This window comes from Capricornis sumatraensis, chromosome 14 (assembly GCF_032405125.1).
Source record: "Capricornis sumatraensis isolate serow.1 chromosome 14, serow.2, whole genome shotgun sequence".
NCBI lineage: Eukaryota > Metazoa > Chordata > Mammalia > Artiodactyla > Bovidae > Capricornis > Capricornis sumatraensis.
The window spans coordinates 46517687-46589775 of record NC_091082.1 but is presented as its reverse complement, the minus strand read 5'-3'; the positions used below and the strand labels follow the sequence as shown (position 1 = coordinate 46589775).

The 72089-nt window shown below is 40.0% G+C and overlaps 2 protein-coding genes across 4 annotated transcripts in view; one reads left to right on the top strand and one right to left on the bottom strand.

Annotated features, from left to right (window-relative positions):
- METTL13 (methyltransferase 13, eEF1A N-terminus and K55) overlaps positions 1 to 9605 on the bottom strand; it is a 16668-nt gene extending 7063 nt beyond the window's left edge. For 2 of the 3 annotated variants that reach the window (XM_068986297.1, XM_068986295.1), the window contains exons 1-5: positions 9214 to 9605; positions 5309 to 6068; positions 3842 to 4041; positions 2257 to 2452; positions 1 to 106 (exon numbers count right to left, since the gene is read on the bottom strand). The exon at positions 1 to 106 is cut by the window's left edge and continues 62 nt beyond it. In XM_068986297.1, coding sequence (XP_068842398.1) covers positions 1 to 106; positions 2257 to 2452; positions 3842 to 4041; positions 5309 to 6068; positions 9214 to 9366 — 1415 coding nt within the window. In that variant the 5' untranslated portion in view covers positions 9367 to 9605. The remainder of the gene's footprint in view (positions 107 to 2256; positions 2453 to 3841; positions 4042 to 5308; positions 6069 to 9213) is intronic. The other variant, XM_068986298.1, reaches the window with a different exon arrangement.
- Positions 9606 to 25857: 16252 nt separating this feature from the next.
- Positions 25858 to 51719, top strand: VAMP4 (vesicle associated membrane protein 4). The gene is made up of 8 exons (XM_068986200.1): positions 25858 to 26004; positions 28778 to 28895; positions 34495 to 34541; positions 37813 to 37863; positions 43378 to 43478; positions 44771 to 44850; positions 47802 to 47853; positions 50147 to 51719. The coding sequence occupies exons 2-8, from the start codon at positions 28830 to 28832 to the stop codon at positions 50173 to 50175; spliced, it is 426 nt and encodes a 141-aa protein (XP_068842301.1). The 5' UTR covers positions 25858 to 26004; positions 28778 to 28829; the 3' UTR covers positions 50176 to 51719.
- Positions 51720 to 72089: the final 20370 nt, after the last annotated feature.

Below are 72089 nucleotides of genomic sequence, written 5' to 3'. Positions count from 1 at the left end.
CAGCACAGGTAACTCTTATCAATGGACTGCCCCGGGGCTGCAGGCAGGTCCTCTGGGGTATCAGCAGGCCGATGCTTCTTCCTGTCCTTTTTCCGTTTCTTCTGGGCTAGATCAGAGACACAGACGAATGAGGTTGTGTGAGGTAAGCCACTCCTTGGAAAGTAAGGCACACGAGCAGCGGTCTGCTGCAGCTGGCTGATTGAGACTCAGGAGTCAGTGGTGAAATATGCAGGCATTCTATGAACTGGCTGACATGCTGGTAGCTTGAAATCTGTCCATGGTGGCCATTTTCATGCACAGAAATTAGGGAACAGTACAATTCATGGCTTTTTCTCCCCAAAGAGCTGGTGGTCCAACATTTAACACGTGCCAGAGTGTCAGAAAAGGGAAGTGGCAAAGAAAACACCAAAAAACTGATAACGCTGGGAATACTTGAGTGAGGGGTGCTAGTACTTCTTTAGGAAACACAAAGCCGCTCACAGGAGAGGAGTTTATTCATGAGTTTTTTAAGCAGAAAAGAACTTAAAGTTACTAATTACTGCCTCTGTCCCAATTGTTGTACCAGGACTCTTACTCCTGTAGCTTTTATAACAACCCTCTTATTCCAATTCTCAGCAGATAGAAAATCTGGCAGTGCAGCTAGGATTTGAATGTGGGACTGCCTGTCTCCAACACCTACCATCTTTCAATTGCATCACACAGATGGTAATGCACACCACCCCAGTGGACAAGGACATCACAAATGTTCACAGAAGGGGAAAATCCTACAGAAGGTCCCTTTACATTTCCTCTCCTTACTCTCTCAACTACACCAGGACAGAGTGAACAGTTGGTTTTGCCGTTTTCCTAGGGATCAGCTGCACTCCACAGCAGCATTGGGCAGCGATGTGTGAGGGGCAGCCTGATTTAACATAACAATCAGAAAGGTTAAATCACTTTTTAACACATTCTCCTTCTTCTCACCAATACTCCCGTAGGAAAATCATTCCCATGAAAATTAAGTGATGGTAAGAAGACTAGGATCTTGACAACAATGGGGGAAAAAAACTTGAAACCCAAATTGGAGGGGAATATCTTCTTTGAAGCAATTTTACTGATTTTTTGGTGAGACGAAGCTGAACCAACCTGTACCTCAAGTGACCCAACGACAGCTCGGGAACCCAGCAAACACAGGTGCACTTGACCAGGGGACACCCCTCAAGAGAAAACTGTCCTGCAGAGAGTCACCTGACCCTGAGCTCTGGGCAAACCCAGGACTTCATGAGGTTCTGAACTCTCTCTTTTCACTTTCCTTCCAGATGGCCTTGCCAACACAACAGCATGGTCATCAGGCAAAAGAAACTTCCAAGAATCAGAAAAGCCAATTTCAAATTCCAAGCCTGAGTCTCTGGGCCTCAAAAGGGAAGTTATACTGGAGAGGTGGAGGGGAGGAGCGTTCACTTCTACTCTATGCATCTGATTTGTGAACTGATTACAATAAGCAAGTATTGCTTTTGAAGTACAAATATATACATGGGAGAAAACAGCAGGCGAAACAAACGATTGCTTTCCCCCTTAGCGGGTGTTTCTGAGCAGCACATGAGAGATCACTTAAAAGGGATCCTAGAGAACATGGTCTGGATCTACCTTGTCCAAGCCTGTAACCCTGGCTACCTGTGTCTATTTACATTTAAATATAAGTTCATTGGAAATAAATAAGATTAAAGATGCAGCTCTTTAACAGTCATACCAGCCATGTTTCTAATGCTCAGCATCCACACTGGACAGCTCACTGGGTATTAAATATTTCCCACTGCAGAAAGTTCTACTGGACAGCAGTGGACTAGGTGACGTCTAGGGCACCCACCAACTCTACAATCCTCTAAACCAAGTGCTAGGAGGTGGCTGTAAGGAGGAGAGCAGGCCTACTGAGTTAATATACAGACACATATGGAGTAACTTATAAAATAGGTGGTCTCTGAACTTCAGGCATTAAGGCGATGATCACATTTATTTGGTAAACCATCGCACCCCCCTCCTTATCATTTTACAGCCAGCCTTTGCTCAAGAAGAGAATATCGACCCCCCTTCTGTTCATCACCACTCACACTCTAACAGCCCAGAAGATAAGAGGATGACCCACGGAGCCATGTGCCTCTGGTCACAGATATCCAGGTCTGTCCTACAACTCCGCCAAGCTCCCAAGTCTTTCTGGCGACCCCACCTTGTCCATATCATATCCACAGGGACACAGCCACCGCGTCCACGCTGCCTCACCTCTGTGAGACACATCCTGCAGCAACCTGGCTTCTGACTGCACCACATTCCTGTTGCTGAGGAAGATGAGCCGCCGGAAGTAGCGCTTGTCATCTCCTTGCACGTCCTCGATGACGTAGTCACCACTCAAGGGGCTGCAGTCTTGGTGCTGAACGATGCGGACCCCAATGTCCCCACCCACAGACAGGAAGGGCACCTGAAAGAACAGCAGATCTGTGGTCGAAATGCCAGCTCCATCGAGAAAGATGAGAAAGTCTAATCCCTTGCCTTTGTGTCTCTGTGAGGAATCCCCACACCAAGGTCCTGTGTAGCAATGACTCCAAAGATTCGCCATTCTGTCAAAGTACTTTTCTGGGGCATTTGACTAGATCTCAAAAAGCTTAATCCATCTTTTTGAAAACCAACTGAATAAAGATTCCCAAAACCATTAGTGAAATCAGTTGGTTCTCCACAAGAAAAACAGGAGTTTCTCAAGAGTAATTCCTAAAAGGACTTTTAACAGTCCAAGACAATGAAAGTGAGAAGCAACCCTGAAGAGGGACCAGAACCATGAGAGAAGGAATGTGAGCTGGGATAAAGGTACCAAAATCTATGTGCAAAGCAACCTTTCCAAATTTGGAGAAATTTCTCCCTTCTCCCAGTGATTCTCATCTTATTCCTGCATTTTACTAAACAGGAAAAAAAGAAAATGAGGAAAAAAATACATTTCCCCCAAACTTTTCCATTCCTTTCCCAATCCTTACACTTAATTCTTTTTAAAGACTTACAGGAATATTTAATCATCATGAGGGACTCCAAACTTTGAGAGAAAATTCACAAAATAACCTTCCCACAAGCTCTGGGTTTCTCTAATGACACTAACCCCAGTCTTCAGAAAGCATCACAGACTTACTAATCTGTAAGCACTTGTCAGCCTTGTGGGCAGAACCACAGGCTGAGAACCCAGGAGACTGGCTTCTTCCTTCCAGGTCTGTTACTATAGCACCAAGACTCCAGGTAGGTTGTCTTTCCCATCTATCAAGAAAGAGAAACTTTTTCTATAAAGTCCTTGTAGTAAAGTCAATCACCCTGTCTTATGACCAGGATAGCACAAGACAGACAGTGTCAACTGATAATACCATATCACCATTTTGGCAAAAACTTCAGTTCCCTTCCTAGAAAAACATCAAACCCATGGAGTTAATGTTCTGAAAATTAAGGTGAGCTCTTTTGGCCCTTTCCCATTCTACCTCACACAATGATAGTTCTAAGGAGCAAAATAGCCAAGGAAATCCTGTGCAAAGTGCATTAGGAGAACTGTCTGAGTAATCCACATTGTGAGGAGCTGGAGGACTTCTTTCATGCTGTCCAAGAGGCCCTGCAGACAGATGCTACTATGGGTCTCAATAAAGGCAATCACTCACCTTCCGCTCACTGCCTGGGACATAATTTCTACCCACTTAGCTCTTAGCTGCCAATATGCCCTCCAGGAACAGTCTAGGGTCACAGACCCTAGTCCTAGCCTCTTCCAAGACAACCTCTGCCTTCCTGACTCTTAATACGACTTCTCCAGAGACCCTGAAAGCTGCTACCCAAGCCTTCTTACCTGCAGCTGGGCGGGCATCCCAGCCGGGGCCAGCTCCATGACTCTGGCCGACAGCTCAGCCTGGATGCTGTCCATGCCTTCATACTGCTGACCTCGGTGGAGGGCCACTGTGATCAGCCTCCTAAAGCCTGCACTGGCTGCCAGCTGCTTCCGGCCCTCCTCCATGCCAAACAGCCACTCTGTCTCCCGACCCTGGGGGACTGGAAAGAGGCATTTTTTGACAGGGAGTCCTGGGAAGTGTTCAAGCCCACAATAAACATGCCCCACGTGGCAGAGAGCCAGGCCATCCCTTCCACCTGTGACCTACTAAGGGGCTATCAATTCCCTAGTGCACAAGGCCCACTGCCAGCAGACCCATGGCAGGACTCAGTGTGGAAAATGTGGGCGTGTAAGGGGAGGGAGGTGAGTACCAAGTGTAAGAAAAATAGTAATAATGCTAACATTTCTTATATGCCAGGCATGATTCCAAACAGTTTACAAACAGAAACTAATCAAATCTTCACAACAGCCCAAGATGCAGGAAGCATTATTACTATTTCCATTTTATAAATGAGAAAATTAAGACACAGAAGTTACTGTATCTGCCCAAGTTCACACAGCTAGTAACTGGCTAAGCTAGGACTCAAACCCAGGCAGTCCAGCCCCAGAATCCATGCTCACATCCACTGTGCTATTTGTTCCCACAGGTGGACAGTCAGGATAAGAGAATACTTGGAAAAATGGATTCCATGTTGGGAAACCAATTACCAGCACGACGTATCAATACTTCACATTTGTCTAGAATATTCTACTTTTGAAAGCATTTCCTCATACTATCTCTGTTGATTATTACTAAGGTGAATCTGGTATCATTTACCCCTTTCAATAAAAACACTAACATTTGTAAAACTTATCATGCGCCAGGCACTATTCTAAGAGTTCTTATGCTTTTCACAACTACAGAAGACAGTCACTTTATAGAGGAGAAAACTGAGGCACAGAAAGAACACTAACTCATCTAGTAGCATCCCGAAGGGATTAAGCCAGGAAGGGAAACCAGCCTGGTCCCAGAGCTGCCTTTTTCAGCAGCTACTCTGTCCTGTTTGCTAAACTCAGCAAAGAAGCACAGAGACTTCCCCAGGTCATGCTGCTCACAGGCTACAAGGCTCCTTGCTTCTACTACTCTGATACAAAGTAACATCTCTACAACAGCTTGACCTGCCTAAACTTATCTGTATTACTTCTCCCTATTCCAGGCCAACCCCATTCTCACACTTCATCAGGCCTTAGCCATGGAAGATGGGAAGACATAAACTTCAGATTCAAGCAGGCAGCTCCCCCTTCCTTTTGCTGTGGCCAGTCTAACCTCTCAAAGTACCACCCCTTTGCAAGATCAAGCCAGCCAAGGCATACCCATCCACCAAATCCCAGATCCAGCCCCTGTAAGCCAGCCCCCTTCAGGAAAGAGAGGGAGCAATCCCAACTCACTGATGAAAATGGCAAAATGATTGTCCCGCGATGGTTTCACAGTGGGGCTGTCCACCACGTGGAGGGTGTAGCGTGGCTCCCCCGTGTCCCCATTGCACAAGTCCAGGGACACACTCCCCAGCCCGGCCTTGCGGTACAGCTGGCTGCACAGCCAGGCATATTGCTGCCGCTCCCGCACCGCCTCGGCCAGCCGCTCGGCACTCTCCAGCCGCACAGGCTTGCCCTGCTCCTGAGCACACAGCTCAAAGATCTGAAGGGCAGAGCCAGTGACCGGCCTGAACTTGGTCATGATGAAGGCAAAGACAGGCAGGGAGAACCGAGGCTCTGCTTCCAACAGCTGGTCCTGGCTGCTGGCCACCTGGTGCACCCTCACCATCCACCCCTCCCGAGAGAAGTGACCCACTGCTTTCTTCAGGACGTGAGCCTGAGCCAGGGAGATGCAGAGGTAGCGACCGCCCACCTGCAGGACACGGCCAACCTCAGCCAGCATCCTGTCCACCTGCTGCAGGGTCTTCTCCTCCTCATCTGTCAGGACAGCGTCCAGGGTGCCCTTGTCCAACACCACCTGGAATGAAGCGTCGGGAAACTCCATCTGTGTCATGTCCATCTTCAGGAAGCTCATCCTGGGCCGTCGACTGGCATTGCGCTCCTTCATTTGCTTGATGACAACCTCGCTAATGTCAATATTCACTATATCCTGATAGCCCACATCATACAGCTGCTCGCTTAGCTCTGAGTTACCACACCCAACCACTAGCACCTAGGGAGAAAAAAAAACGAGATGGAGGTGATCAAGGCAAAGGAATGAGAACACCATTACAGAATTGATTCTAGGCTCTACCGGAACTCACTAGTAACAAATCACATTTAGCTATAACAATGCAAGTTACACAGAAGCCGACTAACCAGGGTTGTTCTTTTCTCTGAAACAAGCCTTTATTAATCAAGTATAGGAACAAACTAACCATGGTTGTTCTTTTCTCTGAATCAAACATTTACTACGCAAGAACTGATAGAAAGTCACAGAATTCAAATACAGTAGTTGCAACTGAAATCTCCTATTTGTTTTACAGTTGAAAATGTAACTTACAAAACAGAAAGAGACTCACAGACTTAGAGAAGGTACTTATGGTTGCAAAGGGGAAGGATGGGGGCAAGGAATAATTTGAGAGTTTGCAATGAACATGTATACACTGCTATATTTAAAATGGATAACCAACAAGAAACTACTGTATAGCACACAGAACTCCTCTCAATGTTGCCTGGATGACAAGGGAGTTTGGAGAATGGATAATGTATATGTATGGCTGAGCCCTCTTTGCTATTTACCTTAAACTATTGCAAAACTGTTACTTGCCTAGGTGGCAAGAATACACAGAAGAACTATACAAAAAAGATCTTCATGACCCGGGTAACCACGATGGTGTGATCACTCACCTAGAGCCAGATATACTGGAATGTGAAGTCAAGTGGGCCTTAGGAAGCATCACTATGAACAAAGCTAGTGGAGGTGATGGAATTCCAGTTGAGCTAGTTCAAATCCTGAAAGATGATGCTGTGAAAGTGCTGCACTCAATATGCCAGCGAATTTGGAAAACTAAGTAGTGGCCACAGGACTGGAAAAAGTCAGTTTTCATTCCAATCCCAAAGAAGGGCAATGCCAAAGAATGTTCAGACTACCACACAACTGCACTCATCTTACACGCTAGCAAAGTAATGCTCAAAATCCTCCAAGCCAAGCTTCAACAGTATATGAACCATGAACTTTCAGATGATCAAGCTGGATTTAGAAAAAGCAGAGGAACCAGAGATCAAATTCCCAATATCCATTGGATCATAGAAAAAAACATGAGCATTCCAGAAAACATCTACTTGGGTCTTATTGACTACACCAAAGAGTTTGACAGTGTAGATTACAACAAACTATGGAAAATTCTTCAAAAGATGGGAATACTAGACCATCTTACCTACCTCGTGAGAAATCTGCATGCAGGTCAAGAGACAACAGTTAGAACCGGACATGGAACAACAGGCTGGTTCCAAATTGGGAAAGGAATACATCGAAGTTGTATATTATCACCCTGCTTATTTAACTTCTATGCAGAATACATCATGAGAAATGCTGGGCTGGATGAAGCACAAGCTGGAATCAAGACTGCTGGGAGAAATATCAGTGACCTCAGATGTGCAGATGACACCACCCTTATGGCAGAAAGTGAAGAGGAACTGAAGAGCCTCTTGATGAAAGTGAAAGAGGAGAGTGAAAAAGTTGGCTTAAAACTCAACATTCAGAAAACTAAGATCATGGCATCCAGTCCCATCACTTCATGGTAAATAGATGGGGAAACAATGGAGACAGACAGTGACAGACTTTATTCTGGGTTCCAAAATCACTGCAGATGGTGACTGCACCATGAAATTAAAAGACGCTTGCTCCTTGGAAGAAAAGCTATGACCAACCTAGACAGCACATTAAAAAGCAGAGATATTACGTTACCAACAAAGGTCTGTCTAGTCAAATCTATGGTTTTTCCAGTAGTCATGTATGGATGTGAAAGTTGGACTATAAAGAAAGTTGAGTGCCGAAGAATTGATGCTTTTGAACTGTGGTGTCGGAGAAGCCTCTTGAGAGTCCCTTAGACTGCAAGATCAAACAAGTCAATCCTAAAGGAAATCAGTCCCGAATATTCATTAGAAGGACTGATGTTGAAGCTGAAACTCCAATACTTTGGCCACCTGATGTGAAGAAATGACTCATCGGAAAAGACCCTGATGCTGGGAAAGATTGAAGGCAGGAGAAGGGGACAACAGAGGATGAAATGGATGGATGGCATCACCGACTTGTTGAACATGAATTTGAGCAAGCTCTGGGAGTTGGTGATGAACAGGGAAGCCCGGCATGCTGCAGTCCTAGGGGTTGCAAAAAGTTGGACACAACTGAGTGACTGAACTGAACTGAACTGAACCCCAATACAAAAAGTTAAAAAAAAAAAAAATCTAGGTCTGGCATAATCCTATTCCACTCATGCCTTGGGTTCCAACTCATGATATTCTGCTATTTCATGAAGTGAAACTTAAAACACAAGTTGTTGGCTCCCTCTCTACTGAGGTATCTCCCATTGATCCTTCAAAATTCTGCCCCATCTCTGGAAAAGCACGGTACTGTGACAATTGCATAAGCGTTTAAGCTAGGTAGCCCTAAGTCTAAATCCCCACATGACCATGTACCACATTTATGATCTTGGGCAAGAAACTGGCTCTCAGAGCCTCAGTTTCCGCATCTGTAGAATTCTTGTACTATCACTCACCTTGAAATGTATTATGAGAACTCAATGACTGAACACACACACACACACACACACACACACACACACACACACACACACACACACACACGCAGCACCCAACATAAAGTCTGGCTCTTAGAGTTTCTTCCTTGAATGTTCGTTTTCTACCCTCTTCCTTCTCTACTTCCAGTACAACCCCATCTCTGTCCAACCTATTACTGTACTTATCACTTCTGGAATGTGCCCAGGGTTTATGTATCAACGCATTTGCCGCTAAAGGGATGAGCACAGCGCCTTAAAGTGTGGGCTCACAACTATTTGGTAACAGATTAATTTATCAGTAAAGCCACGGATTCTACCAGTTCCCCGGGCATTCACAGTGACAGAAAAGCACACTTTCTTCACTAGGAGGAGCTACCTAGTTTGCACTACTTAATAAGTCATTCTTTCTGTGAGGTTACTAATTCAAGAATGATCTGGGGGTGGAAGCTGTTATCTGAAAACTGTATAAGGATATTCTGACCGGCCCCCACGCCGGTCACTGTCTACCAAATGCAGGATTTCTGTTTTCAGTTCCTACTTTCCAGAGTACACACCGGGCTGCCAGGCCGCGCTTACCTTTTCCCTGGGCTTGATGTATTTGTGCAGCACCCCGCACAGTTCCAGGTAGGTTCCATACCACTCGAAAGCTTTCTTTCCTCGCTGCAGGAAGAACTTCTCCCAGTAGTCAACGGAGCCAAACTCCTTCGAGCTTTTAGGTAAGAGATTCATAGTCCCACTACCCGAGCTGCGTCTTCAAGATTCCTGCTCTCTGTGTGGTACCATCAGAGGGGCTTCCCCACACGTTGGCTCTGGGACACCGCTGCGGGAATTCTTTCCACGGACAAACAGCCTCATTTATTTGTTTCCAACTCAAAATCCAAAGGGATGATCCTTACACGCTCACCGCACCCGCGAGACACTGACCCTACTAAACGTTCATCCTTTGATCCACGCCCCAGTGCCCCGACCCACGTGGGGAGCCCCTCACACTTTTTCAGAGTTCGGTTTCAGAACCGGCTATCATATCCGGGTGCGAGGCTTCGCGATTGGTCGGTTGCCCAGACCATCCAAGCAGCTCATTGGTCAGTGATTTTCGTTCCTGACACCTAAGTGGTTACAACGACCTCGCCTCACAGCCGCGACTCCGTCGCCGGCTCCTCGCGTTTATTTACGTGAGCCGGAGCGGGGCGGGGCCGCAGGCTGGAGGCGGGGCGGAAGCCCGGCTGTCCCAGTGAACCCCCAACGTGGGCAGCCTTCTCAGCTCTGGATGTTCCAGCCTTGGGAGAGAGCTCCCCCCGAGCTCTGTGCTCCTGACCTCGGTGTTTCGTCTCTGAACTTTCTAATCAAGAGCCACCCAAGGGCTGAGCGCCGCTGCCAGTGCGCACACTGGAGGAGGGGACCTCCGAAAGGAAAAACCTGTAGATTAGAAGGAAGGGGCCTGTGCCGATTCACCATGTCTATTTCCCAGTAATTTGCATTTCTAACCAGTTCCTTGGTGATACCAACGATGTGCTACCCAGGGACCACACTTTGAGAACAGCTGTTAAAAGATAAGGCAAAATGGATGTTTCCAACTCCACAATTTTAAGAGACTATCTAAAAGCCCTCTACGAGAACCTGAAAAAACATGTATTTTCATGTACCACTTGCTGAGTTCACATCATTTCCTCTCTACTTAAGATAAGGTGAACCTCAGAGGCTTCAGCTACAGCAGCATGCAGGGTTCCTAAGGGGTGTGACATCTGTTCTTTCAAAGAGCACTTATTGAGAGCAGAGGACACTGTGCTTGAATTGTTCCCCAATACCAAACTAACAAAATAACATAGCCTCTGCCTTCTCCCCTCAAGTATTGATTCGCCATTTTTAAGGGTGTAAATTTGAGCCCATCACTGTGGTGAAGGCTAAGGACGCAGTAGTAAGGAAGGCAACGGTATGGAAGAACACATCGAACAGTTATAAAAAAGTCTGTAATGAGGATCTGAGAATAAGCGCTGTGAAGGAGAAGTATAAGCGTCCACGAAAGGAGATCTCTTTCGAAATGCCTTAATTTAGGGGGTGACTAGAGAAGGCTTTCCTAAGGAAGGGACAAAAAGATTTTAAAAGATTTTGTAATCGTACTGCTTCGGTAAATATTGCACACCTAAACTTGTTCCAGTAGTATCAGGATGACATAGGAAAGAACCAAGAAGTATTCTCAACCGCTGGGTCTTTGCAGGAACATTTGGCTGCTGCTTTTCCCTCTGTCTCTATTGTCCTTTCTTATAAGGAAACGATATTGGAAAAGGTTGTAAGAAGTGATTTTGATCACAGCCCAAGCTCCAGCCCCTTATTTAATGCCCTAAAAATACAATTAATGTTTGCACTGTGTCTAAGACCAAGAGGGGAAGTAACTCACCTGTCTCCATCTGTGTGCTTGCTCCCTTCTTTAAGCTTAGGAAAGTAGTAACAACCAAAGCACTTTAAACTAAAACATGTAGGGAAGTTTCCTAAAAGTGTTTGAATGACTAATGCAGAAATATTTTAGATATAACACTAGACTCTGTCTTTTTAAATACCCATAAGTAAAACTTTTCTTTCAAGTTTTGCCAATGAAATGTAATTAGTAGGTATGTTGTCATTAGTATCATTATTTAATTTAAACCAATTAGATATTAAAATATTTTGTGTTTTATTAGGATCCTCTGAGTGGTTACCAGTATGTATGATTTTTTTAATTGAAGTATAGATGTACAACATTATATGTTACAGGTATAAAATACAGTGAGTCCCAACTTTTTAAAGTTATATTCCATTTATAGTTAGTGTAAAATATTGGCTATATTGTACAATATATCCTTGTAGCTTATTTATTTAGTTAGTTTTTAATTTGGGCTGCACTGAATATTCATTGATGTGCACGGGCTTTCTCTAGTTGCAGGGAGTGGGGGCTATGCTCTAGTTGTGATGCATGAGTTTCTTTTTGTGGTGGCTTCTCTTGTTGCAGAGCATGGGCTCTAAGGCCTGTGGGCTTCGGTAATTGCAGCTTGTAGGCTCTAGGGCACAGGCTCCATAGTTGTGGTGCACAGACTTAATTCCCCTTGGCATGTGGAATCATCCCAGAGCAGGGATTGAACCTGTGTCCCCTGCATTAGCAGGCAGATTCTTAACCACTGGACTACCAGGCAAATCCATGGTACCTTATTTTATACCTAGTAGTTTGTACCTTTTAATCCTGTACTGCTATTTTGCCCCTCTCTCCTCCCTCTCCCCACTGGTAACCACTAGTTCTCTACATCTCTGAATCTACATTTTATTATAGTCTTTAGTTTGTCATACCTTTTAGATTTCACATATAAGTTATACCATATAGCATTTGTCTTTCACTGATTTATTTCAGTTAGCATAATGCCCTCCAAGTCCATCTACATTGCTTCAAATGGCAGTATTTCACTGCCATTTTTTATGACTGAGTAGTATTCCATCCAGTGTGTGGTGTGTGTGTGTGTGTGTGTGTGTCTATTACATCTTCTTTATCCATTCATCTGTTAATAGATACTTAGGTTGCTTCCATATCTTGGCAATTGTAAATAATGTTGCTATGAACATTGGGGTGCATTTATCTTTTCAAACCAGTATGATTTAAAATGTAAACTGAGCTTAGATACATTCAATATTGTGAGTTTTTTTTTCCTAAAAATATAAATCCAGACCTCTGAATGTGTAATTTGCAGTTCAGTTCAGTTCAGTTGCTCAGTCATGTCCTACTTTGCGACCCCATGAACCGCAGCACGCCAGGCCTCCCTATCCATCACCATCTCCCGGAGTTCACTCAGACTCACGTCCATCGAGTCCGTGATGCCATCCAGCCATCTCATCCTCGGTCGTCCCCTTCTCCTTCTGCCCCCAATCCCTCCCAGCATCAGAGTCTTTTTCAGTGAGTCAACTCTTCGCATGAGGTGGCCAAAGTACTGGAGCTTCAGCTTCAGCATCATTCCTTCCAAAGTAACCCCAGGGTTGATCTCCTTCAGAATGGACTGGTTGGATCTCCTTGCAGTCCAAGGGACTCTCAAGAGCAGTTAGTCTTACTTAATTGAAACAGAAGGTTTTTTTTTGTAATAACATTCAATTAATTGATTGTTGCAAAATGAGGAATAGATAATTAAAATCACTTCTGACAATTTAGGGGGCAGAGGATGGGAGAGAGTTTGTGTTAGGCAGAATAATGTCCCTCCAAAAATCACTGCAGATGGTGACTGTAGCCATGAAATTAAAAGACTCTTACTCCTTGGAAGAAAAGTTATGACCAACCTAGATAGCATATTCAAAAGCAGAGACATTACTTTGCCGACTAAGGTCCATCTAGTCAAGGCTATGGTTTTTCCAGTAGTCATGTATGGATGTCAGAGTTGGACTGTGAAGAAGGCTGAGCGCCGAAGAATTGATCCTTTTGAACTGTGGTGTTGGAGAAGACTCTTGAGAGTCCCTTGGACTGCAAGGAGATCCAACCAGTCCATTCTGAAGGAGATCAGCTCTGGGATTTCTTTGGAAGAAATGATGCTAAAGCTGAAACTCCAGTACTTTGGCCACCTGATGCGAAGAGTTGATTCATTGGAAAAGACTCTGATGCTGGGAGGGATTGGGGGCAGGAGGAGAAGGGGACGACTGAGGATGAGATGGCTGGATGGCATCACGGACTCGATGGACGTGAATCTGAGTGAACTCCGGGAGTTGGTGATGGACAGGGAGGACTGGCGTGCTGCGATTCATGGGGTCGCAAAGAGTTGGACACAACTGAGCAACTGAACTGAACTGAAAGGTGTTCATCTTCTAATTCCACAAATGTGAATATGGGAGGTTACATAGCAAAGGGTAAGATAATCAGCTCACATTAAGGTAGAGAGACTAGTTTATCCAGATAAGCCCAGTGTAATCACAAGAGTCTTTAAAAGTGGAAGAAGTGGAAGAGGGAGGCAGAACCAGATATGTGGTAGCATGAGGAGAAGGACTGGCTTAGTGTAGCTAGCTCTGATGATGGGGGAGGAGGACCATGAGTCAAAGTAAGTGCCTCTAGAAGCTGCAGAAGTCAAGGAAAAGGATTCTTTTCTAGAGTCTTTGTGGGAGAACAGCCCTGTGGACACCTTGATTTTAGTCAATACTTTCAGACTGCTGACCTCCAGAACTATAAGGTAATATATTTGTATTGTTTAAGTTACCAAGTTTTCGTTAACTTGCTACAGTAGCAACAGGAAAAGAACAGAGCATAAACATGAGAGGAAGTGTGTGGTTGGGCAGGTTACAGTGGAAGGGGAGCAGCAGAAGATAAAGCTAGAAACTAAAGTGAAGGTCAGGCTTTGAGAAGAATAGAATTCTTCTGTTCCAAGCATTTGGACTAAACTTGTCTGGCTGCAAGAAGCCAATGGAGAACCACGTTTGCTACAGTTGAAAAGAAGTGATAATATGAGAGATGTTCTTAGGAAGAACGAAAGCATTTTGATGACTAATTATCTATATAAGGTATAAAAGACTGTGGAAACAGTGACAGACTTTATTTTGGGGGGGCTCCAGAATCACTGCAGATGATGACTGCAGCCATGAAATTAAAAGATGCTTGCTCCTTGGAAGAAAAGCTATGATCAACCTAGACAGCATATTAAAAATTAGAGACATTACTTTGCCAATAAAGGTCTGTCTAGTCAAGGCTATGGTTTTTCCAGTAGTCATGTATGGATGTGACAGTTGGACTATAAAGAAAGCTGAGTGCCAAAGAATTGATGTTTTTGAACTGTGGTGTTGTAGAAGACTCTTGAGAGTCCCTTGGACTGCAAGGAGATCTAGCTAGTCCATCCTAAAGGAAATCAGTCCTGAATATTCATTGGAAGGACTGATGTTGAAGCTGAAATTCCAATACTTTGGCCACCTGATGCAAAGAACTGACTCATTTGAAAAGTCTCTGATGCTGGGAAAGATTGAAGGCAGGAGGAGAAGGGGATGACAGAGGATGAGATGGCTGAATGGCATCACCAACTCAATAGACATGAGTTTGAGTAAACTCCTGGAGCTGGTGATGGACAGGGAGGTCTGGTGGGGTCGCAAAGAGTTGGACATGACTGAGTGACTGAACTGAACTGATAAAAGACTGAGGGACTCAAAGTGGCTTCCACCTAGGCCTCTGGATAACTGGGGAAGTCATCTATAGAAACAGGGCATGTTTCTATGTGTAGAACTGTTGTTACAAGGAATTTAGAGGTCACTACACTAGTAAATGGCAAGCCACTCCAGTGCTCCTGCCTAGAAAATCCCAAGGACAGAGGAGCCTGGTAGGCTGCAGTCCATGGCGTCGCTACGAGTCGGACAAGACTGGGCAACTTCACTTTCACTTTTCGCTTTCATGCATTGGAGGATAAATGGCAACCCACTCCAGCGTTCTTGCCTGGAGAATCCGAGGGATGGGGGAGCCTGGTGGGCTGCCGTCTATGGGGTCGCACAGAGTCGGACACAACTGAAGCGACTTAGCAGCAGTAGCAGCACACTAGTAAAACCCAGAGCCAGAGCTAAAAGCCAGTCTCCCCATCCTGCATGCCTATCCCAGGGCTCATACCCTTTTCAAATTCTGTCAGTGTTATCCACTTGGAGTTAGTGGTCCAAACATGAAAAGGCTTCATGAGTGGGATATAAAACTGTTTAAAGGGAATTTCTCCTTGGTGTACAGGGAGTGTCTCATATAATGCTGGAAACTATTTTACACTGGAAATCTCCTTTGCGAATGGGTTTGTTTCCACATTTGAGAAGTTAAGAAATAAATGGTTTCCTATGTCTTTGAACAATTAAAGGCACACATGATATCTTAGGATAACGTGGTACCATTTTATTAGCTGGCATCGACAATTTTTGAAGGTACTGTTGACCTGAGAAGTCATTCTTTAGCTGACATTGGATTCCTAAGATTGGGACTAACAGTATTTTTTTAGGTTGTATATATCACTTGCAGTTTACCAAGAATTTTCTCTTCTATTACTTTGAATTCATGTGATGGACACACACATACATGCACACACACACACATAACTAAGGCAAAACTCCAACTGTTTAAAAATAAATGAAAAAGTTATATGTGACTAAGTGAATTCAGCCATGCCTGCCTCTTGGTACAATACTTGATTCCCAGGATTTTATTTGTTTGGCAGTTTCCTGCTCTGTCACTGTAGACATCCATTGTGTTCTAATTTTCTGATATGCATGGACTACAAAGTATTTGTATCCACTTTTATGGGGGGAAAGCAAAGGGCATAGTGTACAAGGCAAGTTGTTTACCTTCAGGACCAGCAGGCTATAACATTTTGAAAACTAAAAAGCCAGGAAGGATGAGGGAATGATGCCAAAGACAATGGCCTGTCTCTGTGCATTGGACCCCTACATGAGAAGGCTCATAAAGCCATCCTTTTGGATCCTGCCTTTGTATTTTGCAATCTGGATACTGGGAAAGATTACAAGGTTAAATCATTAAAATGTTTTTTCCATACAGACTCACAGATTTCGAAAACAAACCTGTGGTAACCAAACAGAAAGTTTGTGTCAGGCTGGTGGGGAGGGGAGGGTGGATAAATTAAGAGTTTGGGATTAACATACACACACTAATATATATCAGAGAAGGCAGTGGCTACCCACTCCAGTGTTCTTGCCTGGAGAATGCCATGGACAGTGGAGGCTGGTGGGCTATCGTCCATGGGGTTGCAAAGAGTCGAACATGTCTGAGTGACTAACAAGCGAGTACTAATATATATAAAATAAATAACCAACAAGGACTTACTATATTGTACAAGGAACTTGACTCAATATTCTGTAATAACCTATATGGTAAAATAATGACTATACGTGTACGTATAGAGTCACTATGCTGTATACCTGAAACTAACACAACATTGTAAATCAACTATACTCCAATAAAACTTTTTTAATGTTTTCTCCATAATTTTATTCCTAAATTTCAGTTATTTTGCAGGAAATGAAAAAAACCTTGGAAAATAAGTTATTTTTGTATCAAACTAGCACTCAGCACACCTACCATGAGCAACTCATTTATCCCATTTTATTGGATGCTCTCTGTTCTCAGCCCATAACAAAATATTTTTCTACCACCAAAGAAAAGGATTTTAAAACATCTAATAAATAAAGATTTCTTAAGTGCTCCACCTAAAGTCATTTTAAAAAACATTCAGATCCAGAGAACTTCCCAAACACCAGAACAGAATTCCCTCTAGTGCAACAAAGAAGTTATATATAATCTTTTTCTAAAACTAAAATACTTTTCTTACCATGAGAATGCAAGGAAGTTCTGCCCCTAAAAATCATCTCAAACAATGGTGCCAAAACTTTTTACTGTCTTTAATCCATCTCATCTTTGAGCAGTATACCTTTATGCTCATTGTTCTGATACTACGAAGGGAAAATTTTTCCCCAGTATGTGGAAATTTCAGCCAAGCAACTGTTCTAGTTTTGAAAACTCAACAGAGAAATGTTCTTAGGAAATATGGTGTGGGCATTTTTGGAGAGAGATGGCAGAAAGGGGACTCTTGGCTAAATTTTACCTCTGTCATGTTACAGGAAACTCTGTAGTACAGAGGTTAAGAACATTTGATTTAGAATCAGAAAGATCTAGCAGTCTCTCAGTATGTAAATTCAATCAAACCTCAAGCCTTCTGATCCTTTGCCTAATGGCCCCCTTTGCTTCCTTTGCCCTTGTCCAACCTCAATCCATTTACCACACAGCAGCCACAGTGATTTTTTTTAAATATGTAGCAATTTTCCCAGTGAGATTTATTTCACATAATAAAATTCACCATTTTAAAATGTATACTTTTGTTTTAGTATACTCACAATGCTATGCAGCCATCGCCATCTAATTCCAAAATATTTCTACCACCTTGCAATCATTAATCTAATCTTTCTATAGATTTCCTATTCTGGATATTTCATTAAAAAGAAATCATATAGTGTGTGGTCTTTTGTGACTGGCTTCTTTAACTTAGTATAATGTTTTCAAGATTTATCCATGTTGTAGCATGTAACAGTACTTCATTCCATTTATTGGTTGAATGCTATTTCATTGTATGGATAAACAAAATGTGGTATTTCTACTTATCCATAGATGAATATTCGGGTTGTTGACACATTTTGGCTATTCTGTACAAGATTTTGTATGGATGTATGTTTCAATTATCTTGGATATATATCTAAGAGTAGAATTGCTGGGTCATATGATAACTCTATGTTTAACTTTTTGAGGAAAACAATGATCATTTAAAAGTATAAATCTGTTCATGTTACTCTCCAGTAGATTCACAATGCATTGAGGGTGAAATCTAAACTCTTTGAATGTTCTATAAAGTTCTTTCATGGCCCAGACCCTGCCTCATCTCCATACTCCTCTTCTACCACTCTCTCTGTTTACCAAGCTCTGAAGGGAACGGCAACACACTCCAGTATTCTTGCCTGGAGACTTCCACGGACAGAAGGGCCTGGCAGGCTACAGTCCATGGGGTCGCAAAGAGTCAGACTTGACTGAGTGACTTTCACTCACTTGCTCAGACACACTGGCCTGCTCCATCATCCACAAAAATCCCAAACTCCTTGGTATTGGGAAAACTGGATATATACAAGCAAAAGAATGAAATCAGACCCTATTCTCACCATATACAAAAATAACATTTACATCTTTAATCCATTTTGAGTTAAGACCTAAAACTACAAAGCTCCTGGAGGAAGACATAGGAGGAAAATTTCATGACATTGGATTTGGCAATGACTTCTTGGATATGACACCAAAAACACAGGCAACAAAAGCAAATATATACAAAATGGACTACATCAGACTCCTGTGCATCAAAGGAAACAAGAGTGAAAAGGCAACCTATTGGGGGGACAGGGACTTGCAAGTCATATGTCTGATAAGAGGATTAATATGCTGGCCACTCCTAACACTTGCTCTGTACCTGGTTCCCAGCCATGCTGATCTTGCTGAATGATCATGCCCAGTACATACCCTTTCACCTGGCCTCAGGCAGCCAGAGCCCTCCAGGCCCATAAAGCTCAGGCCAGTTCCCAACCACCTGCATAATCCCAAGGGTAAAGGGGGCCCACCACCTGAAAACCCTTCTGATGTGGCAGATTTAAACTAGGGACACTCAGTCCTCATTTGGACGTGCTGCCTGATGGAGTCCAGCAAACATAGTTCCCAGTGTGTCCTATTGGAGGATAGTCTGGCTAGCCTGCCCAGCCACACCTGCTAAGACCAGATTCCTCTAGCTCTACCTTCAAGGGGAATATGCATATTTGTGTAGGTTAGGGTTTGGAATTAGGCAGATGACTTGTATCCTTAAGAGCCCACTCCATTGACCTGCATCTCCTAACACCTGCCTTGTTCCAGATTCCTGGCTGTCACTGAGTTGGTTGTATGGAACTCCACCTGGCCCCTAGCTCAGTCAAAGCACCTTGCCTGAAAGGTTCTATTCCCATTCAGATTTGAACAGCCAATAACAAAAACTATGGTGACAGTGAAACAGCACAGCTTTAATCAGTGGCCAGATAATGGAGAGGCAGGAAGCTAAATCAGAAATCAACTTCTCAGCTCAACTTGGGTTGAGACACCACATTTATGGTGGGTCAAGGTAAAAGAGATGGAATTGAGTAAAGAGAGGGAGGACTTGTCAAAAAAAAAAAGAGAGAGAGAGAGGGAGGACTATTTATGACTCATATGAGAACAGGAGTGTGGTTTGCTCAGAATTGGAACAACATTCCATTCTAGTCCTTGTGTGGATTCTTCCAAGGCTTCCAGGTCTGTGGTGCTCTATCTGGCCAGTCCTGGATGCTGAAAGTTCAGCTTCTCTGTACGCCAGTATTGAATTAAATCTCTGAGACAGGGTTATGAGTGAAGTAGAAAAGGATAGCTTTATTACTTTGCCAGGGAAAGGGAGCCACAGCAGACTACCGCCCTCAAAACTCTGAGTCCAAACTTGGAGAAAACGGTGAGAAGTTTTATAGTAACTGCTCAAAGAGGGCGTGGTCAGCTCAGGGACATTCTTCTGATGGGTTGCTGCTAAGTCACTTTAGTCGTGTTTGACTCTGTGTGACCCCATAGACGCCAGCCCACCAGGCTCCCCCGTCCCTGGGATTCTCCAGGCAAGAACACTGGAGTGGGTTGCCATTTCCTTCTCCAATGCATAAAAGTGAAAAGTGAAAGGGAAGTCGCTCAGTCATGCCCGACTCTTAGCAACCCCATGGACTGTAGCCTACCAGGCTCCTCCATCCATGGGATTTTCCAGGCAGGAATACTGGAGTGGGGTGCCATTGCCTTCTCCAGTGGGTTGGTGGTGAGTTAAGTAGGAGCATCATCAACCTTCAGGTCCAACTGGCCTGGGGTCTACATGCTTGTGGACAGCATACCATCATTAATTGTTAACTTCTCCCACCGGGAGGGATTTTCAGTATCTGCAGTATAGCTCAAAGATATTGTGTATATCCCTTGACGTGGAAAGAGGACTTGCCCCAGGGATGTTCTTGACAGTTTGTCCAAGGTCTCTCATCCCCTCTCTTCCCTAATTAACAACTGCTTGAATCTGCCCATTGGAACTCAGGGAAGGTCTGGAAGGCTGAACGAAGGCGGTTTCCTGTAATCCAAAAAACAGGGGACACATAAAGGCCTTCTGCCCAAGAGCCCCACAGGGCCCTGCACAGTATCATCCCCACCACCTGAATAGCCTCTAAGGTGGAAGAAGCCCACACCCTAAAGATCATTATGAGGTGGCGGCCTTAAACTGGTGAATCAGCCCCCATTTGGACTTGGTACCTGATGGGCTTCAGGCCTCTCTAGCAACCAGAGCTCCCAGGTGTCTCTTCATTGAATGATACTCTAGCCAGTCCGCCCAGTCCTTCCCTCCCAAGGCAGCAGTCACCTGGAAATCTGTCTTCTGAGGGAATATCCCAATTGGGTAGATTAGGGCTTGGGATTAGGTATATGCCTTGATTCCTAAAATGCTGCTCACATTGACCTGTCTCTCCAGACCCTTGCCCTCTTCCAGATCCCTGGCCACCTTGAGCTTCACCTCATGTAACTGTGCAACAGGCACCTTTTCATCAGGGATTGGGCAGCCTGGGCCCTCACAAGTATTGCTGAGGAGGTGGAGAATTTGGAACTCTGTGCACTGTTGGTGGGAATGTAAATTGGTACAGCCACTATGGAAAACAGTATGGAGGTTCCTCAAAAAAGAAAAAAAAAATTAAAGATAGAATTACCATATGATCCAGGTATCCCACTTCTGGTTTAAATAACTGAGAGCAAGATCTCCAAATGATCTTTGCACACACATGTTCACAGCTGCACTATTCACAGTAGCCAAGAGGTGGAGAAACCCAAACATCCACTGATGGATGAATGGATAAAGAAAATGTGGTATATTATTTACACTTTTTAAAAAAGTATTAGTGTTTTTAGAAAAAGGAAATCTAATATGTGCTACAACATGGATGAACTTTCAGGATATTGTGTTAACTGAAATAAGCCAGTCACAAAAAGACAAACATCGTTATTATTACACTTATATGAGTTATCTAAAGTAGTCAAAATGCATAGAAATAAAGTCAAGTTTTCACTGCCAGGGGTTTGGGAGAGGGGAAACTGGGGAGTTGTTCAATGGGTGCAGTTTGAGTTTTACATGAAATATTTCTAGAGATCTGTTGTACAATAAAGTAAATGTAGTTAACACTACAGAACTATACAGTATAAAATAGTTAAGATGATGAATTTTATATCATGCATTTTCTACCACAATTTAAAAATTGTTTTTAAAAATGCCAAATTTTCCTGCCTAATAATCTTTGCTCCTGCTATTCTCTCAGCCTGGAATACTCTTTCTCTTGCTTTATGCATGACTGGTTTCTCTCATACTTCTGGTTTCAGTTTAAATGTTACCCACTCTCTTGACAACCCTAACTTTTAAAATAGGTCTCTTTCATTCTCAGCCACTTGTTTATTCTTTTCAAAACAAGTGTTCTTTTACATTACGTTATGTAGTTATGTAATTTATTTCTGCTTGTCTTTCCTGCTATATTATAAAGTCTGAAGACAGCAACTGTGTCTGTATTTAAACCACTGCACCTAGTTTAGCAACAGAGACAACAGATGTTCAATATACTTTTTCGGAATGAAAAATGAGTTACAAATGAGTCTATGTAAACTGGGAATAATAACATTTGCCTCATGGGGTTGCATGATAATTGGGTGCATAATGTATATGGCATAGGGCCTGATACTTAATAAGAATTCAGCCTGTATTTTCAGGGAAGGATATTTTTATTGTACTAGACTCCAAGATTCTCAGGAATGGTGCAAGGACTTTGGGCAAGGCAGATCTATGAGCATGTTAATAAGAAGTATTCTAATTAGGAGGGGCAACATTCTGTGCCTAGGTGTATAAGAGCAGAAACAATTGTTTATTCTTTGCTCAGAAACTTTTCTGTACCCAGTGCCATCCACTCTGCAGGAGAAGATGAAATACTTAAAGTATAAGTTCCAAACTGGGGGACCCTTGATGACCCATGCATAGAATTCAGGGGTGTGTGAATTTGGATGGGAAAGAAATTACATTTTTATTTTCAGTAACCTCTTAACAGAAATTATTAATTTCTTCAACTATATAGCTCAGTTGGTAAAGAATCCACCTGCAATGCAGGAAATCCCGGTTCAATTCCTGGGTCCGGAAGATCCTCTGGAGAAGCGATAGGCTATTCACTCCAGTATTCTGGCCTGGAGAATTTCATGGACTGTATAGTCCATGGGGTTGCAGAGTTGGACATGACTGAGTGACTTTCACTTTCAACTATAAATGGAGCCTCTTAAAACCACTCAGTAGTCCTAGTGACTGTGTCACCAATAGAAATCACTAAGATTTTCATATTACATTACAATCCGATATCCTGAAATACTGTTTATGCTCATTACTAATTCAAAACAATGGTAGATGTTAGTCCTGACACTAGATTTTTTAAAATTTGAGTTAATAAGTATGTATCTTTGCATATCACAAATTTTGCTTTTAAAATGTTTTGTAACATTATAAATTTTCTTCCTTTGTAATTCTGTATGTTTTATTCTGAGGCATTCATAAATATGATTTTATTAATAATAAGGGGTCCCTATTCACAAGATTGCCAAGGTTTTTGGCTTATGTGTATATACAGTCCCTTTCATTTAATAGGTCTTTGAATGATTCTTCATGGTCATGAGAATTTTTCCTTCTGGCACTGCCTTAAATCTATAATAACATAAAGAATAAACGAGAGGCCAACTTGATCTCTAGAGAAAACTTGACTATTTTTAAAAATTGGTATGGAAAGATTTCTTTCACTTTAACTTTTCATCCTCTGAAGAAAGTTTGAAATGTATCTATTTGAGGTATTTTGATAGTATAATTTCATTCCTTCTAAATAACTGCTCAGATGCCACTTGTGACATAGCACCTAAAGCAAGGAACTATGATAAAGGAACCCTCATGATTTCTGATGTCAGTGCAGTGTGACTGTGACTCTGAGACCAACTTCATGGATTGTTACAGGCTTTGAAATGAGCATGACCAGAGTATGTGATATTTTCTTTGCTGAAAAAAAAGATTAAAAATTAAAAACATAAAACCATTCAGAAGTCTAATAAAGGAAAATAGGAGTGATAAATGTGTATATATTATGCACAAAAAGGTTTAGATACAGCCTATACATGTATATATAGAGAGAAAAATGTAGAGTAAAGAGACCCTACTTGTCTTTCTACGAACTCTGTAATATGTGGCAGAAGGGGAGCTGACCCAAGAATTTCTGACTAAACAATGCTGACTGAATGTGCCTTCATTGCCTAAAGAAACCAGAATCTTCTCATTCTGGCTCAACCCCTTCACCCCCCTCTCCCATCTCCCCTCGTCAGAGTCTGTAAGTAGTGAGTTTTAAATACCTGCCTGTATGTGAGAGGCGTAAGAAATTCTTCCTTTTGGAAACCCCTCCTTCCCATTTTCTTGTGTAGTCATGGCAAGTAAACTTATCTCTTTATAGTAGTATAAGAGTGGTTTGGATATAATTCTACTTTCAGGCCTGATGGAGTAAACTGAGACACACCAATTCTCTAAAAATAAATGGAAAAGCCAGATAAATACAAACAGCATCTCTATAAAGCAATCCAAGAGCTGCTAGAGCATTGAGGCTGGAGGGACCCAGATTCCACGGGGGATCTGCAAAATGGAGAGCTTTTTCCTTGGCCAGGTGGAGGTGCTTACTGATTCTCAGTAGAAGGCTGAGCACCTGGGTTTTGCCTGGGTCAAGGATTATCAATGGGGGGGGGGGGGGGGGGGCGGGGCGGGCAAAAGAAAAAAAAAACAGTTATATTTTGGGTTCTCACAGGACTGAAGAGACAAAACTGAAATCTTGGAGAGCCAGGATTTCAGAAAGAAGGAAGGAAGGAAGAACTGAGGGACCCTGATGGTTTCCCCTCAAAATTTTGCTGAATTAGGAAGCTGTAATACTTGGTATAGGAAGTCAGGATGAGAAAATCACTGTTTTTCAGGAGTTTTCTGCTTAGCCTCTTTACCTACCCAGCAGAGATGAGAGTCACAGCACCAAAATCCAAGAAAAAAAATACACAATAGAAACCGGCCCACAGGTAATTCATGTATTAGATTAACAGACAAGGACTTTGATTCAAATATTCAAAAACAGAACTTCCCTGGTGGTCCAGGGGTTAAGACTCCATGTTTGTAATGCAGGTGGGTATGGGCTCAATCCATGGTTGGAGAACTAAGATCCCACATGCTACACAGTAGAGCCACTCCCCTAAAAAATTTACCCCAAAATGACAAAAAGATAAAAGGGGATCAGAATTTATTTTTAATGGAAATTCTGGAACCAAAAAATACAATCACTGAAATCGAGAGCAGTCTGGGAAATCAAGAGCAGGTAGAACTACGTCTGCGCACACAGATACTGACATTGGCTCAGGACGTGACTCAGTTGCATCTCTGGAGCTCGGTCTCAGTGCTGGAATCCTAAAATCTAGTGCGGACTCAAAGGGTTTGTGCACACATGAAGGAAACAAAAACAAAAACAACTCTTCACAGAGGGGAAGGAGCGGGTGGGATGAACTGAGAGAGTAGCAGTAACATATACATACTACCATGTGTAAAAACATAACTACTTGTAAACTGCTATATATAACACAGGGAGCCCAGCCCCCAGTGCTCAGTGACAACCAAGGTATCTTTCACTTAGTGTTTGTTTGGCTTAAATATGCACTAAATCAAAACACTATTCAACAGAGAACCTAAAAATATTTGGTAAAAATGACATGTAAAAAAAATTGATAGAAAAAAAACATTAAGAACAATCCAGCTGGGGCGTATCTGGATAATAAACAAGACAAAACAAAAACAATGCTGGAACCGTCATGGATTACTACGCCCAGGCACTATCGGCTTAAATAAACCACTAACTCGAGGGGAGAGGAGGTGGGCAGAGTCAAGAGAACAGGAGAATGGATGTGCAAGGTTGATTTCCCACGATAAGGCTCCGGTGCCTGCGTGGTGTCTGGACCCAGGCATTTTAGGTTAGAACTCTACAGCATGCTTACTGGGGAGAGAACACTGAGTCCTACCTAGACTCAAAAATCTGTCCACCGAGCTGGGCAACCTCAAGGAAATCTCTTTGTAAGAGAGATTCCTAAAGTCTAAAGTAGTGAGACGAGATTAGTAACCCTGACGATCTATACGTCTAACTCTGATGTTATAAACAAGGGATCACACAGATCTCCTTCCTTCAGAAAAGGCCAGTCCTCAGGCTTCGAGCCGTCCCGGTTTTTCGGCAAATCTGCATTAGCTCGGGGGATGGACCAGCACAAAGCGCCGCCTCATTAACGCCTCATCAACCCCAGTCTCGAGCAGGCCTTCAGCGCCCAGCGCTGAGTGACTTCTCAGTCCTTCCTCCACCTCCCCGGAACGCCCGACCTGGGCTGGGACCCGGGAACCCGCGACTGTGTTTCCTCCCTGAACAGACAAAATCACCTGGGGCATCCAGGCCTAAGCTTCGCGTCCGCGGCGGCCTCCAAGAGGAGAGCTGAGGGGGATAATCGACTCCCTCGACGATCTCCGTGGCCTGGACCCGCCCCCTCAGCCTGGAGCCAGGCTGCGGAGGGCCGATCGGCTCGATGAGCGGGGGCGCAGCTGCGGCTGAGCGGCCGACGCCGGGTCCGCGCCCACTGTCTCCCCCTCCCCGCTCTCTTCTTCCGATTCCCACTCCTTCCCCCTCCCGTCCAGCGCCGTCCGCCCGGGAGAGTTGACGGGAGCTCCCCGGGAGACTCAGGTACGGCCGTCCTCCTGGGCCCGACGGGAGGGGCGGATGTGCGGAGGAAGGAAACGGAGACGGCGTCCGTGCTTCGCCGCCCCCAACGTCCGCGTCGGGCTGAGGGGCTGGCCTCGGGGGTCGCCGAGTGGGGAAAGGCTGGGGTCGGAGGGGCGGGTTACCCTGAGGAAGAACGATCAAGACCTGGGTGTGCAATAAGGGGCGGTTAGGGGGGAGAAGAATAGGAATTGTAGGGTGCTCTGGGGAGATGGGAGGACAACAGCGGCGGGGATAGGCAAGACGAGAAGAGTGGGAGGCAGCCCGGAATGTGAGTGCGTATCTTGGGGTAAAAAGGACTAGAGTCTGGAGCAGATGGCGGGGGACGTGACCCGGTGCGACTGATGCGGGGGGCGGGTGAACGGGGCTGCTCGCTGGAGGGATAAATTTGTTTCTTTATTCAAAGACTGGGGAGAGAGCGCGCCAATCCCGTTGCATTTATAATGACCGGAAGGGTAAGGTGAATCATTAATACTTTGACAGCTTTTGTGAAGAACATCTTCAGGCGGTGTCCATCCAAGTCACTTATTTCCGTGAAACTGCACCAACCAAGATTGCTGATGAGAGTTGAGGAAGAGGAGTCAGAAAGGGAACGGAGGCTGGGAAAAGGGATCCCTCTATACAGATTTCAAGCTTTTTCTAAAATGAAATACTAGGGGTTTTGGTGTGCTTGTTGTTTGCGTAAAGCAAAAAAAGAAGCCAACATTTACTAAACAACAGGTTAGAAGTATATTACGTACTGCCTCTTCAAAAAATACAGGAAATTGTGAACGTATGATGATGGCATAAGAAGCTTATGGCGATGTGACATAAAAATGTATTGGTGATGTTGAAACACATCACTGAAGGTTCTGTTGTTTACATATGTACCTAGACACAAACACCTGAATTTATATGTATTTTGGCCAGGAGAGATCTAGGGAGAATATATATGTCTAATTTCTGAGCATGGTTTATTTCTACTAGTCGTCTGGTGCAAATATCATTTGCCCTGTCGTTCATCAAGTGCAGTTAATAATCTGCCTACTGCTTTGTTGATGCCTTTTATGTTTGTCAGTCACTGATTTCTTGCCATCATGAAGCTGATTCTTGGATTATGGACCCTGAATTTGGGTTTGCTCATCGTTAAACTTGTAGTTTTACTGTACGTTTCACAAAGATGTTATGTAAGTCTGCCTGCTATTTGTTTTTGGATGTTGAAGCAGCCCTTTTGTAAGGTTTAAAATATAAATAAAATACAGGTATAATTAAAAGCTCGAGTCCTTTGGTTGCTTCTTTTGTCATCTGTTTCTCCATACTTTCTGTAACATTCTGCATGAATGAATTATTCAGAAATCGAAGTATGAGGAATAAAATGGGTCAGATGCTGGATGTGCGTGACAGAAATATTGTAGAATGAAGAACTCTAGAGCTGTTACTTAGGTAGCAAGTACTTGGTTTTTGTTACAAGTGATTAAGTTTCTGGTTTGGAAAATTATTTCTTATCAAAGAAGAGTGTTTATATCAATTTTTTTGGATGGGAAGTCAACTTAAAATTTTACTTTATCTTTTATGAAACTGAACTCGGCTTGTTTTTTTCTTTTTTAAGTGAATGATTAACCACCAAACTGATGCCTAATTATGCTTAAAGATCTTAGAGGTTGTTCTGTGCAAAGGGAAAGAGGGCTGCTCGGTTGTTACAGGGAAATGGTCTTTATAGAACAGAATTGTGTAACCTGATAGACGGCTTATTGAGTAAATACTAAAATTGATCATGCACAGTCATTAATAATTTAGGCCTATGTTTCTGCTATTTCAATCAGTAAAGTGACTAATGCTGTTACTTATCTTTTACCAAGCCTTAGTTTTCTCTTGGTTTCTTGGTGCTTACTTCAAAGAAGTGTTGTAAAGAATAAAAAAAAAATGTGTGTAAGTTACTGAGCACAGTGCCTAACACATAGTAAAATATTCAGTACACCTTAGCTGTTCTTATTATTCATCCATCTTCTTGTCCAAGATACTGACAACTTCTGTTTGCATATGTCAGCTTTTTCTCAAGAAAATTTTGAATATGATGCATATTCAAGCATGTTCCTGGAAAAACTCAATGCAAATAAGCATTTTAAAAACAGACTTTCTGTAGCAAACAGAAAACCTGACTTTGTTTAACCCAGCACTTAGCAAACATATCCCTTTCCTTGGAGCACCTGGTGTTATGCATTGGAACAGGGCACTATAATTTACAGAATGTTTTTACATGTATGTATTAATTTGATATGACCATCCCAACTCCATGCATAAGCCTAGAAATCACTATTTTACAGATGAGAAAATGGAATCATTGTTGATGCAACTCACTAAAAGTGAGTGAGAGAATTTGAAGTGTTTTCTGTCTTCTGACTCCAAATTAAAATCTTTAAGCATTTGATGTCTCACTTGCAAGGGGACAACCTCCTGTTTTACCCTCCTCTCCTGTGGAGTCTTCTGTTTCATTTTATAAAAATGTTGTCACTGATTTTCTCCACATGTTCTCTAAAAGTTGCCTCCATTTTTCCCAGGGTTTTAACTATTTTTTGTGTACTGAGTCCTCGCATTTAGGGAGGCCAGGGTCACTTGTGTGGAGACCCTGTGAGAGAGAGAGCAGTTAAAGTCAGAGAAGTGGAGGAGGCCCCATCACATCAGGCCTTGTGTGCTGTTTTTACTACTTTAGCTTGCACCCCTAAGTTTCAAATCTGATGAAATTTATTTTCTCTTTAAGGTGGTAAAGATTTATCCTGCTGGGAAGTAGAAGAGTACCTCTTTAAAAAAAGATGCCTCCCAAGTTCAAGCGCCACCTAAATGATGATGATGTCACAGGTTCTGTGAAAAGTGAAAGGGTAAGTTCAGAATCTTAATCTTGAAAAAGGAAAGATTAAAAATTTGTTTTACTTTGTAAATAATTTTAGAAAAATCTAATGTTTATGGCCCTATTTGAATCCTATATGTTTTCTTCACAGAAAACATTGAAAATTATATGTTACTTAGATTGGGACTCAGCCAAATTCTGTTTCTATTAGTGACCACATTTTGTTCCCAGTTTCTTTCTAGTCTTTCAAGGGGAATTTCGTATAAATACACAATATCTTCTTTCGGACTCTGGAGCCAAATGTGGTTGGAGTTCCTCAGAATTTTTCAGATTTTACAAAGGTAGTTAGTGCACATTTTAAAAGAGTCTTCTGGGGTAGTCTAGAGCAGCACCTCCGAACATACTAATGTTTCTCAGTGAAATGTCTGGTTATTCTAACTAAGTATATACACAAATTAGCTAACATCAATTCAGGTCAGCTTTTCCTCCAAGTGAGTTTTGACTGCAAAACTTACAAAATCTCTTGGTTTTCAAAACTTTTTAGATTTTGGAATTGCAGATAAAGAATTCTGGTCCTGCAGTTGCCTCAGAGCCAGAGTAGCTTTTATATAATGTTCAATTTCTTGTTTATTTTGGAATATTCTATGTAGAGTTGTATAAATCTAGAAATTATCCAGCATTTTGGAAGACAGCATTGATACGAATATTGTAGATAGCTTTCTTTTAGAATAAGTAATCAATAAGGATTTATTGAGGGAAGAAATTAGAGCTGTTGTTTTTCATTCATCCACCTGAAGCCCTCCCTTGCTTCCTGTCTTCCTACCATTCCTTTATTTGCTGATTCATGCAACAGATAAATATTGCTACCCATTATATGCTAGGCATCATGCTAAAAACTGGAGGACATGGTCCCTCCTCTACTTGACTTCATTTTACACACTCCTTTTTCGCACAGAGCTTCTGTCTAGCATGTTATGATATAGAGGTATCTTGAAGTATAGTATAGGAATCATTTGTCATCCCTTTATTCTCTTTCTGCAGTTTTTGTTTTTGGTTTTCTTGAAGCAGGATAGAATCCACCAATAGACAAATCGCTAGTAAACTTTTTAAATCAACTTTATGTATATACTCAACAATATAAGATATGCAGTCTCACTCAGTTCTACTTCAAAGAATGGCACTTCCTTTCTACATTGTTGGTTGACTACTACCACAATTTGCTATAAAAACAGAATATTAGATACCAGAATTGAACAAAATTGGCTGTTTAAATAGAGTCCTCCTTTTGAATGTTTATCAAATCATGACATTTGATAACTGGTTCTAAGAATTTATAAATCACTTTTATAAAACTTTAACTTTTGTTTCTCTTTTCTATGACACTTTTTTGATAATAGCTTTATTGAGACATAATTCACATGCCATACAATTCACTCATTAAAAGTATACAATTCAGTGGATTTTAGTAATTAATATTTAGTACAGAATTATGTAATCTCACCACAGTCAACTTTCATCATTCCAGAAAGAAACTCTGTACTTTTTAGCAATCAACCCCTGTTCTCCTCATCCCTGCAACCCTAGGCAACCATAGATCTATAGCTTTGTCTGTTCTGGACATTTTATATAGATGGGAGCATACACTATGTTGTCTTTTGTAAATGGCTTCCTAGCATGATATTGTCTAAGTTCATCCATGTTGTAGTATGTATCAGTACTTCATTCTTTTTTATTGCTGAATAATATTCCAGTATATGAATGTCCCACACTTTATTCATTCATCAGTTAATGAGCATTGGGGCTTATTTACATTTTTTTGGCCATTATGAAGAATACTACTGCTATGAACATTCACATACAAGTTTTATTTTCATTTCATTACACATATTTTCATTTCTCTGGGGTAAATATCTAGGAGTAGAATTACTTGGTACTATAGTAACTCTGTGTGCAGCCTTTTGAAGAACTGCCAAACTGTTTTTCAGAATGGCTGCACAGTTTTTACGTTCCCACCCAGGAATACGTAAGAGTTCTGATTTCTCCACATTTCTCCTCACCACCAATCTCTCCTCACCAACACTTGTCATTATCTGCCTAGTGGGTGTGAAATGCTATCTTATTGTATTACGTAACCCTTTTTGTGATAATGTATACTTAGCACTTGTGTTTGTTCAGTGGATAAGTGTAAAAACATTGGTTTTCATTGTGTTTCTCATTCGGCAACTATAATAAACACTGTATCTTTAATATACAGGGCAAATAAGCTGTGTTATGAATGTAATGATTGTCTGTTACTTATTAGCTACAATAGCATTCTAGAAATATTTGCTGAAAGAAGTCACTAATGTATCTTCCTAAATATTATTAACTTTGAACATCTTTTTATGTGGTCATTGGCCATTTCTTTTCTGTTAGGAATTGTCTATTTCTCTCCTTTGATGATTTTTCTGTCTTGTGTCTTTTTCTTACTGGTTTGTCAGAGATCTTTATTTAACAGAGATAATCAGACCCTTTAGTCTGAAAGTATATTGCAGATTTCTTTCCCAGCCTGTTACTTTTTGTTAGAATTTGCTAGTATATCTTCTCCATCTCTCTCTTTTTTCCATTCTTTATTTGACATTTATTTTAGGTCAGTTTCTTATAAACAGATACTGGCTGGAATTTTTTTGAACTTCACGTATAGTTTTTACTTTTAATAGGAGCATTCAGACCGTTCATATTTATTGTGATAACTAATTTACTTGGATATTTTCTGCACTAGCTGGTCCCTCTGCTGGCAGTGAATGTGCTTCACCTTAATCTCTGGTTGGCTCTTTGATATTGTTTGGATCTGAGCATAAATTTCACTTTTTGAGAATGATTTTCTTTGACAGCCTAATCTCATTTAGTCACCCTGTCACTTTTTAACCCATCACTGTTTTAATTCTCTGCATAACTTTTATCACCATCAGATATTTTTCTATAAGAGCTCAGACCTTATCTGTCTTGTTCAAAGCTGGTACTTGGTCCTTAGAACAGTGCCTAGTACACAGAAGATGCTCAAACATATTTGTTAAATAAATATTGAGCAATCCTCTTTTCATTTTTCTTGCTCATTGTGTATTATTTATAATAATATAGAGAGATAATGATATTCATGATATTATTTTTATTTATTTTTTGGCTGTACTGGGTCTTTGTTGAAGCTCATGGTCTCTTTGTTGTGGCACATGGGCTTTCTCTTCAAGAAGCAAGGGCTTCTCCTTGAGATGCATGGACTTAGCTGCCCCACAGTGTATGGGATCTAACTTGGACCAGAGAGCAAACCTGCGTCCCCTGCATTAGCAGGCAGATTGTTAACCACTGGACCACCAGGGAAGTCCTTCATTATATTTCTTAGGTTTTCCCAAGTTTCCCTAACTTCTTTTGCTAAGTTGATTATTTTTCCTTACTTTTCCCCTACCCGCAGGACCACTAGACAGTTAAAACATTTCTTCCCTTTCTCCCTTTTTCCTTCTCTCTCTTTTACTAACTTTGCATGTTAACATGTGTGCGTGCTAAGTTGCTTCAGTTGTATCTGACTCTTTGCAACCCCATGGACTGTAGCCCACCAGGCTCCTCTGTCCATGGAATTTTCCAGGCAAGAATACTAGAGTGGGTTGCCATTTCCATCTCTAGGGGATCTTCCCATCCCAGGGATTGAACCCATCTCTCCTGCATTGGCAGGCTCTTTACCAATAGCACCACATGGGAAACCCATACATGTTAGCAGTAATGTTTAAATTTGTGTTTTCTGTCAACATGCTGAGAACTATGCCCCTCTGGACTACTTTTCATTCCAGGCCTCTTCCCCCTTCCTCCACTTCTCTCTCCACCAAGATGAGCGTGTCACTTTGCTGTTACTTCCTCACTTTACTCTCCTCTTCCTGCTTTTGGGTTTTGTTAGAAAAGTTTGAGATTCTTTTAAAGTTTTTCTTTATATTACATGTTTTCTTTTTCAATAGCTGTGCATTATAATTCATAATCACATTATCATCTTCCCTTTAGATTTGACCACACATTTTATTAGACCTACTGAGTATATCAATCTCCATCTTAAGATCTTTGTTGTGATTGAATTTTCTTCTTAGCCAGTGTAATTCCTTGGGTAACTTCCTCAGAAAAGGTACATGGGTGGTGTATTTGCTTCCTATGGGTGCTATAACAAATTATCACAAATTTAAAACAACACAAACTTATTATCTTATAGTTTTAGTGACCAGAAGTCCAAAGTGGATCTTACTGGGCTACAATCAAGGCACTGACAGGACCGTGTTCCTTCAGGAGACTAGGAAAGAGGCTGTTTTCTTTCTTTTTCCCAGCTTTTAGAGGCTGTCTGCCCTGTGTGGCTCATGCCCCTTCCTATATCTTTAAATCCAGCTGTGTAACATCTTCCAGTGCCCCCCGCCTCTTTCACTTCTGCCTCCTTGTCTCTTTTTTGGAAAGTTTGTTTACTTTTATCTGTTTGTTTGTTTTTAGCTGTGTTGAGTCTTTGTTGCTGCATGTGAGCTTTCTCTAGTTGCAGCAAGTGGGACTTCTTTTTTTGAGGAGCACAGGCTCTAGAATGCACGGGCTTCAGTAGTTGCAGCATGTGGGCTCAGTAGTTGGGGCTCATGGGCTCTAGAGCATGGGTTCAGTAATTGTGACACATGGGCTTAGTTTACTCAGGGGCATGTGGAATCCTCCCAGACCAGGGATCCAATCCTTGTCTCCTGCATTGGCCACTGAGCCACCAGGGAAGTCCCTGCCTCTCTTTTAAGAACTCTCTGATGACTGGGCTCACATGATTAATCCATACTGACCTTCCCACCTCAGGATCCTTGGTTTCATTGCTTCTGCAAAGTCCCTTTTATCATGCAAGGGAACATAGTTAAGGTTTCCGTGATTAGCATGTCGACATCTGTGGGGAGGCAGTATTCTACCTACAAGGTATATACTGTTGGAGGTCTTGTATGCCGAAAAGTTTTCGTTTTTGCTCTTCTTTAGCCTCCTTTCGGAACTTTATATCTTCGCCTTTGGGGGAGAAGGTGAGACATTCCTCATTTTAAGAAAAACGATTGTATCTTATAAGGTAAAAACATAAAGTTGTTTTTGTTTGGAAGTTCAAATATGTGTAGAGGGCTATTCGTGGGCTGAGTCGCTATTAGGTGCCAGTTGTTAAGCCTTGTCTCTGAGCTCCAAAACCTACCTTATATACTCCTCTCTCTGATGCTGGAGTTGGACTCTGCAACTGCAGTACCTTTCTCCTTTGCCTCCTGACTCCTTCTTAGGTTCTGTAAATAGATAGAGACGGGAGGGCAGAGGGAGGAGAAAGGACTTGCTCCTTCCTGATTGCCTGCATTCCTTACTCCCACGCCAGCTTCAGTGACCTCTCTCTACCTTGTGGTCAGTCAGTCAGAGGATTCTGTGTTATAAGCATTTTCTTAGAAAGTCTGCACTGCGGTTCCATATCTTTTAGCTTCTGGTGAAGCACATGTAATTATCCTTCCCTCTGTCTGGAAGCTTGGAGTTAAGAAATTTCACCAGGATAGAACTTGTTTCACTGCTCTGTCCCTAACAGTTTGTAAGCCCCTGGGAATCTGAAAACTCAAGTCTTTTTCTTTTTTTGACAGAGAAATCTTTTAGAAGATGATTCAGATGAAGAAGAGGACTTTTTTCTGTAAGTTATTTTTGTTTGTTTTACAGCTTTATTGAGGTGTAACTGACATACAGTAAAATACATGTAAAGTGTACAATATGCATTTTGACATATCCATTGTATGCCTGTGAAATCATTAGAAAAATCAAATAATGAACATTGCCATCACCTCAAAAGTTTCCTCAGACCTCTTGGTAATCTGTCACTTTTCCAGTCCGCCGACAGCCAGTAGTCTGCTTTCTATCGCTGTTCTTTGTATTGTCTAGATTTTGGGGATAAGTCGAATCATACAGTATGCGTCTTTATTTAGTTTTCTTTTTACTGACTTCATTCACTCTGCACAATTATTTTGAGATTCACCCTTGAGGTCACATGTATTAGTAGTTTGACACATGCTGTCCTATGTGTCAGTAGTTAGTCTCTTTTAATTTGGGGTAGTTGTCCATTGTATGAACATTTACCCATTCACTTATTGATGGATATTTGGGGTGTTTCTAGTTTTTAGCTATTATAAATAAAACTGCTGTAAACATTTGTGTACAGGTTTTATGTGGACTTATGCTTTCATTTCTCTTGGGTAAATACTTAGGATGGTAAGTATGTTTACTTAACATACATTAAATTTATGTTTAAATGGCTGGTATATGTTTACAGCTGTTTCCCAAAGTGGTGTGTACCACTTTATGTTCCCACCAGGATTGTATGGAAGTTCTGGTTGTTCCAAATCCTCATCACCACTGTGTATGGTCAGTCTTTTAATTTTAGCCACTCTTGTTGGTGTATAGTGGTATCCCGTTATGGTTTTTATTTGCATTTCCCTAACTACAGATTATGCTAAACAGCTTCTTTTGTGCGTGTTTACCATTCTCATGTTTTCTTTCATGATGTATGTGTTAAAATCTTTTGCCCAATTCTAAGTTTGTCTTATTAAGTTGTAGGAGCTTTTTTTTAAATATGTTTTACAAGTTCTTCATCAGATAAATGTTTTTACAAATATTTACCCCTAGTCTGTAATTTAATCTTTTCATTTTCCTAACTATCTTTTGAAGAGCAGAGTTTTAATCAGTTTATTAAATTTTTCTTTTATTGTTTTTGCTTATTCCAAACCCAGAGATTCTAAGATTTTTTTCTTTGATTTCTTCCAGAAGTTTTAACATTTTGGCTTTTACATTTAGGTCTATAATCTGTTGTACATTAATTTTTTATATATGGTTGAAGTAAAGGGACCAGGGGGCATATGGCCATTTGTGCCACCACTGTTTGATGAAAAGATTATCTTTTCCCCATTGAATTGCCCTGATGCTCTGTCAGAATTAATTAACTTGATCCATCCTTTGCAGTTATAATTAGAAAGGGCCTAAGTGTTAATTGCAAAGACAGGAAGGATGACATACTGTTGCAGGAGGTTTCTCTGAAGGTTGATATAGCACGGTAAGCCTGGGAGGAAGCATTTACCTCCCTCTGCTGTAATGTTGTGAAGTTTTTTGTAAAGACTTTCTCCCCACCCCCAATAAAAAACCCTTTATAAAAGTAATTGACAGTCATGAGGCAATGGACAAAAAGAGCTTATAGGATGGAAGGCAAATCCAATAGAGGAGATAGTACCATTTTTGGCAGGAAGGTCAGATGAAGTGGGAAGAATATTTCCTATAGGTAACAAAATTTCCAGAGTCAAAAAGCTAATTGCTAACAGTGCCAATTACAGTGAGAAGCCTTAGACTACAGCAATAGCTACCTGTGAACAAAGGACTCATTATTGAAAAGAAGGTCAGATGCTTTGGCCACATACGTGATTACTTGAATGTAAGCAAGAAACAAACTTTTCAGGCCAACTCAGTACACTGGAGATTTACTCCCAAATAATGCTGTACAACTTCCGAAGGGCCTAATGACAAAACCGGCACAATTATTCAAAATCAACGCCCGTACACTGTGGTTCTGTCTGTGTATTGAAAGGGAGACAAATAAAATTCCAAAATAAGTTTTAAAGATTATTCAATACTACATTCGTAGCAGGATTATTCATAATTGCCAAAAGGTATAAGTAACCCAAGTGTCTGTCAATGGATAGATGGATAAAATATTGTATGTACATACAATGGAATAGTTCAGTACTCAGTCTTAAAAAGGAAATTCTGAAACACGCTACAAATGAATGAACCTTGAAGACATTATGCTAAGTGAAGGAAGCTGGTCATAAAGGATACATTTCACATGATTCTTCTTACCTGAGACACCTAGAGTAGTCAGATTCATAAGAGACACAAAGTAGGATGGAGGTTGCCAAGGGCTGGGAGTAGGGGAAAATGGTAAATTAATGTTTAATTGGTCAGAACCTATTCTTTGAGTTTTGTGGTTTATACCTTGTTTTCTGTCATCAGAAGAAGGAAAATTACTTAAAATATCCAAAAATTTTTATTTCCAGTGTATTAAAATGGATTGGTTTAAATGATACAACACTTGATTATAATGGAGAGATAATTTGAGAAATGTTAATATTTTCATAGACTCCATTTCCCTTTAGTTATGTTAATAAGTTTAAGATAAGTAATCAAAAAACATACTTTAAAGAACTTAGTGTTTTGAATGGATTTTTCTCTATATTCATCCCTGAAAATTACCATTTCATTAGAGCCTAAATTCAAGGTAATTGGACTTACAGTGTTCTATGTGCTTAGTTGCTCAGTCGTGTCCAACTCTGTGCAACCTTATGGACTGTAGCCCCCCAGGCTCCTCTGTCCATGGGGATTCTCCAGGCAAAAATACTGGAGTGGGTTGCCATGCCCTCCTCCAGGGGATCCTCCCCACCCAGGAATCGAACCTAAGTCTCCCACATTGCAGGTGGATTCTTTACTGTCTGAGTCACCAGGGAAACCCAAGAATACTGGAGTGGGTAGCCTATCCCTTTTCCAGGGGAATCTTCCTGATCCAAGAATGAAACCGGGGTCTCCTGCATTGCAGGAGGATTTTATAATTGATCATAGTTATTCATAATCCCTAGCACTTTGGTTGTGGTATTTCAAAGTTTAATGATTAGAATATCTGTGTGTAACTAAGAATTATAGTGAAACTGATAACATTCAGAAGAATTGGGTTGTGACAGCCTGTACTAAGTACCAGTGAAGTACAGACATGATTATATATTGTTAAGTTCTATCAATACTAGTAAAGTCTGGTTCCTTATGATGAATGGTCCATGTTTAGAATTCAACATGTGTGTATTTTCTGCTTTGGTGTTTGTTTTAATGCTCTCCTTATTAATTGTATTTGGTGTTTTTGGGGTTTTTTTCAGAAGAGGACCATCTGGACCAAGATTTGGACCTAGAAATGATAAAATTAAGCAGTAAGTTTGTGAGATACTTGTTTGTTTAAATGATTATCATATTTGTACCTGGACCAGGGGTTGGCAGACTATAACCTATGGGCCAAATCTAGTTTTTATAAAGTTTTATTGAAACAGCCATTCCTGTTATCTTAGTTGCTTTCAAACTATAACGACAGATTTCAGTAGTAGTGACAAGAGACTTTATGATCCACAAAATCTAAAAACTCTATTCTGTCTTATCTTTTACAGAAAAAAATTTGCTGAGCCTTGATGTAAACTGATATTCTAGGTTGTAGAAACCCAGTCATTTTTTTTTTTTTTTCCCACAGAACTACCTCTATTATAGTTAAGGAAACGCAGTTCCTGGTTGTTGATTTTGATTACTATATATCAAATTCATTTATTTAGTATAATTTCAAGGTCTATTTTGCTTTTAAATCTTATAACATGATTCCCATTTTCAGCATGACAATAAAAGCAACATAATAGATTTAGTTTTCTGAATTACAGTATCTTTATATACTCCCAGAATTTATTCATATCTATTGCTTATTCTGATGACTTAGCGGCAGCAACCCATTTATTGATCTAAGGGTTTGTTTTTTTAATAATTTCATTTATTTTTGCTTGTGCTGGGTCTTTGTTGCTCCGTGGACTTTTCTCTAGCTGTGGTGAGCGGGGGCTACTCTAGTTTGATATGCAGGTTTCTCATCATGGTGGCTTCTCTCGAGGTGCATGGGTTTAGTTGCTCTGAGGCATGTGGGATCTTCCCAGTTCAGGGATAGAACCCATGTCTCCTGCACTGGCAGGTGAATTCTTTACCAGTAAGACACCAGGGAAGCCCTGATCTAAGTTTTGTGGCTCATTAATTTTCAGTTTAAAGCTTTTCTGTATATATTATTGGTGGTAGATGGTGGGTAATGCTATAGTGAATGTATTTAATGTAAGAAGTATATGAGTCCAGACAAGAAGGGAGAAGGAATAACTGGAGAAGTGAAATAGCCCTAGAAAATTACCACGCTATAAAAGATAAACTGGAAAATAAATGGAATGGCCCAGGTTCAAGATCTAAGGAGGGGTAGTTGCTCCCCTAAGTCTGGATGTAGATGGCACATAGTGAGAAGGGTGCTATAATATGGTGTCAAGTTATTGATGAGATACTTGGGTTTTAGTCACATAGCCGTTGGAATGAAGAAATAGGCCCACACTTAGCCAAATCCTAGTTAATGGATTCTGAAATACAGAATCAAGGTACCAACAAATTAGTACACTAAATGGGATGTTTTCATCTTTTCTTGCTGCATAACAGGTTACCCTGAACCTAGCAGCCTGAAACAGCACACTTTCATCAACCCACATTTTCCATGGGTCAGGGGTTCAGTCACTGCTTAGGTGGGCCCCTCTGTGCAAGGTCTCACAAGGCTGAAATGAGGGCGTCGCCCGGCCTTTGATCTCATCTGAAGCTCCTGACCAAGTTCAGGTAGTTGTTGATAGGATTCACTTCCTTGCAGCTGTAGAACCCACAGTGCTTGCTCCTTCGAGGCCAGCAGAAGAGAGTCTCTGCTGCTTCAAGGGTCTGTTTCGACAGTCAAGATACAATGAGCCACTTAGATCCAGACAGTTTATTACTCACATAGGTTGTCAAAGGAAGAGTAGCCAAAGATGTCAGTTCCCTAGGTTCTTGTCCTATACACCAAAAATGATTATAGGAAGCTGCAGTCTGAGTTGTGAGATACCCTGTTACAAAGGAGCCAGTTCTAGCCCAGGTTTATAGGGGTTTATAGTCTGCAGATATATCCTGCAGAAAGCTTCATGTGTCATCAGACTGTTTTATGACAGTCTTCAGAGGGAGATGGAGAGGGGAGTAAGACCACTTCATAAGTCACTCACCCTCTCGTGTTCCGGAAATACCACAGCGCATTCAAGGTTGCAAGGATGCCATGGCAAAGAGGTTTTCCTTCTTTGAGCCGAAGTGACTCTTCTGTCCACCCACATACATACCTCACCTGCCATTGGAGAAGAGGACTCCACTGATGACACATCTGTTTTTTCCCTGCCAATATGCTTCATTTCCTGTCTGACATCTTTCCCCAGACTGAGCCTGGTACTGAGTATGGCCCAGTGAATCTTCTCAGTATGACTTCCCGGCTGAACTCCTAAACCAGTGTTGGTTGTACATAGTGGGCATTGCAGACTATGTCTATATTAGTAAGTGCCAAGCACACATACATGTGAATATGGATATGTGCATAGTAAATTATCACAATAACTTTGATCACAGAATTTTAGAACAGTAAGGGACGGTTGAGTTCTTACTCTAGAGCTGAAGACTTATCAGATTTACTTAGAAGGTGATCAGTCATCAAACCACACAATTTAAACCTTATTGGCAAAACCCCATGAGTACCTATCTAACCAAGGCATGACTCAAACGTGTGTCCAAAATGGTGGAGCATAACATGCCACACCACTTGCCCAAGGACAAATACCTGGCATTTGTTTATGAATAGTAACTAATATTGCTAGCACTGGTGAGTTTCTTTAAGGTGTGTTATTACCACTTAATATGTAACATTTCCATACAAGTGTGGGTCCGCAGCATTGTTGCTTTGTTCAAATTTGATTGACATACCGATAACATTAATTCCATAAAACATGCCCAGTATTCCTTTTTCTCCTTTACTGAAGTATAGTTGTTTTACAGGGTTTAGTTTCAGGTGTACAGCAGAGTGATTCAGTTTTATATATATATATATATATATATAAAGAATCTGAAAAAGTATATATATTCTTTTTCATATTCTTTTCCACTGTAGATTATTATAAGATATTGCATATAGTTCCTTGTGCTATACAGTAGGTCCTTTTAATGGGTTTGTTAGTATTCCAGTGTTACTTTTTAGGGAAGATTTTTGGGAAAGATCTTAAATATTCACATGCCTATATAAAGATTTATGATTCTCTTTAGAATGTTTCCTTTGCTTTTAAATTAAATAATAGCCTTATAAATGCCACTTTAGTGAATTGTAGACATTCTCTTCCATGGGTAGGAAATCTCCTAACTATATATAGCCTTGGTTTAAACTTTTAATTTTATAAGGTCCCCAAAGAATGTTCCATGATGAACAGCAAAAATATAAAACTGCAATACGACAGACCTTTTAAACTTTTTTTGTTAACAGTACCTTAAGAGGCCACAAGATGGGGTGTTAACTATGCAAATAAATATTTTCTTTATAAAATAAGGGATGAGTGTATGTAGCAGAGCATGAACTTTTTTGCTTTCTTAATGGAAGAACACTGACATTAAACACACACCAAACATTAGGAACCATGCTAAGTGTTTAAAAAACACTGTCACATATAATTCTCATAAGGGAAAATTTATCATCTTCATTTTAAAGGTGAGAAAATACGAGGCTCAAAGAGGCTTGCAAAATGACTTGCAAAGCCACATACATAGTAAGTGATGACACTGAATTGCAAACCCAGATCTGTCTGCATCCAGAGCTTGGTCTCTCTATACTATACCATGCAGCTTCCCTATAGTGGTGATATTTAGAGACATTTCAGGAGCTCAAGTGCTGTCAAACTCCAAGGAGGATTAAAAACAATGTTAAAATGTCTTTTCTCTGTGTGCCTTTATATTTTCCAGGGTAGGTTCTCTCTTGTGTCCTTTCTTCTACCACATGACTTTTTAACTAGAAATGAGATAAATCTCCACCCCTTCCTTCAAAAACTTGCTTTTCCTTTGAGTCCTTAATTTTCTTTTCCAGTTAATGACCATCATCTATATCTACTCAGTTGCTCAGTTTATAAATCTAGAAGTTCTCTACCCTTTTCTTGCCCTAACTCCTTCACCCATATCCAGCTAATCATTGGTTCCTGAAATATCCCCTCCTCTTATTCCTTTAGCCTAGAAATTTCCCATCATCCATCACCTTTTTCTTCTTTTAACTATGCCCAATTCACTCTTACGCCTTAAAACTTAGCACCAGAATGTTGATGGCATCTCTGGTCCAGGCTGGATTGATTTAGGCTGCATGACAGATACCATGGACTTCCTTCCATTATAGCACTTAACATATGGTAGTATAATCCTAGCTGCCAGTGTTCCCCACTAGACTGTGATCTTGCTGAGGGTCAGGCTCAAAACATTCACATGGGTGTCCACAATGAACAGCATAATAATAACTCCTTAGTAAGGAGTTTTGAATAAATGAAATACATAATTCAGATCAGAAAATATTTGTTGAATGCCTATTTTCTACCAGGCCCATTTCACATGACCTGGGAAACAGATGAGTGAGTGTGACAATTTCTGTTTTTACTGCATTTATGGTATAATAGTGAAGATAGGACCAACATAAAATACAAATAGAAATCAAAGTATTATAATTGCTATGAAATGTAAAAGATCATGGGAGAATATGTTTTTACTTTTTTAATCCTTTTTATTAAAGTAAATAAGTTTTTTTCTATAAAAGTTGTGTTCTGGGAATGAAAATATCTTGAAATACAGAAGCACAGTCATGAGATTTTCCATTATCCTAATTGAAAGTGTATTGTATTGAATGTATTGGATGAGAGTTACACAATAGCTGGATTAAGAAGGTTATACCAGTGGAAAGTATTATCTGAAGGAGAGCATACAGTAATTTGTTTGTCACTTGATAGAAAAATTAAATGTTGGGTAGTTTCCATTAGCCATAGAGATTACATGTATGTCATACTGTTGAGATAATACCCCTAGGTTTATGATCATCTAGTAAGAATTAATCTGGAATTTTACGAGTTCTATTCCAATTATCTGTTTATATCCATGGAGTCTTTTGCTTATAGGGATTCTAGGATCGTAATGATTGCTTCAGTTACGTTGGTTTTGTCTTAAAATCACATGTAGTGTAGGTTTATTGATATAAAGAATATCTGATCATGTGTAGGAGCTGCCGTACATTTTGTCCATTTCCACCCTGCTGCACCTTATTTAGGCTATTGTCTCTGGCATCTCATGGAAGATAACTACCTAGAAATTTCAAGATTGGTCCTTGATGAACAATAGCTCTGCTTCCATTATAGTTAAATGCAGATCTCTACATTCACTGCCTTATATCTCTTTCTCAAGTAGCTGGATGTGCTTGGCAGGACTTATACCCAAATTGTTCACTTATTGAACTGATAAGTCTTAAGTGCATACTCTGTCCCAAGCAGTGTAACAGGTACTGGGGCTACAAACATGAACCAAATAGGCAGTTACTGAGCCTTCTGACAATGCATTTAATTTGCAGAAACCGGACTAAGAATAAACTATCTTTAAGTTAAATATTACTTTTATTTATATTATGTTGTCTTCTAATTTTGTGAGTACTCAAGCCCACAAATGGAAGGAATGTTGCTACAAGCCTTAAACTTAAAAACTTTAGACTTGAATGATTCTGAGAACTTGTTATTTTCTACAGTGTCTAATGAAATTTTCAAAAATTGTAAAATTCTCAAGAATACATTATTTTTTAATCTTTTTTTTTAAACTAGTGTTCAGAATCAGGTGGATGAAGTCATTGATGTCATGCAAGAAAATATTACAAAGGTAATAGAAAGAGGGGAGAGACTAGATGAACTACAGGACAAATCAGGTACAGATACCTCGTATATTTCTTGAAATTCTTAATCTGTATTTTGATAGTGTCCTTCTCCCATTTTTTTAGCCAAAGTTTAGAAATCTTGTCTTAGGAAAAATGGTATTTATGGTTTTAATGTTTTAACTTTAGCTTCCTTTACTTTTTTAAAAAATTATTTTATTCAATATAGTTGATTTATGTGTTAATTTCTACTATACAGCATTTATATATACACACATATATATACTTTTTCATATTCTTTTCCATTATGGTTTATTCCAGGATATTGATTATAGCTCGCTGTGCTACACACTAGGACCTTGTTGTTTATTCATCTTACATATAATGTTTTGTATCTGCTAATCCCAAACTCCCAATCCATCCTTTCCCACTGCGTCCCACCCACTGCCCACCCTAGGCAACCACAAGTCAGATTTCTATTTAGGTCTTCCGTCCATTTTTCAATTGGGTTGTTTGAAACTTCATTGTTAAGTTGTATATATTAGCTCCCTTTAGTTTGAAACATCTTATTGTTGTATTATTGCTTTAATTGATCGGTTGAGAATGGAAAAATTAAAAATTCATTATTGAAGAATTAGAGTTTTTTTTTTTCTTTTGTCCTGTTATGTTGATGTACTTTGTATCTCTCCTGATCTCATGAAAAATAGGCCTAATCACTTCTATTCAAACTTATTTCAGACTTATCCAGCGTATTTATCTTATGCTTCGTCTGGTGACTTAGTAACCTTTCTTTACTGACAGATGTTAGTCTCTATTCTTTTAACAGTTCCTGGCACTTATTAGGTACTCACATATTGTTTAAATGATGAATGGCTGAATGACTGTCTGATTAATCCTTCACAGACTTGTTTAACAAAAAAAATTATTCAACCACTTTTAAAATTCATACTGTTTTGCTTCAGAATCACTTTTGATATCATCTAAGAATCTGCTTTCTCCACTTGTAGATTTTTTCTATAGTTGTGCCAGGTATTTGAGTTTCTAAAGAGTATTTTCTAACAGAATTCATAAGTTTATTGAAAGCACTGAGACCCTAGAAGACTTCTCTTACTGTTATCATAAAAGTGGATTGAGCAAACTGACCTGCAGCCACTTTTTCCTTTTTTTTTTTTAAGAATACAGAATGCCAGAGTTTGTGGGTAGAGGAAAGGAAAGATGTTGTTTTCATGCTTAAAGGGGAATAAATTTGCAGAAGTAGAAATTAATATTTTCTTGTCTTTGTGTGACTAGATAAAAGAATCCTGTTATGTCGTTTAATCCTTCTCTCCATCCTCTATGTGATATAGAAAGCTTATCGGATAATGCAACTGCTTTTAGCAACAGATCCAAACAGCTTCGAAGGCAAATGTGGTGGCGCGGATGCAAAGTAAGTAAATCAGAAGATGCTGGATAGGTTGGCCAGCATATCCAGTGGTGATCAAAGTCATAAAGGAAAAAGGGCCTCTAGATTATAAGCTCTGTAAGGACAGGGGCTACAACTCTCTTGCTCATTATTACATATTCTGAGCCTGAGACACGGTGGAACTCTGAATATTTGTAGAATTATTATCTTTTGGGCTAGAAATAACTAAAGGAATCAAGCAGTGCCTGAAAGGATGTTTTCATGGGTTTCTTCGTAGAGAATAAACCACATTTTATTAATAATTTAGCTTCCTCTAGACTTATAAGAAATATTAGCTTATAATTTATTATTAGTACCTTTTTGGAGCAACCTATACCATTATATACAGATGTTTAGAAAATAGAATGCAAGCTAGAGAAAAATATAATTTTCCGTTGGAAAGGAGGAAAAAAATAAAAGCAATTGAATGTGTCAGAATTCATATGGCAAATGGGGGGGCTAAAAAAAATCCCACTATCCCTCATTATTCTAGAGTCTTCTGCCGTACGACCCTGAACCCATCTGCCTGACCTCAGAAGCTTGGCAAGGTCAGGCCTGGTTGTACTTGGATAAGAGGAATAAGAAGTAAAACATTTTAACAAGGAAAAATTAGGAATCATTATATGCTGATATATTCCTGCAAAACATCTTATGGAAATGAATTTACTTCTTAAATCAAGTATGGCTACTGCTTATCAAGCAGAAAAATGTTTCTCTCAAGATTTTATAGAAAATTTCATGTCATATGAGCACATCTCATCTTTTTCCTCCTGATACTTTGTATCATTTTAAAGTCTTTCATTTTCCAGTTTAGGAATAACTTTCAAAACATGATGTTGACATATGCTGAGGATTTCTTCCAAGAGTTTCGTTAGATTTACTTCTTTTTGTCTGTGTACCTGTTGAATCCTCTTATTTTCAGAAATAGAACTTAGGGGAAGATACAAGTTTCATTGCTCCTCTTGTCTAGAATTTAAATTTTCTGGGTTTTTTAAATGAGTAAATTTTCTATCTCTATACAAATGTTCTGTTCTGGAAATTAGTTTGGTGGAACAAAAAGTCAATGAGCCATTAACCTCCTCTCCCCATACATACACATGACTCATTCACATGGCCATTAATAAAATGATAATGTACATTTTGTGTAGCTTTTTTTAACTATAGCTATAGATTTTCATTTTGTACTTTATGGAGTCCAGATCAAAGAAATAGCATGCTTTTAAGGGGAAAAATTAGAGTATATTTTTAATTTATATTTTTAATAGTCTCTACATCACTGCCATTTTCTGGTTTAACTTCAGAGTTATTATTTAGGAAGGACTAAGAAAAGGGCTATAGAAATGGAAAAGAGATTAGAGGTTGCCACTGGCTAAGGGTCGAGGAGTAGAGATTGACTACAGCAGGGTATGAGGGCACTTTCTGAGTGCTAAAGTGTCTTATGTTCAACTGCGATTGAAAACTAGATGTCAAAATGCATCAAAATGAACTCTAAAAGGGTGAGTTTTATTGTATGTAAAGTATATCTCAATAAACCTGACTTCTAACATAAATAAGTGAACATGTTTAATGAGAAACAGATTTTTGTCCATGTCGTTTGGAAGAAGTGCACTTTGGACACGTGTGAATACTGCCATTTTTGGTTGTAAACATTTCCTGGCCAGTGTTAGAAACTGTTTATTTCAGTGTTTTTAAATTGTTATTAATATTTCCATTAAAATCTTGTAAATATTAAGCCCTAGCACAAATTAATAGGGCAAATTAATATGTATTTTTGGTAAATTTGAAAAGCTATTGTAAAATTCAGAATTACTTTAGAAATGTTTTCAGGTTTAAAAAAAAATGCAAAGCTTCCATATATTCTGTGGATCACTTTTGTCACTAAAGTACTTTATAGTGTACTGTGGAGCCAGACACCTATTGAAAATGTGCCTATATTCATTTGATCTGAGTCTGTGTCTACATTTTTTGGTTATCATATGATAGGTCCCTGCAATTCAAATTGCAAAGCTTCCATGTATTCTCTTGGTCACTTTGTTTTTGTCATGAATATAATGCTACTAAAATGTCAGCAGTATTTTTATCTTAGAAACATTTCATTAGCTACTTCTAGTTGCTATTTGTGATATCCACCAGAATGTTTCATGTGTTTATAACAACTGGGTACCTTTTTTCTGAATGAACCATCTTTAATCAGTTATCTGTGAAAATTGTTGATGATAACACTTTCATTTGAATTTAAATCAGTTTATAATTAATGAATTTTATGATTAGATGAGGAATGTGACAATTTTCTAGAGAGAGATGATGTGGACCTAAAATATTAAGTAGCTAAGGACTAATCTTAAGATTTCTCCTATCTGTGAAACTGACACACAGAATGCTCTTAGGCAAGTTATTTATTAAATGAGGTTTATTCATGAAAAGTTTAAATTATATTCCTCAAAATGGAGATAAAAATTCTAAGAAAACAAGGGGAGCACAAACTAACAGAATTCCAATATATTAATACTTTGAGAATAATTTCTATAAGAAATGGTGCTTTATACTATGTATATTGAACCATCTATATTGGATGCCAATGGTATTCATAATATCCTGACATTTTTGGACAGAGTTGCTAAAAGATTATTCTTTTTCTAGCCTTACATTAGAAATATGTGTGAAATCAGAGACAAAAAGACCAGGCCCGTGAAGGCTTTGATTATTACTGTTTACTCTGTAGCCTTGAACAGTAAAATCTACACAAGCATAACTCTTCAAATTTGGGGAACTCTAATTATTACAGAAAGATGCAAATAGTCAAGTTTATATGAAAAAAAAATTGGAAACCTTGCATAGAAGGAGATTGTCTGTTGATGAGTTAGTGTAATGTGGTAAATAGAATGACAGAATAAAGACGTGAAACATTAATCTTTTCTGTTTTTTGTGTGTTGTAGATAAAAGCCATCATGGCTTTGGTTGCTGTTATCCTTTTGTTAGTGATTATCAGTAAGTATTTACTGGATTATTAATTTAGTGGAGTATAATTTGAAGTTTTTAAAACTTTCCTTTGTATTTTCAGTTGACCTAGTATGATTGATGCCAGGGTTGAGTAATGATTTATGGCTCCCGACAGGAGCTCTTAACCTAGAATCTGTAACTCTGAAAATGCATATAAATTGTATATAAAATTTTACGTGAGTATGCATATGTACAGGTTTTTTTTTTTTTTTAATAAATATTTATTTATTTATTTTGGCTGTACCAGGTCTTAGTTGCAGCATGGAAACTCTTAGTTTCAGCATGTGGGATCTAGTTCCCTGAGCAGGGAACGAACCTGGGTCCCCTGCATTGGGAGCACAGAGTCTTAGCCGCTGGACCATCAGGGAAGTCCCCATATGTACGTTTTTATAGTGAGACTATCTTTCATCAGATTCTCAACAAGAATGACAGGGCTCTGTGGTTTGAGGCTATATATGGCTACTGTTACACTCAAGACCATAACACTCATTTTCTATTTATTATTAACTTTTAGGTGTGGCCGCTTCATTTCATAATACCATGTTTGAAGAAAATCCAGATAAATTCTCTAGATAATTTTTGTGTTTGAAGAAAATCCAGATAAATTCTCTAGATGATAATTTTTGTTTTGGATTTGAGCTTCATTTCCATCATTGAAGCATAACTCTTGCCCTTCCTTTTTTCCCTTTTTAAAGTCAGATCATTAAAAAAAATTTTTTTAGTATAGTCGGTTTATATTGTTGTGTTAATTTTGGGTGTATGACAAAGTGATTCAGTTTGTTTTTTCAGATTATTTTCCACTGTAGGTTATTACAAGATATTAAACTTAGTTCTCTATGTTGTATAGTAGGTCCTTGTTGCTTATCTATTTTATTTATAGTAGTTTATATCTGTTAATCTCATTTCCTAATCTATCCTTTCCCCCTCTCTTCCCCCTTTGGTAACCAGAAGTTTGTTTTCTATGACTGTAAGTCTGGTTCTGTTTTGTATGTAGATTCATTTGTATTACTTTTTAGTTTCCACATATAAGTTATATCATATATTTGTCCTTTTCTGGTCAGATCATTTTTAATATCTCCTTTTCTCCCAAAATTCTTGCTCTGTGTTTATAGGGATTTTATAAAGATCTGGACAGTATCTCAGAATAACCATTTGAAAAATTCCATGGTGATACTACTTTTAAACAGAAAAAAAAAAAGTTTTGTTTCAAAGACAGAGTCAGTTCCCATTATCCCCATTTGTGGATTCTGTGTTTGTGAATTCATCTACTAGTTAGCATTGATCATTTACCCCAGTGCTTTGGAATCATTGGCAGATGCAGTCAGAAAGGTGGAAACTTTGGATCTCTTGATGTACATATCCCAGCTGATGTCTAATGTCATGCTCTGCCTCAGTCCCACCTCATGAAGTAAACAGGTGTCCTTCAGAGACTGTTCAGTGCCACATTGCTCACATTTCTATCAATCTTGTTAATGGTTTTGCTGTTTCAAATGGCCCCCAGGTATACAGGTGCTCCAGTGCTGTCTAGTGTTGCTGAGTACAAGGCTGTAATGTGCCTTGTGGAGGAAATGTGTGTGTTAGATAAGCTTCGTTCAGGCATAAGTGACAGTCCTGTTGGCCGTGAGTTCAGGGCTAATGAGTCAACACTGAATAGTAAATAAGGTGTCTCTACCCAGAAACTTATAAAACAAGGTTATGTACTGGTTTTTGTCAAAAACATTGTAGCCAGAGGCTGGCAGGAATTTAAGCCTATGTTTGCCCTCAGAGCAGTGGTTCAGTATCCACTCTTTCAGTGTTTGTGGTGACTTTATAGAATATAACTACTGCCAGTACCAAGAATCAACCAGTGGTATGTTGAATGGCATAAAGAAGAAAATAAAATCCAGCTATTCTCTTAGCACACAGAGATAGCTACTATTAATATAACTATTGTATATACTTCAAGTCTTTTCCTATTAATAATATATAAACATGTTTTTCAAAAACTAAGATCATATGTATACTTTTTAATAAATATTTTCTAAATATTTTCCCATGTTATTAAATATTTTAGCCTCTTTATACTATGATTTTGTATTAATCTATTTGATCAAAATGCTAATATTAGACATTTAGGTTGTCTCATTTTTGCTTCTCCATTCCCATGTGTTATCTATCATTTCAGATTAAAATTGTCCCCATTACCTCTTTTCACAATGGAAACTACGTTTAGGAATATTGTTTCTCACATAACATATGAATCTGATTTTGATGTTTCTCTTCCATTTTTTTTCTCTTGCAGTTCTTATAGTTGTGAAATACCGTACTTGATTTGATGACAGATCTTCATTAAACAAAATCTGGGACAATAATAATAAAAGGTTGCTGCATAATTTAAATGAAACCCATGTATATAAAACTTTCACAGCTTCTTTTTCAAGAAATTAAGAGGCAAGTATCACTTCAAATTGGAGCACTGAGAATATCCAATTATCTCCCTCCCTTCCAACAAAATGTTGCTTTTAATAATTATGTTTGAGGCAAAGATAACCAGCCTTGATTTTGCCATATTCCAAGGGTCTAATTTGAAACTAGATACTTGCCAATTCACTATTGTATATATAGTTAAACACTGATAAGGATATTTCATACTGTTATTTTAATGGCATAAGGACTTGTATTTATTGCATCGAGGTGGGGATCAGGCTGGTGGTCAGGGAGCCTCTGCAGAGTACCAAATCATCATGCTGAAAGATGAATATAACCATTCCATCGAGATTTGCAAGATTCTTCTCAATTAACAATTGCTTTGTAAGCAATGTTCACATGTTTATAGATGTAACAAAAGTTAAATGTTGTAAATGTTACTGCCTTCAGCTATAACTAAAAACATTCCAGTAAACCTATTTTTGATTGTATAAGGGAATGTGTAGTGATTTTTTGACATTTGGATTATGGAAATGGGAAATTTAAAGTGTGAAAAGCATAGTATGGCTTCATAAACTGAAGGTAATAAAGTTATTGGAGAGCATCATTGGAGTATTTGAAAATGCCAAACATACAGCTGAAAGTCATGGTCCAGTCTGTTTTCAGTTAGCTTCCAATAAGGAGGACCAGTCCTAATGTGAGTAAATGAAATCCACAGGTAACTTGTCCCCATAATTTTCTGTTTATTAGTAGCTTTCTTCTTTAACTTCAACTGAGCTATTTTACCAGAAATGCTTAAAGTAGCAAAATCACCTGCTTAGGATTTTTTATTTTTGCATTCCCTGATTATCTCCTGGGAAATGCATGTTATACATACAATCAAATGTGAAATTAGCCAATAATAATGAGTATTAGAAGTCAGGAGCCTAGCTAATCAGTCAGCAACCAAATGCTAGGGTCACCATTTAATCTCAGCCTGTTTTTATAATGATAAAAAGTGTCAACTTTAAAGTGTGCCAACTTTCTTGGGTTGTTTAAACATGTGAAAGTGAAAATACAGTTCTCTAGTGTGTGTGTGTGAGGAAGTTTTAGAATAAAACTGGAGGTTCTGTAGAGACTTGTGTACATGGACGTCTTCACAATGTATATACAACTCTAAATTTGAAATAGAGTTAATAGAAAGTAGCAGTATTTAAATAGGAAAAAAAAATAGTCCATATAGGGTTTATTTCTTTGGTCGTTTTCATTCAAAATGTATGAAACATAGGATTTTTTTTTTCAGTTCTACAGGATTGGTACTAAGATACAAAAATGTTCTCTTTAGAATGAAAAGACATTTGAAGGGAGAAGCGTATTAAGAGATATTCAATACACCTGCAAGTTAAGGTCTAAGCATTATAGTCCACTAAGAACATTTAAAAAGAAGTAAAGGTCTTAACATACTATGGAGTGTGTTCTCTGGTTTCTCCATCCTTTGTAAATGTCAGTTACTGTAAATAACATAATAAATACTAAACCCTTTGACAGAGGATACCCAGGAGAATGAGCATTTTTAGAATTTCAGTAGCTAAGGTAGTTCAGGAATGGAAATGTTTTAACTGAGTGTACAGAATCAGTCCTAACATGTTTGTGTGTCCTTCATTTGGGATTGGAACTAGACTCACCAATGGTTAATTTTCTATTGGTTAGTATAGAAATTTGGTTTCTTCATATCATCTATCAGTGAAGATGATTATTTCTCAAAAAGAATCCACATTTCCAGTGTTTCTTTAATAAAGTATGCTTTTAAAGAAATAAAAACAAAATTAAAAAAAATTTTAACAATGAAAAAATAAAAGGAAATATTTATATGACAATATCATATATATGTAGTTCTCTTTGTGTTTAAATATATTGCTGCTGAGAATACTGGTGGTGAATATGTTACTCTGTTAGGGATTTGCACTAGTGGTAGCCTGTTTAGTGGTGGCTCAGTTTATCATTTCATCCTTCTCAGTCTTCATTAGTACTAAGACCCTTAAAGTGATGGACATGTTTATGACTCTATTATCATAACCGTGGAGACATGCACCTTAGGAAAAAGCAAAATGTGTTCAAATTGATGCCAGGCCTGCCTTCCTTCCCTCCCTTAATCATTCTTTTTCTCATTCTGCTCAGATCATCCTACACTTGAAAAATGAAGTTTCCCCATCATCAAAACTCTCATTACTTAACAACAATGAAGAAACAGGAAAATTCCAAGTAGCTTTGTAAATACTAGTTGATAACCCAGTGAAATCAGGTCACCCCTTTTATAATGCCAGAAACAGACCCTTGTGATTTATGTTTAACTACTGAAACCTGTTGCCCTACAGTAGTTTTGTGCTAATGCTGATTAATTAGTTTTTCCTACAGATATGATCCAGTATTACCTGTGGTCTTTTTGCTCCTCTATCCTGATAAAGCTCATTGGAAATCACCCTCAGGTTTTTATAAACCTAGGGATTATTTCTTGACTAAAGAAAAGTTCAGTATTGAGAATGGAACATTATAAAATGGAGGAGTATAGGTAATAGTACACGTCAAATTCAGAAATACCTTCTGTTAGCACTCCTGTGGATGGCTTCTATATAGTCTCTATGTGCAGTTACTCTGCATTAAAAAATTATAACTTCAGCATTTTCTTATAGCAGAATTGGGCATCTTTCAATTTTGTATGACATGTGGGTATCCTGGAAATGATTATACATATACAAACTGAGAAGGAAAAAAATAGAAATTTCTCCTTATCAGTACACTCTTAAACATGCTAGATGGCCTGTCAGCATTTTTATCCACACTCTTTACACTTATGTGTATGCATACTATGATTAAAAAATATGCTAGAAATTGTTTTCTCATGTTGAGAACGAGTGCCATTAGAAGCTAACTATATTGAGTCAGTATTCCTAAGTCTAGGAAAAGCAACTCTCCTCTTAGTCTGTATGTTTTCATGTAGAAATGTGATTGGAGTCTTTGAAGTCAATTTTATTTTTCTGTGAGTGAGGAGTTAGAACATAAATCAGTCGAAAAGCATTTATACACTTTTGTTTTAGAATGCAGTAGAGTACTCATATTTGTGTAGGAAGTTGCCACAAGGCTGTGTGAAGATACTGAGTCAGAAGGAGCTGGAAGGTGCCCTACTTCTCAATCCATCCACTGTTTCTCCCATATTGTAGACAAATGGAACCATAGGGGACACAATCTTTTTATCCTGGCTCCTGTTTTAAGAAGTTGCTTAGAACAGGTCAGTAGGAATTGAAGGGAAAGCATGACCAACTCAGTTGAGGGGGATAAACATAAGCTTGGGAAAACACAGATCACATCGTACTTGTGTCCCCACAGCACCCAGCCCAGTGCCATGCACCTGGCTAGATGAATGTGCCTAGGAAATCACAGACACACCGGTGTGCTTGTGTGCTGGTTCACCAGTGACCTCTGCATTGCTAAAGTCGAAGGTCCACTCTCAGCCCTCTTCCCTGCATGTCAGCAGGATTTGATGATGCAGCTGATTGCTCTTTTCTCATTAATGCTTGCTACCTGGGCTTGATTTGTTCTTAACGTCAACGTCCATGGCCCTCCCGGCAGAGGTGACACGACTGACATCACTGTGGGTCTTTTGCCTTTACCAGGAGATAGTAGTGTTCTTTTATAATGGGTAAAGAAAAATTTTGATTTTACATGATCTCATTAGGTTCTTTTCACTTGAAAAGGTCTTGAAATCAGACCGTCTATTAAATATTTTAGGGCTACAAAGTAAATTGTGTAAATCAGTCAAATGTCAGAAATCAGACTCTAAGAAAACTCAAGCGCTTGGTCTTATGCCTGGGGTATGTGTCACTTTTAAATTCCACACTCCTCTACTGAATCGTTTTGATAAGTGCCTTTGATGTTTCAGATGTGTGGTGAGAGATGAGCAATGTAAGTGGTACGCACCCTGTGCTGTAGACTCTCAAGTCTTCATATCCGTTTCACCAGTGCTGCAGATCTTAGTCCTCGGTGTTCCTGTCAGATACATATTTGTAGCTCCTCTATAGTAAACAGTAAAATAAACTATTTCATAGAAAACAAAAAAAAACACTTTTTGGCTTATTCAGTATGTTACCTGTTGCCTTAACTTCATAGCGTAACTTATTTGAAATACCATCTGGCTAACCTGATTTGGGCTTCCCTGGTGGTTCAGCTGGTTAATAATCTACCTGCAATGCGGGAGGCTTGGGTTCGACCCCTGGGTTGGGAAGATCCCCTGGACAAGGGAATGGCTACCCACTCCAGTATTCTGGTCTGGAGAATTCCATGGACTGTACAGTCCATGGGGTCACAAAGAGTCAGACACGACTGAATGACTTTCGCTTTCACCCTGGTTTAGTCCATCCCAGTTTTCTAATAAGGTACATGGAGGAAAAATAAATAGATGTCCTGTCACCAAAAACCATGCCCAGTGCCCAATATATTGACAGAATCTGGTAAGAATGTCTCAGTGTAAAATTACTGAGTCTCAACTGCAGAAAGAACATGGAATACTCATGCTTTTGAAAGAGAGGAAAGGGGTCAAATTTCTCTTGCACTTACACTTAGGTGAGAAAACCTGGCACCCACCCCTCAGCTGCATGAGCTACTTTTAGAGGCAACTGGAGCAGTGTTCATTCTCTTCAACCTCCCTCCACCCAGAAACTAAAGTTTGTTTAATACTCAAGAAAGGTGTGGGAAGGGGTGATATTGGGGGCACGTTGTACCCAGAAATGTATAGTCTCTACAAATAGAGGACTGTGGTCCGGAATGAAGATGGGAAGAACTTGGGTTTGTGCATTCTGAGAATGATGGTATTTAATGTACTCCAACCAGTCATTGTATGAGAGAACCAGGCAGGGAGGTCAGATCCTCCCTGAATCCAACAGTCACACTTTATGAATACCTATCCAATGCTGGAAACTTCTGTGGAGCAGTGAGCAGCACTTTGGTTTTCAGCTGCAGATGTAAGAGGTTTGAGTTAGACGTCAGATGCATAACTGAGCAGGGCCAGGCGCAGTGCACTCACCATGTGTATTGAGTAAAAAGACTGGATCTTGTCTAAGGATGTGTAAAAAGATGCGCATGGAGCCTATGAGCACATCCTCCTGGAATCCCCTGTAACGTACAAAAACACCTCTCCTCCCCAGTTAGCCTCCACCACCTATCCAAAGATAGCAATCTTTCTAGCAGTCGTCCTTGAAAAAACATCTATGCTTGTAATTTCTAGTTCTTTTTCACTCATTCTCTTAAATACTTCAGTAGAGTTTTTGCCTCCTAACTTAAGCTCTTGTCAGGATCACCAGTGACCTCTGCATTGCTGAAGTCGAAGGTCCACTCAGCCCTCTTCCCTGCATGTCAGCAGGATTTGATGATGCAGCTGATTGCTCTTTTCTCATTAATGCTTGCTACCTGGGCTTGATTTGTTATTAACCTCACTGATTGCTCCTCTTCCCAACTTTTAACATTGGACTGCTTCGGGATTCACTCTTGGTCTGAACCACATATATGCCCTTTGGTAATCTTATCTAATCTCATAATTTGGATAACATTTATGTGCTGATGAATCCCAAGTTTATGTCTCCTGCTTGACTTCTGAATATAGATTTTATCCAATATTCTAGAGGACCTCGGCCGAGATGGCAGAGTAGGAAAACCCTGAGCTCACCTCCACTCACAGGCACACCAAAACCACAAGTATTTACAGAGTGGCTATTGATCTAGCAGAAAAGACCATCTCCAAGAAAAGTCATAAAGAAGGAACCACAGTGAGATGGGTAGGAGGGGAAGAGTTGCAGTAAGCTGAGACCCACACCCCTGGGTAGGCGACCCACAAACAAGAGGATGATTACAACCGCAGAGGTTCCCCCCAAGGAGTGATGGGTCTGAGCCCCATATTGTGCCCCTGAGTTCATGAGTTCTGCACCAGGAAGATGAGCCTCCAGATGCTTGGCTTTGAAGGCCAGTAGGGTTGACATTTGGGAGAATCAGAGGGCTGTGGGAAACAAAGTCTCCACCCTTCAAGAACATAAACGGAAATCTCACATGCTCTGGGATCTGGGGCAGAAATCATTTGATAGGAACCTGGGTCAGACCTCCCTGCTTATCTGGGGGAACCTTCTGGAGAGGTGGGAGACACTACTGGAGCTCCCCTTGGGGACACAGACATCGGCCGTAGCCATTTTTGGTAGCTGGCTCTAACATGACACGTGCTGGTGAGCACCATTTTGGAGTCTTCCCTCTAGCCTATTGGCACCGGGACCTGGCCTTTCCCACCAGCCTGCTGGCACCAGTAGTGGAGACCTCAGGCCAAGCAATTAGCCAGGTGCACACACAACTCCACCCACCAGCAGGAAACTACCTTAAGACTCCCTGAGCCCACAGCCTGTCTAGGACACAATCTGCCCACCAGAGGGCAGAGGGCACAGGACCCAGTCCCCCACCCAAAATGCATTGGCAGGAGACCACAGGACATGGCTCTGCCCACCAGTCAGCCAGCACTAGCCTCAGGAACATCACACACCAGTGGGCAGGAACCAGACACCCTGGGCCCTAGCCCCACTCACCAACAAATGAACACCAGCCCCAAGACCACCATAGCCCTGCAGCCTGGCATGGCAGGACCCAGCTCACACCAGCAGGTCAGCACCCACCTGAGGGCTTCCCAGACTGCAGCCCCACCCATCAGGTCAACCCAGCTCTAAGACAACCTGGATGCCTCAGCCAGCTGCCCCAGGATCCAGCCCTACTCATCAGTGGGCCAGCACCAGCTTTGAGACACCCCAAACCCCACAGCTAGCCATGTCAGGAACCAGCCCCAACCATTAGCAGGATGACACTAGATCCAGGAACACTGGCCTTGCACCTACATACTTCAGAACCCAGTTCTCTCCAGCAGCAGGGCAGCACTAGCCCTGCACCCACCCAAGACTCCACAGCCAGCCACCTTGCGACCTGGCCCTGCCAGTCAGTAGCTGCACCCTCTGCACAAGGCAGGACCTGCAACCAACTGGTCTGGGAGCCAACCATGCCAACCAGATTACCCACAGTAGTCAGCTTGCCACAAGAGAAGGATCCATGCAGCCACATGCCACATATATATATATATATATATATATATATATATATATATATATATATATATATATATATATATATATAATATGGCATCCAAAAGCTGCAGAATACAGCAGAAAATTCTTTTCAAAGCACATGGAACATTTTGCAGGATGAATCTTATGTTAGGCCACAAAACAAGAAATCATATCATTCATCTTTACCAACCACAACACAATGAGACTAGAAATCAACTACAAGGAAAGGACTGCCAAAAGCATAAACACACGTGGGCTAAACAATATTCTACTAAGCAACCAATCGATCACTGAAGAAACCAAATCAAAAAATACCGGAGACAAAAAGAATTAACACAATGGTCCAAAACTATGGGACTTAGCAAAAGCAGTTGTAAGAGGGAATTTTGTAATAATATACTCCTACTTCAGGAAACAAAATTCTGAAGAAAACAACCTAATCTTACACCTATGTGAACTAGGAATAGGACAAATGAAACCCAAAATTAGTAGAAGGAAAGAAATCATAAAGAGCAGAGCAGAAATAAATTAGAAATTTTTAAAAGCAATAGAAAAGATCAATGAGACTAAGAGCTGTTTCTTTGAAAAGATAAAATTAATAAACCTTTAGCCATACACATTAAGAAAAAAAGTGAGAGGGCCCAAATCAATAAAACTAGAAACTAGAGATTTCCCTGGTGGTCCAGTGATTAAGAATCTGCCTGGAAATGTAGGAAACCCCGGTTTGATCCCTGATCCGGAAGATCTCACATGCTGCGGAATAGCTAAGCCTGTGCACAACCACTGAGCCTGCGCTTAGAGCCTGTGAGCCGCTACTACTGAGCCCACATGTCTAGGGCCCACGATCTTAAATGAGAGAAGCCGCCACAATGAGAAGACTGCATACGGCAACAATGAGTAGGCCCCCACTCACCACAATTAGAGAAAGCAGTGTGCAGTAGTGAAGAACTACCCAGCGCTGCCAAAAAATATAAATGAAAAGATTTAAAAATAAAATCAGAAATTAAAAAGTTACAGGTACTTCAGAAATACAAGGGATCATAAGATTACTATGAACAATTATATGCCAGTAAAATGAGCAACCTGAGAGAAATGGGCAAATTCTTAGAAAGGTACAATCTCCCAAGACTGAGCCAGGAAGAAATAGATAATATGAACAAACCAGTTACCATTAATAAAACTAAATTAGTAATTTAAACTCTCCCAAAAAGCAAAGTGTAGGGCCAGAGAGCTTCACAGCTGAATTCTACGAAATGTTTAGAGAGGCATCAATATCCATTCTCAAACCATTTCACAAAGTTGCAGAGGAAGGAACGTTTCCATACTCACCCTATGAGGCCAGAATCACCCTGATACCAAAACGGGACAAAGGTCACAGCAGAGAACAAATAAAAGGAATCTGAATTCAAAAGGAAGAAGGAAAACTGTCACTTTTTGCATACATATAAAATCCAAAGATGCCACCAAAAAACTACTAGAGTTCAATGAATTTGATAAGAGGTGCAGGATGCAAAATTAATGCACAGAAATCTATCACATTTCCATACACTAACAACAAAGCTACCAGAAAGAAGAAAGTAAGGAAACAATGGCATTTACCATTACATCAAAGAGAGTAAAATATCTAGGAATAAGTCTAAGGCGGTGAAAGACCTCCTTGGAAAACAATAATACACTGATGAAAGAAATTGAAGATGACACAAATAGATGGAAAGATGTACTGTGTTCTTATATTGGAAGAATTAGTATTGTTAAAATAACTATACCTTCCAAGGTAATCTACAGATTCAATGAAATCCCTATCAAAATACCAGTGGCATTTTCACAAAACAAGAACAAGTTTTTAATATGTACACAAACACAAAAGACTCTGAATAGCCAAAGCAATTCTGAGAAAGAAGAACAGATCTGGAGGGAGATATCATATTCCCTGACTTCAGATTATAGTACAAAGTTACAGTAATCAAAACAGATATAGAACAGTGGAACAGAATAGAAAGTCCTGAAATAAATCCATACTTATGGTCAATTAATCTATGACAAAGGAGGCAAGAGTTTACAATGGAGAAAAGACTATTTCTTCAATAAGTGGTGCTGGGAAAACTGGACAGCTACATGTAAAAGAGTGAAATTAGAACATTTTCTCACAATGTATACAAAGCTAAACTCAATATGGATTAAAGACCTAAATGTAATACCAGAAACCATATAACTTCTAGGAGAAAATATAAGCAAAATGATTTGGATAAATTATAGCAACATTTTTTTTAGATTTGTCTGCTAAGGCCAAGGAAACAGAAGCAAAACAAGCAAGTAGGACCTAATTAAATTTAAAAGATTTTTGCATAGCAGTCCAAACAACCTGACTAAAAAATGAGCAGAAGACCTGAACAGACATTTTTCCAAAGAAGACATGCAGAGGACCAACAGGCACATAAAAAGATGCTCAGCATCTCTAATCAGAGATACATAAATCAAAACCAAATGATACATCACCTTGCATCTGTCAGAATGGCTATTAAAATGACCACAAGTAAGAAATATTGGCAAGGATGTGGAGAAAAAGAATCCTTGTACAGTGCTGGTTGGAATGTAAATTGGCGCAGCCAAGAAAATATGTCAACAATTTCAAATCAGTGGAGTGGTACTCACAAACCACTGGCTATCCATTTTACATTTAGTAATGTCTGTGTTTCAATGTTACCCTTTCAATTCGTCCCTCCCTCTCTTTCCCCCACTATCTCCGCAAGTCTGTTCTCTATGTGCATTGCAAGTTTTAAATGCAAATTATAAAAACTTTTCCCTTGAGTCAGAATCACCAAAATTACAGTTTGATTTTAGTTCTGACATAGAGCAATTGCTTCACATTTGTCACATGATAATCGATTAATTATCTCCTTTAACCCTCATAAAAGCAAATATCCTGAGGTGGTTCTTCTACTTGTCATGTAGTCCGGTATTCAGTCACAGATACGTATTGAACACTACTCTGTGTAGCCAGGCACTCTCCTCTTTCTCATCTTTCCACTCACCTTGCCCGTTGGAGCACAGATGAAGAGTGGCAATGATCATCATCAGTGTCAAAGTGCGGAGAATTTACTGCCATATTTCTACCCCACTCCTCTGAAACCAATACCCATTAGTTACTAGCCATTTATCCTATGTGACTGGCAAGTTTGTCTTAATATTTCACTCACCTTGGTGTGATCTGCAAAGCTCATTGAATTTATTTTTATTAGAACTTGGTCATTTGCTAAAATAATTAAACACACTAGCCGGAGCAATATATTCAAAAAATTCAAAATGTTTTAAAATATTTGAGAGGACTGGGCCCGGGATCAGGGCGGGACCCTCAAAGGTTTAGGGCAACAGCTATTCACCAAAGAGAAGAAAATATGTCAACAATTTCAAATCAATGGAGTAGTAGTCACATCCACAGCTTGGCAAGACGGTCAGGTCCTGCTGCCATGCTGTGAGTCCCTTTTCTTCTCTTTGAATGATGCAAAACCAAGATGGAGTCACCTTGCTTAGACCTCTCCGAAGGGTTTGTATCTCAGAACCTCAGAGACTCAAGTGGAAATCCACGTGAACTCTTGATCTCTGACAAGCGAGCAGCAGGATGCTACTGAGAGGCTTCAGGGACTGAAAAGGAGGGATAGAGAAAAAGAGAGACCAGAGAGGAGTGAGGAGAAATTTTGCTGTCTGCCATCTCTCAGGAGCTGTGGTTCACCTGTGCTGAGTTTTAAGCACACAGTTCATGAGGAGCAGCTGTGGGACGGCAGGAAGACCTGTGCTCCCATGTGAGGATAATCCCAGACTCACCTACTCATTTAACTAGCTGAACTTGTGCATGCATGCTCAGTCGCTTGCTGATGCTGCTGCTAAGTTGCTTTAGTCGTGTCCGACTGTGTTGGACCCCATAGACAGCAGCCCACCAGGCTCCCCCGTCCCTGGGATTCTCCAGGCAAGAACACTGGAGTGGGTTCTTGTCCCACTCCTTTTTCAACTCCACCCGGGTTTAATCTCTAGGTTGGGAAGATCCCCTGGAGAAGGAAATGGAAACCCATCCCAGTATTCTTGCCTGGGAAATCCCATGCACAGAGGAGCCTGGCCAGCTACAGTCCATGGGATTGCAAAGAATTGGACACGACTAAGCGACTGAGCACCCCACTCCAGTACTCTTGCCTGGAGAATCCCATGGATGGAGGAGCCTGATAGACTACAGTCCATGGGGTTGCAAAGAGTCGTACACGACTGAGCGACTTCACTTCACATCCTGCATTCCAGGCAGATTCTTTACTGTCTGAGCCACCAGGAAAGCCCAACAGCTTAACTCACTTGGTTACATTTTCTGAGTCTCCTATCTCTTCCTTAAATGCACAGGACAACATTCATGTCAGAAGACTCTTCACTGCAGTAAAGTTCATAAACTGCCTGCAACTACTGTTACCTCCTCAGTGAGACATAAGCTTTGCTTTCCTTTTTAGTCAAAACAACAGATTTGTTATGAGTTATTCATTTTCTCCATCTAAACCCTGTGTCTTCCATATATTTATGAAATCAACTGGGTTGCCAGTTAAGTCTATTACTTTGCAACAAAGTAAAACAAATAGCTTTATCTATAAGGCTATCAAAATGGCATTTTTAATCTCATTCTTTAGTCTGATAGACTGCACACACACTATTCAGTGCAAACTCTAGTTAATTTTCTGAATATATTCCGCATTTGATTCATGACATGTGTGTCATACTAACTGAGTTTGGTTTTACTTTGCAGTCATCAAAAACTTTGGATGATCACTGGCATTTTCAAATAAAGAATACTAAAATATTGTAATAACATGGAAAGATAGCCTATGCAGAAACTGTAACATGGTGGTTCAATATACTGGCTCTGTAGGCAGACAGATCTGACTTAGGGTTAAATCTCAACTTCATTGCTTGATAACTTTGGGATCTTTACAAATTATTTAACTTCTCTGGGTCTCAGTGTCCTCACCAATAAAATGGAATTTTAAAAAGTACATGCAATTAACATTTATTGAGTGCCTTACATCCAATAAATATTTTTTGAATCTATATGCAAAATGGATGTGGACATCAAGAGAATCTAAATATACGAATAGGAAGTATAAAGCATTAACTGAATCAGTGAATAATTAGATCTACTTTCAATCTGCCCTAGAAATAAATCCAACATATCTGATAGGTATTTTTCTTTCCCCCTACAAAGCCAAGTCAGTATTAATTGGGACCAGAAAATGCCCTGTGTGTAAAGGAATTAAACCTTAGAGATCATTGTAACAAAGAACACCAACATTTTGAAGAAATACCCATCAAATTATTTTATGCCCACCTGACTGCCCTATTTTCTGCTGTCTTCTTCCTGGTCACGGGTTCTGACCCAGGGCCACTCAAGTGTCACACATTTCTGAGCATGAGAAATACAGCATATGCTCTGTCTTAATCATCCTTTCACTCTCTCTTTTCTCCTTCCTTCCCTCTCACCCTCCTCTCATCCCTTCTCTCTTTCTGTCATCTTCGGGGCCATCGTTATCATCACTAATATTTTTAAAGTACTCAAGCCATGCCAGGAACAGTCCAGATGCTTTATATGCAACATCTCAATACTCGCCACTTTGTCACAAACACCATTCTTGAGAGGGTCAACTAAGAAAATAAACTTACCTGTATTTCTACTGTAATTACAAGGCAAATCTTAAAGACCTCCCTGATGGTCCAGTGGTTAAGACTTCACCTTCTGGAACCTTCCTACACTGCTGGTGGGAATTTAAATTTGTAGTCACTTTGGAGAACAGTATGGAGGTAATTCCTTAAGAAACTAAAAACAGAGCTACCATATGACCTTGTAATCCCATTCCTGGGCGTATATCCAGAGAAAAACATGATCCAAAAGGATACATGCACCCCAATGTTCATTGCAGCACATTTACAGCAACCGAAATATGGAAGCAAACTAAACGTTCATCCACAGAGGAATAGATAAAGAAGTTGTGGTACATATATACAATGGAACATTATTCAGCCATTAAAAAGAAAGAAAGAATGCCATTTGCAGCATCATGGATGGACCTCAGTTCAGTTCAGTCGCTCAGTCGTGTCCGACTCTTTGCGACCCCGTGAATTGCAGCACGCCAGCCTCCCCGTCCATCACCAACTCCCAGAGTTCACCCAAACTCACGTCCATCGAGTCGGTGATGCCATCCAGCCATCTCATCCTCTGTCGTCCCCTTCTCCTCCTGCCCCCAATCCTTCCCAGCATCAGAGTCTTTTCCAATGAGTCAACTCTTCGCATCAGGTGGCCAAAGTACTGGAGTTTCAGCTTTAGCATCATTCCTTCCAAAGAACACCCAGGACCGATCTCCTTTAGAACGGATTGGTTGGATCTCCTTGCAGTCCAAGGGACTCTCAAGAGTCTTCTCCAACACCACAGTTCAAAAGCATCAGTTCTTCGGTGCTCAGCCTTCTTCACAGACCAACTCTCACATCCCTACATGACCACTGGAAAAACCATAGACTTGACAGGACGGACCTTTGTTGGCAAAGTGCCGGGAGCCAGCGTGAGGAACTCCGCCCATGGCAAAGGTCATGAGGAAGGAGGCTTGGCATACGCAAAGGCGTGATCAAGCCTCAGGAAACCCCCTGTTCCCGAGCATCTAACCCCAAAACCAGAGTCTGTTTTATGCTCTCACCTACACCTCTGACTTTACGGGGGGCTCTCCCCCATAACCGTTTCTCTCAGAAAAGGAGTAAACGCGCAGCTCCAAGGCAATAAAAATTCTTGGGCGTGACAAGAGTGTTTCAGCTTACGGACTCCTCTGAAGGTTATCTAGCCCACCTGTATAGGTTCGTCCGGCCACATGTGATTGTTTACAGCCTCCAAATCTGAGAGGCACGAGATGTTTTAGACTTACTAAAGGCAAATTCTTTTGGGGAGTTAGAAATTATTAGTATAATGGGTTGGTTAGGAATTATATTGGTAAAGGGTTTTTCATTTGTTGTGTCAATAATTGCTGCTAATTCCCTGCTCTGGGTGGGACAAAGGTGTCTCAGGTCAAACCTATCTGCTGACAGACGAGCTTGTGTGACAGGATTATCCATACTCCTGCCACATGATTGTTTACTACCTCTTAACCATAAACAGCACAGAGAGTTTTCGAGTATTTTGAGAGTCTTAATTAACATAGGGCTTTTTCTTCTTGAGTCAATGATTGCCGCCAGGCCTCCATATCCTTAGGCACCTGGGAATATATTAATCAATGTATTTGGAATATAGAAAAGGAAATATGGTAGTTTTTGATGTTAGCAATACTAGACTTTTTGAGTTAATGGATTTTCTCTTTTGTGATAGATCACTGTACTTTGTTATAAATCACTGTGTCCTTGCTATATAAAAATGTAACTTTATCATATCTTAAGACTAAATAGATCTTAAGGGGAGCATTGGTGAAAGGATTTTCAGTTGTTGGGCTGATGTTTGCTGCTAAATCTCCATGTTTCCTACCCTTATAATGAATATAACTAGCATATAGGAAGAAATAAGTATTAACCTTTAAGCATATAGGAGAAATAAGTATTAACCTTTAAGACTAATCATGTTAACCTTGGGTTAAATAAATTCCTTTCTTGATTGTAACTCACTACACCCTCACCCTATAGGAATGTAACTTTATTTGGAGGGTGGTGCCTGGTTTAAGAAAAAACACCCTTGGAAGAAATAAGTTTTTTGGTTATCAGAAAGAAAGGATCATAAAATGTCAGCAGGTCTCATTCATGGCCAGAAGATGATGTACCTTTTTTTTTTACATTTATGTGAAGCACCTGATTTTGATAAAGGTCAGGACTGCTGACTCCAGCATGACTCTATATTCATCCCTATGTGTAACAAAAGGTATATAAGCAAACCCAAAAAATAAAGAAATTGGATCAGTTTCCGGAAAGACTGATTCCCTCATGTCGTTTCTTTCTTGCTCCCGTTTTTCTGGCTGAATTCCCATCTGGAGCATGGATGCTATTCCATGTAATCCAAGTTATTCAGCCTCTTTTTCTCCACTAATCTTCCTACTACACTATCCATTTCTAATCTCTCTATATCTGTGATTAAATATGTATTTTTCCAAAGACGCCGACTCCGTCCCCACCTTCGAATCACCCTGGATCCACTGGGGCTGGACCCCGGCAGCAAAGTAATGTCTCTGCTTTTGAATATGCTATCTAGGTTGGTCATAACTTTCCTTCCAAGGAGTAAGCGTCTTTTAATTTCATGGCTGCAGTCACCATCTGCAGTGATTTTGGAGCCCCAAAAAACAAAGTCTGACACTGTTTCCCCATCTATTTCCCATGAAGTGATGGGACCAGATGCCATGATCTTCGTTTTCTGAATGTTGAGCTTTAAGCTAACTTTTTCACTCTCCTCTTTCACTTTCATCAAGAGGCTTTTGAGTTCCTCTTCACTTTCTGCCATAAGGGTGGTGTCATCTGCATATCTGAGGTTATTGATATTTCTCCTGGCAATCTTGATTCCAGCTTGTGCTTCTTCCAGCTCAGCGTTTCTCATGACGTCCTCTGCATAGAAATTAAATAAGCAGGGTGACAATATACAGCCTTGACGTACTCCTTTTCCTATTTGGAACCAGTCTGTTGTTCCATGTCCAATTCTAACCCTAGAGGTTGCCAAAAAGTAGATTTTTCAGCATTATAAAAAACATAATTTTGTTAATTAAAAAACAGTAGCTCAATGAACAATGCCTTCTTTTATTTTAAAAAGCTGGCGAAAATGTCAGTTTTGTAACTTCTTCCTTTTAACCTTCAATTTTACTGACAAGCACTAAACTGAACCTGTTAACTTTTTTTACAATGAAATGCTTATTGCCTATCTTCCATTGAATCAAGGGGCCTTTTCATCATTGTAAAGGCAGAATTAAAAGAAAAGTTTAAAAATCCTCTATTTCAAGCAAATATTAGCCAACAACAGCAAAAATGAAAAATGCCAGTCGTTTTCTTTCTTCTCTTTCATTGCTGGGACTTAACCTCCTACTCTTCTATCTGATTTATTCAATGGAACATTTTTCTTATTCTGTATTGTAAGTAGTGTGAGTTTTCCTATGCCTTTCCTAAAGAGATTACATTTCCCCAAAAGAATATATTTTCCTGCTTTCCCCAAAGAATATATTATGTTACTTTCCCCAAAAGCTTATGTTCTTGTCTAAAACTCTTCTCTATACCCTCAGCCCTAGTCTCACTTCTTGATGGCTTTCAACTTGAGATTTCTTCAGATCTACAGCCAGGTCTGGGGTTAGCCAACTTGACTCAGATTTTATAACACATGTCCAAAATCGCCTGGAGAAATACTGGTGCCAGGAATGAAATCCAGGTATTATTAATTTTAAATTCCATATCCCTTTTCATTTAAGAACTCCTCTTCTCTCCCTTTACCCCTGTTTCCAAACTAAGTCAGCTTTCGAGACAGGGCTCATTCTAGCACCGCAAAGTTTTGTTTATCCTAGAAACTTGGCCAGCAGATTCGAATTCTGAACAGTATGCCCTACTTTAAGAGGGGAGGTGACGGGGAGAGAAAATAGCTTTTCCAGAAGCAAGTTGTTAACATTTTTACCAATCTACTTTTAAGATTTGGAATGATTTCTTGCTTCCTTAGTTTCCAAGAAAGCTTGGTTGAAGGCCATTGTTGCTTGATGACTTCCAAAAGCAGCCCAGTCCGATGTCTGTAAATATGTTGTTTCTTACTAAAAGCCTTCATCCTAAGTATCTCCTGCCTTGGTCCAACCACCAATAGTTTATATTATGTATGAAGGAAATTGTGACCAGATACTTGTTGTACTGTAATAACTGAAAATACAAGTCAGTTCTGAAAAGATTGATGACTTCCTTCTTGGCATTCTGCTTGTGATTATAGTTGATATTGCCAAGTAAACATTGGATCCCAGTGTTTGGCAGGGGTCCGTAATCATAAACTTGCTCCAGATGTGACTGTAATAATCAGGGTGATTTAATAACAAAAAGTACAAATATGAGCATAACTTTCCCATTTCCCTGTAACTATTTTGCTTAATATAAATAAATATTTGGAGTAAGACGAAGTTTATTCACCAAGGTACAAGTTAGGCTCTCTTCTCACATTAAACCCAAACATTAAAGATCATCACTCAACTACCATTTTTCCCATTCTCCCATAGAATTTTTTTTTAACTTTTTCCATTTAGAGTTTGGGTATCAAATGCCTAAACACAAATTCTGTCTGTCCTAATTATAGCAACTATATTCACAGCAACTATATTCTTCATTTAATCACCTGTATATGTATGGCTGAGTTCCTTTGCTGTCCATCTGAAATCATCACAACATTGTTCATCAGCTATGTGCTGTGCTTAGTTGCTCAGTCATGTCCAACTCTTTGCGACCTCATGGACTTAAGCCCGCCAGGCTCCTCTGTCCATGAGGATTCTCTAGGCAAGAATACTGGAGTGGGTTGTCATGCCCTCCTCCAGGGGATCTTCCCAACCCAGGTCTCCTGCATTTCAGGCAGATTTTTATAGCTCAGTTACCTGGGAAGCCCATTCATCAGCTATACTCCAATACAAAATAAAAAGTTTAATAAATAAAAAATTAAGATCCAGGAACTACCTGTAACGAAAAATCACCATGCTATTAATTCTAATTCTCTAATAAAAGGCCTTTTCATGGGGTTGCAATCTGATATTCCTAGTCCATATTTCTTTGGGAGACATTTTATCTAGGTTGTTTTCTTTTTTTAGTTCCCCAAATAAAGAAAGCTAAGGAAATTATTGCCTTATAATAGTCTCTATTCTATCATGAAAAAACTGCCAAGAAGCCACATCTGGAGATCCCAGTTCGATTTCCGGGTTGGGAAGATCTGGTAGAGAAGGGATAGGCTGTCCACTCTAGTATTTTTGGGTTTCCATTGTGGCTCCTGGGAAAGAATCTGCGTGCAATGCAGGAGACCTGGGTTTGATCCCTGGGTTGGGAAGATCTCCTGGAGAAGAGAAAGACTACCTACTCCAATATTCTGGCCTGGAGAATTCCATGGACTATATAGTCCATGGGGTCGCAAAGAGTCAGACACAACTGACAGACTTTCACTTTCATTTTCTATCTCTTTATTTCTCTGTGGTGCCCACCTTGGAATATCTTCCAATTTGCTTTCCAGCTCATCAGCTTTCTCTTCATCTATATCTGATTGCTATTTAACCTATATATTTCAGGTTTTAGTTTGACTGTATTTGTAATTTTTTAGAGGTTATGTTTATTTTTCAAATCTGCCTCTCCTTTTCTGAAAAGTAATAACTTGGTATTTTCTTAAGATCTGCAGTCTTTTGAGTTTTCAATTATTTTTACAATACCTGTTTTTTTCAGACATATTTTCAGTTAAGTCATGTTGTGTTAAAACACTAGTATGAAGTTCTTGGCCTTTCTTCCCCCGTTGCAGTGCCTGCTGGTTCTTGCTGATGATAGATGATTTCTAGGGCCACCACAACACACAGCTCCAAGAGCTTCATTCTCATCATTGTGCATGTGCCCCTGCTGTGTGCAACACACAACCTGACAGGCATCTGCAGTGGACCTAGTGGGCTCTGCCTACATGAGTTTGAGTGGGCTCCGGGAGTTGGTGACAGACAGGGAAGCCTGGCATGCTGCAGTCTATGGGATCACAAAGAGTTGGATACGACTGAGCGACTGAACTGAGAACTGATTGGTAAACTATCTTTAGGAGGGATATTTATTCTTGTGGGAACCCCATAGAAAGTGCTTTCTGGTTATACATTTCTGCTAAGCATTCTAAGAATATTATGAGGAATCCATTTTTACATTTTTTCTCACCTTGTGGGGTTTCTGGACCACTCAGATAGTATCAATTCAACCCTCAAATCTGTACAAAGTGAAAGACAGCTTCAGTTCCTCAGAAGTCTTCTCAGGGAGACTTCTCAGGGAACAAACTCAAACTTCCTTTCATTTCCTTGAGTTGGCGAATTTCTTTTCTTTTTTTTTTTTTGTCATTCTTTCAGTATTAAACAATACACTTTTGTTGTTTAAGCCACACAGTCTGTGGTACTTTTGTTATGGCAGTCTTTGTAAGTTAATACATTACTACTAGTTCAAGATTGAAAACAACCCAAGTGTCTGCTGCTGCTGCTGCTAAGTCGCTTCAGTCGTGTCCGACTCTGTGCGACCCCATAGACGGAAGCCCACCAGGGACCCCCGTCCCTGGGATTCTCCAGGCAAGAACGTTGGAGTGGGTTACCATTTCCTTCTCCAATGCCTGAAAGTGAAAAGTGAAAGTGAAGTCTCTCAGTCGTGTCTGACTCTTAGCGATCCCATGGCCTACAGCCTACCAGGCTCCTCCGTCCATGGGATTTTCCAGGCAAGAGTACTGGAGTTGGGTGCCATTGCCTCCTCCAACCCAAGTGTCTACCAGGTGGTAAAAGGATAACGCATCTGTACTGTGGAATATTACTCATTAATAAAAAGGAATGAACTTCTGATACATGAAGCAACATGGATGATCTCAAAAGCATTCATGCCAGTTGACTTGTTAAAACTCACACACATAAAAAGGGTAAATTTTTCTGTGTGTAAATTATACTTCAATAGGGCTGGCTTTTATTTTTTTAAGTCTAGAATATTTTTAGAATTGAGGAATACTTGATTTGCAATATTATATAAGTTTCAGGTGTACAACATGGTGATTCACATTAAATAGCCTGGCTTTTAAAAATTAAATTATATTGCAAAATAATACAAAAATGAAAACCAAAGTATCATATAATCTCATCACCTAAATATAATTACCATGAACATTTTGGTATATGTCTAGCTTTTCTATATAAAACATAGGTTTATCAGCTTAGCATCACATTATATATACAATGTTATAATTCAATTTTCATATAATAAAATATTGTTTAATATTAATATTCTTTTGAAACTTTATTCCTGACTGTTCTACTTTATGGTATATGGTTTTTTCAATCAACCTCCTTGTTGAAAATTAAGATGCAGACATAGAGAATGGACTTGTGAACACTGTGAGGGAAGGAGAAGTTGCGACAAATTGAAAGAACAGCATTGACAATATATACACTACCAAGTGTAAAGTAGATAGCTAGTGGGAAGCTGCTATATAACACGGAGAGCTCGGCCTGGCACTCTGTGACAACCTAGAGGGGTGATGGGGGAGGTGGGAAGGAGGCTCAAGAAGGAAGGGCTGTATATACTTATGGCTCATTTGCATTGTTGTACAGCAGAAACCAACACAACATTGTAAAGTAATTATCCTCCAATTGAAAATTTTAAAAAATAATTAAATAAAAAATTTTTTAAAGAAAATTAAGGAATTCCCCCTAGTGTTTTGCCATTATAAATAACCCTTCAATCAATATCTTTAAACCTTAGTTATTACACACATTTATAAAAAGAGAATAATAATGATGGACTTCCCTGGTGGCTCAGACAGTAAAGCGTCTGTCTACAATGCGGGAGACTTGGGTTCGATCCCTGGATTGGGAAGATCCCCTGGAAAAGGAAATGCAATCCACTCCAGGACTATTGCCTGGAAAATCCCATGGACAGAGGAGCCTGGTAGGCTACAGTCCATGGGGTCGCAAAGAGTCGGACACGACTGAGTGACTTCACTCCACTTCACTTCACTTCACTTCATTAAGCAACAATGATAAATGTATCATACTATATTGATATAAAGCTACTGGTTTGAATTTGATTTGTTTAGAATATATCCCTGTTGCTCTACACTTTTAACTATTGTCTTCTTCCTAAGAGAAATTTAAAGAGACTGAGGAGAACAGTGGATTTTAGGTGCTGAGACCAGGTCATCTAAGTCTGTGCCCCAGCTTGAGTGATAAGCATGCATGCTAAGCTTTCCTATCTGTACAGAATACTATGTGGCCCACACTATTGGTTGGCTAAAGAGACTTGTCAAAATTCTTCACTCTTGCTCACCTTCACTGGAGATGAGCTGAAAAAGCTAAATAATTGATTTCCCACTCTCCTTTGCAGCTAGGTCTTCCCTAGTAGCTCAGTTGGTAAAGAATCCACCTGCAATGCTGGACACCCTGGTTTAATTCCTGGGTCGGGAAGATCCCGTGGAGAAGGGATAAGCTACCCACTCCAGTATTCTGGCCTGAAGAATTCCATGGACTAGGGTTGCAGTGAGTCAGACACGACTGAGCGACTTTCACTTTCGCTTTGCAGCTGGGACGGCTGAGTGACAGAATTCTGGCCAATAAAGGCCAGTGGGAAAGTTTTATGCTTTTCTTTCCAAATAGGAAAAGGAGAACGTCAAGGCTGTATATTGTCACCCTGCTTATTTAACTTCTATGCAGAGTACATCATGAGAAACGCTGAGCTGGAAGAAGCACAAGCTGGAATCAAGATTGCCAGGAGAAATATCAATAACCTCAGATATGCAGATGACACCACCCTTATGGCAGAAAGTGAAGAGGAACTCAAAAGCCTCTTGATGAAAGTGAAAGAGGAGAGTGAAAAAGTTAGCTTAAAGCTCAACATTCAGAAAATGAAGATCATGGCATCTGGTCCCATCACTTCATGGGAAATGGATGGGAAAACAGTGGAAAGTGTCAGACTTTATTTTTGGGGGCTCCAAAATCACTGCAGATGGTGATT

Excerpts from the sequence above, each read along its gene's own strand:
- VAMP4 (XM_068986200.1), top strand. The coding sequence starts at position 28,830 with ATGCCTCCCAAGTTCAAGCGCCACCTAAATGATGATGATGTCACAGGT. Across the intron at positions 28,896-34,494 it reads GTTCTGTGAAAAGTGAAAGG|AGAAATCTTTTAGAAGATGA; the intron begins GTAAGTTCAGAA and ends TTTTTTTGACAG. Across the intron at positions 44,851-47,801 it reads TGTGGTGGCGCGGATGCAAA|ATAAAAGCCATCATGGCTTT; the intron begins GTAAGTAAATCA and ends TGTGTGTTGTAG.